This window comes from Excalfactoria chinensis, chromosome 1, assembly GCF_039878825.1.
Source record: "Excalfactoria chinensis isolate bCotChi1 chromosome 1, bCotChi1.hap2, whole genome shotgun sequence".
Lineage (NCBI taxonomy): Eukaryota > Metazoa > Chordata > Aves > Galliformes > Phasianidae > Excalfactoria > Excalfactoria chinensis.
In genome coordinates, this window is record NC_092825.1 from 144,144,200 (window position 1) to 144,216,288 (window position 72,089).

Here is a 72,089-nt window from a genome sequence, read left to right on the forward strand (position 1 = left end):
CATCTGTGAATGCAGTAGATGTCTATATTTTGGACATCTATACTTCAATAGCCTGACTGAGCTGTTCTGCTGACTAAGCTTTTTTTTACTTCACAAACCCAAGTACTTGTTAAGTAAGCTAACACTTAAGGCACTGGAGACTCATTTTAGATTACAGAAAAAGAATTTCCTGATTCCTACTTTTCTGGGGTTATTTAGTGCACGTTACATATCTTCTTACTTTGTTTTTATAGGAAACTGTACTTCTTCCTCTTTCTGTTGCCCTGCTAACTCCTAAGACTGAGGCAAAACTCACTGACATGCTTCCTGGTTAAATAAAGCTATAATGAAATACTTTCCTGGTGACTTAAACAAGTCTCAAAGGAAAATATAGTGAAAGAAATGTCAGGGTTGCATCCTTTAATTTTTTCTCTTGGAATCTTGAGGTAGATCCTGTGTGACCCCACAGCACTGGTTGCAGAATAGGACCCTTAAATAAAACATCAAAAGTGTTTAAAACTGAAAGGTGTGTGCAGGGAGGGGGCAGAACCCATTAAGGACCAACAAAATAAAAGAACCAACAGTCTGATCATTCTTTGGATTTTTAAACTTATTCTGAATGGTCTTTCCAATGTTGTTTTGGAACAGTAGTTTGCATTGTTGTAAAACACACGTGGATGGATGGCTGAAACTGTGGTCTGCATACACTAGGTGAAATGTATCTATTGACTTACAAGCTGGCTGCATGTGTCAAAATGCAATCCAGTATTTTTGTAATAATAGCTAGCAGTCATAGTTGTAAATTATTTATGGAGACTATTCAATGCAAACAGGTTAGTGCACACATCCTCTTCAGCTTGACTGCCCTGGTTTTAGATCACTCAGACATTCAGCTCCTCAGAGATCTGCTCTTATCATTGCAAACCCTAAAAAGGTACCAAAACTGCAGTCATTTCAACAGCTCAAAGCAGCTCAGCCATTTGCTAAAGTTTTACCTCAAGGTTCAGTGAATAAACACAATTTCTCCCCACCTCTTTCACAGCCACCCTGGCCCCAGCAATGTAAGTTAATATCAGACATGAAGAGAGATCGATCTCCAGAGCTAAAATTCCAGTGTGCTTCACTATCTTTGTGTGCAGAAACATGGAAGAATGTACACAGTGAAGGCCACCGATGATCTTAATACAAAGTGACATTTCACTAATGCTGTGTTTCAGGAGAAGGGAAACAGACAACCATCCAATGAGTACGTCTGGTTAAATTCAAATAAGTACAGAACCCTATTATGATCAGTACACTGATTTTCAAGTGCACACAACTATTGACTCTCATTAGCATTTTGTCCTTACCAGTCCATTCCAAGCAGCTGCATTAGCATTTTGTCCTCGCTGGTCCATTCCAAGCAGCTGTGCCCACCTTACAGTCAGAGCAGTGCAGGTTACTGAATCTTATGTTTGAACAGCAAGGAACTGTAGAAAAAGTAATCCATCATGTACAGAAAAATGCCAGGACTTGACTGCTGTGACAGGCTTAGTATGTCGAAACATTTACTGTTTATTAGTTTCTCTCCAGGACAAGGCAAGTCAGCAAGAGCTTTGTGGGGGCTGCTTTTGCCACAAGTTACTCCTGATAGCTCTGCAACCAAGACAGTGGTGAAATCAGTTGTGTTCAGTCACTGGTTTGCAAATGGAATGAAAGTTAAAATGCGTTAATAGCACTGACCTCTACGCAGCCATGAGTGGATTTTCTTTCTGACAATTTAGGCAACCACAAGCCTCTGCCTCAGTCTTAGGCATTTGGACTTCGGCCTTTATCACCCATAACACTGAGCAAAGAGAAAATCCTTACAGAAAAGGCATCAGAATGTGAAATTGGAACAGTGACCACTGACACCATTTCATTCCTTCAACGTCCTTACCTGGCACAGCTTACCCCCACCAATTGCTCTACCATGCTCCCCTGTTAAGCAAAGAAGAAAGTCCTGTCCATGTATAAGCATCTGTTTACATGCTACCCAGAAGTAACTCCAAGGCATAATCTCAATGAGAAACCTGCCTGAGGCTGAGGAGATTAAGCACCTGAAATCAGCTCTTCATACTCACTCATCTCTCAGAGCTCTTCCTGTCACACAGCTAGAGTCTCTGGGGAAGTATATAGCGCTGATTATACTTTATTCTCCCCAGGGAGTATGGCCCCGAATCTGACAAAATTTCCAGTGCAGAGGCAAAAAGGAGAAAATTACTTTGCTAAAGACAAGGTTTGCTCCACTTAAGGGTGGAAGTGTTACTAATTACGTATGCACAATGAAGAGTAATGACAAAGGGTAAAGCAGCAGCAAGTGGTCCTCTTTCCAAGGAGAGGTGAACAGTCACAGCACAGTGTAGCATGTGTGTGACAAAGCAGTGCTGGTAAAAATTTGAGTTATTAACTCAATATAATAGACCCAGGCTTCAGATGGTGCTCAAATCATGAGGCCAGAGCCTATGCACATCAGGTGCTGCCACTTCATTTTTCTATTCTATTTTTGATTCTGAAGCTAAAGTGGATCGCTGAGAACATCAAGCAGAAAGTCAGTGCCCACATCACAGGAGTAGAAACAAAGATCTCTCTAACTTTCCACTGTGACACAACTTTTCATGCAGATGGGATGAGAAAGAAGATCCAAAAAGAGAATCTGAGAAAAACGGTGTAAAAAGAAATGTGAATGTATTTATAGATAACTTAAATATGTAATTACAGAAATAAAATCGTATAATTTTCCAGTTAAAGGCAGATGGAAAACCACAGCAAACCCAACCCCCTTGATACATTTTGCAGGACTCAGGGAAGTACTGTACAAATGATAGGAATTTTCTGAGGCAGGATTCAGGCATAATCGTTATGGTTATTATTTTAAATATGGGACAAGCAACAAACATCAGGAAAACAGCCTTTTTTTTTTTTTTCCTCATTCATATACTGTCATACCAAAGAGAAGAATCTGTATTCCCTCTGAACCACACAATTCACACCTGCTGAATATCTGTTCACTTCTCTGTGTCGGTTCTAAAACACCTCAGCATGAGAGAGAAGTTTGGTGCAAAAGGGTGTGAATGCAGCGTATTCTGTAAAAACCCTTATTGTGAATGCATTCACTTCATTGGTCATATTGCTAAATTATCCGCAGTACTTCTTTTAGAAAACTGAGAAACACTGATATCTTCTGAGGGAGATTTTTTTCCACCTGAGCTGGTTAGCAGAAATTAATTTAATTTCCTTCTGGATGTGTCAGAGGGCAATTCAGCCCACATATCATCTCAGTCTACCATTGGAGCTGTCCAGCTTTCTCCATCTCCTCCAGAAGGAAACTGAGTGGCTAACACATTGCAATCGTTAAAGGTCTTAGTTAGATGAGAGCATCCCATCCTAATTATTCCATGCACATGAATACTTGATTTTAACTGAGGTTAACTATTTTGTTCTTATTTGAGTTTCTCTCACATGTTTCTTCCCAACTGCAAAATTAAGGACAATTACATTGTTCTGAAGAAGGCTAACAAGCCTCCATATGAGCCTTTCAATAATCAAGAGGACAATGTAATTATCAAACATTTTAGTTTCTTTTAACAAAATTTTACAGTTTTTTTGTTTTTTGTTTTTTAATTCTTATTGGGTATATGATAGTGAGACAGGGAAAAATGTTCTCACCAGATTTCAGTAACTATTTTCAATTAATTGATTTCCTGTAAAAATTAACAGCCTGCTCTTGTCTGTATCTAACATTAAGTAGCAGCCACTGTAGACACCCAAATCATTTTATTACTCCAAAATTTTAGGCTGGTTTTATAAACTCTAGAAGGTATTATAACAGGAAATAAGAGTTCTTCATATGAAAAATGGAAAATTAGACAGATGATATTTTTACATAGTGCTGAGAAGGTGAATTAGTTGACTCCTCCTTTAAGAATATGTTATACATACATCTAATTGTAATATTCAAAGAGCAGTTTAATGGGAAAAAAAAAAAAAAAAAAAAAAAGACTCTCAAATACTGACAAAAGAATATAAAATAACAATGGATATCTTATTTCCATAGGCTACAATAAGTCTTTATGTGCAAGCAACTCAGCTGCTTTATAGCATGCCCTGGATTTAGGTATATATGTATGCATGTGTATGTACATATTCATGTGTGTTTAGTTCTAGATATGTATGAAGTAATTAATATTTTTAGTTGCATTCATTTTTAACACAAGGAATGTATGTGAAGCTGAAGGAAAACTGTACAGCAACACTAATGCAGAAAGCTAGAAAGGTTAATATCCTCAGTAGATGGTATCATTTCATCAATAAGAGAACTATTCAATGACCCTATATTGGAGTGAACTCAGCATAATCAATTAACTTTGTCAAGTAAACAGATCTGTCCCTTTGGCTGCTGTGTAACTTGATATTTCTTCCTGTTCTTACTGACTCCGTGAATGGAGAAATAAAATACCCTGAAATTATACCAGCTCTGACTGAGGAAAGAGAGCTATTTAAAAAACTGCTGTGCTGAAATTGTCTGTCACTCTTAATCAGAGGGTTTTGTCTTCCAGCAGAGAAGAGCTCAGTCCAGCATCACAGAATGCTTAAACAAAAGCAGTATTTTACATGTTTTGATGAATTAGATGCAAATCAGCTGGCAAGCAAAATAAAATAACTAATGTGCCTCACACCACTTGACATAGCTGACTTGCATAATTACCCTCACAATGTACCATCCTTCCCTTGCTTTATCATTTGTCTTTCTCTTGTTTTTGTTTTGGCTTTTAGAAAAGTAATAATGTAATTACTATAACAGTAATTTGAAAGTAATGATTTCTATACACATTAGCAGGCTCTGAGACACAATCTATGATAGGTCATGAGACAGTGGTCTTAGACTAGCCTTGTGTAGTTTGCATTATGAAGAAAAAAAAAAACAGCAAGGGAAAGAGAGATCATTACTCTGCATAATTAGCAGGCTTAATTAAAAAATGGCCTGAGATATCAGCTGTAGCAACAGCTCAACAAACCCCCTAGGGCTTGTTCATGGATTCTGCAGCATTCTGATTATACTAGTATGAATCTAGAAATAGCCACCTGGAATTGCTCTGTCAGAAGGGCATTTGCTAAGTGTTGGTACACTGTTATTAAATCATTTTGGCACAATTTTGCACAATGATATAGGCTTCTGGACTGCTAGTAGAGTGAAAAGAAGGTATGGAGGATAAAGTAGAGAAGTGAACCACATGGTATTTCCAGTGTTACTCCCTTCTAGTAAGTGAGAGCATTCAGAGATTTATTTGTCCAAAATTCTCAAGTTCTATAAGCCCTTATCAGTTTGATTTTATAAAATAAAACTCAGCTACGGTAGCTTTAAGACATTAAATGATCTTTACTTTGAACTTCAGAATTTCAAGTGGATTGCCATTTGAGTCCTTTTAAACACCTCAGATTCCCAATATTCATGCAAAGACCATACTTCTAGTTCAACACCTCTCTTCGCAAAATCAAGTCTGTGTTTATTCTACTCCATCCTAGAAGGTACATCAAAACCCATCCTTATCTGCCATATAAATGGACCGTTCATTTACAGCAGGCTATCATGAATACAGCAGTTAGCAACATAACTGAGCAAGTTAAGAACTGAAGATGTTTCTGTGCTATTAAACCAGAGACCGATTTAATCCAGTCAGAGCATCATTACCTGAAGTGTAACCTTGCTAGGACACTGAAGCTCACAATGATGATTAAAAGACAAGTCATCCCTATGTACATCCTTCACAGGCATCAGCAGTTACAAGGCAAACGTGATTATACCAGAAAGGCAGACAACTAATGTACTTTTTCAGAGAGCTTTTGCAGGCTGGTATGGGGGAATTTTTTATTATTATAACAGTCATTTATACCTGTTTAATAACATAATACTATAAGGAAGAAAACGGAGAGACTTTGTTTACTCTGCCAGAAAAGACGTGACTTTCTGTTCTTTCCCCCCACTTTCAGAGGCTGTGAGCAGTCCCTGAGGTCCAGCCTGTGACAGCCTGGTACTTCAACACCCACTGGCAGCACCCTCACACACCTTGGGCACATCACAGCTCTTGGAGGCTGCTCATGAGTGCTGGAAGCAGCGTGTTCTCATCAGCACCACTTGCACACTTCAGGAGCTCACCCTCTCCAGAGACCCCTTTAAATACAAATCCTATTAAGATATTTAGATAATGTGGGAAGATGCTTTCTTTTATGCTGAGCCCTTCTAGCTGACTAGGCAGAGAAATCTGTGCTATCTGTGACTATATAGAAGCTTTCTGGCATGTTTAACATCTTGGGAGCATATTTTTGTGTTTCTTTAGGTTAAAGATATCCTCCTAGGAACTTATCTATCAGAGAAAGGAGCAACTAAGGATTAGATATGGCTGTGGGGAACAGACAGAAGTTTCTGTTTCATGGGAGAATCCTGAGCCAACACAGTCCTGAAAGGGAATGAAATATTGTGCAATGTATTCTCTACAAAGTGTGCTTTTCATTAGGAACGACAGAGTTTCCCTATTCCTAAATAAAAGGCATGAAAGAAAAACAGAAATCATCAAGAAAAATGACTGAAGGATAAATCGATACGAGGTGAAAGGTCAACAAGCAGCCTGCTGTTAGGCTGCCAAAAAAAAAAAAAAAAAAAAGTATTTAATATGTTTATTTGATATTATTCACATTTATTTAAAAAAAATAATAAAAAAAAAAAAAGTAAAAATAATGTGAGAGGAAGATAGACATGTGGCAATGCAGCCTTTTTGTCTTGGGGAGAAAAAGGGCTCTGCTGAGAACCATACTTTAATCTGAAAGTGGTGCTTATCCCCAGAGCTTTGACACCCCTTGAGGGTTATCCATTATTGCAAATGCAATGACAATCTTTCAATACAGACAAATTAGCAATTTTCTACAGAGCTAATTCAGTTCTTCGAGTTACATTAATTTATCAGAGTTTAATTACTGCTACAATTGTACTAATGCAAATTATAGGTGGCAGTCGTGTAACGCATGTTATTTGATACCTGGTTTTAATTCTTGAAAAATAACATTTGTTCTGTTAGGACAGGACCTAGTAATTTCCAGTGATGAGGTTGTACACATCTGACAAAGATTTTTAACATCTCCTTGCTGCGACAGCTTCTGTAGATTTCTGTCATTATCCCACTGTTCAGTCTTTTCCATAAGCTGTGGTTTAGCCAGTTCTCTGAGATGGGGTTTTCTTGGCATTTTCCAGTCTCATGTTTAACTGTGCTAATTACCAGTCAAAGAAATTACAAGAAAAATTAATGAGATTAGGAACCCCATAAAAAAGGGTTCAAGTATATCCATATATTTCAAACAGGGTAACACCAGTATTCCCAAATTAACCACCCCCTTCCACCTCCCCCCCCCCCCCCAAAGAAAAGAAAAGAGAAGGAAAGGGAAAGGAAGGGAAGGGAAGGGAAGGGAAGGGAAGGGAAGGGAAGGGAAGGGAAGGGAAGGGAAGGGAAGGGAAGGGAAGGGAAGGGAAGGGAAGGGAAGGGAAGGGAAGGGAAGGGAAGGGAAGGGAAGGGAAGGGAAGGGAAGGGAAGGGAAGGGAAGGGAAGGGAAGGGAAGGGAAGGGAAGGGAAGGGAAGGGAAGGGAAGGGAAGGGAAGGGAAGGGAAGGGAAGGGAAGGGAAGGGAAGGGAAGGGAAGGGAAGGGAAGGGAAGGGAAGGGAAGGGAAGAAGAAAGAAAAGAAAAGAAAAGAAAAGAAAAGAAAAGAAAAGAAAAGAAAAGAAAAGAAAAGAAAAGAAAAGAAAAGAAAAGAAAAGAAAAGAAAAGAAAAGAAAAGAAAAGAAAAGAAAAGAAAAGAAAAGAAAAGAAAAGAAAAGAAAAGAAAAGAATGGAAACCAACTATAAAATGCCAACAGGGTGAACAGCTGACACACTGATGCTTATATGAGTTCAATGAGAGAGATACAAGAAATAGGAGAGGACGAGACCTCCTGGGTCTGCACAGATACTTGTGGGATACGACACTTCTCATAAATGGATCAGACTGCAATTTTAAAACCAGTGAGACTTTTCCCAGCGGTGTTCATCCTGAAAAGCTGTGCCAGTGTCCTGTTTTTATGTGTAGGACCTTTCTTTTGATTTTTAACCTAAGTTTAGTCTCAGCAACTCTAAATGCAGATGTTCTTTTGCCAACACTTTGTCCGTAATAAATGTCTCCCTTGCCCTGCCTGCCAACCCCCCTGATGCACTGAAAACAATGCTTTCCCTTTTCGTCTTCTGATTCTTAGCTCATATTTCCTTTCTTTATTCTCCTGATTGTGTTAACAGTCTCCTTTGCACCTATATCTGTTTGAATTCTTCTCTCTTAAACTGGGAGGAAGGGAATTGCACTTAATACTTCATTTGTCTTGAGAGTATCAAGTACAAACCCTCCATTAGTTATCTTAGTGGGAAATATCTCCACCACACACTTGCTTGGCTGTGCCCAACTACAGCCAGCTGGTGGCTTGTACCCATTTGGTGATCAGTCACCAGCACATGTGGATCTTCATTCACATGGTGAACTTGCAGTTTGCTTGCATTTTGTAGCTGGAGTTCTTTATATCAGTTCCCCCCTGCACGACTGATTTGCTCTGTTGAACCACTGAACTTGGAAGCTTAATTAAAACATTTTAAATCTGAGTGCTTCAGGATAGGCAGTAAAATCCACATTTAACAAGGAATTAAGTGAAAACTCCTAGGAACTCATCTCATGTAAAACTTATCAATTTCTAGGTACTCATAGAGAAAAAAAGGTGGTTCTCTTTAAACTCTGTGCAAACGTGTAATTCTGTCTACTTAACTCAAGTACAGCCATTTGTACACCATTTGGAACATTTCTTGTCTTATTTCCTCAGACGTCTAATTTTTATAAGTAGAAAAAAAAAAGGCAAAAAAATAAAAGTAAAAAAAAATTTACACATACACAAAAAACCACCCAAACCACTAATTGTCCCCCTGAAAATACCAGATGCATCCTTTTGTTCAGTAAATCTGTTTGAGAAGAACTGACCTGCAGACCATTTCAAAGTGACAGAGCAAGTCCAAGCACTCCTGCAGTTTGCGCAGAGAAATGAATGAAAACAAAGCTGTTCAGGAAAATAATACAGAGTTTTTTATCTTACTGTAGTTCCAAACCAATTACAGTCATTTGTTCTTATGGTTCATCTCACTGAAATTTTGCCATTCAAAATCCAGTCATATTATTCTAACAGATTTCTAGGCTCCCTCTATAACCGACGGAAAGAGACTTCTTAGACTTTCCAGCCTAAAATAGGTGTTCAAGATATATGACATTTAATGATTTATGATTCCTTCTTTTGGACTATCTAAAGATAGTCTAAAGATACCTAAAGATAGTGTAGAAGTTCATAACTTTCTTCACAGACTATAAAGTATATCCAATTAATGTAGAACTTCCCGACTAACTTGGGGACAGGCAAAATAGACAAGATGAACCTCAATCTTTGATCCAATAGGTAATTTGAAATAGGAATGTTAATTAGGATCTCTTCTTTTGCTTTTGAAATATCCAATCTTCCCCTTTAATTAAGTAGAATTGCTTGAAATGGAACAAAAGGAAAATGAACTAAAATACCAGACTTTTGAAATGTACAAGAAAGAGTGACTTAGAAAATGTCAAGTTGTAAAAAATAAGGACAAATCTATAAATTAAGCAAGTGTGAATACACATTCAAAAAGTGTTAACAGCATGAAATTCAGTAGAGTACTTCCCTTAGTGAGAAAAAATCATCGGACCATAAACTGAAAATAAAAGCTCCATGGAATCTGGATGAGCTCAAAGTGAGACTTAGATCTATTATGTATTGAGAAGAAAATCTAGGATGTTTCTCTTAAACAAAGTGTGAGAGGCATTTGGTACATCAAGGCTGCACTTTGTCTTTAGGCAAGTATTAGTAACTCCTGGTGGGTCCATGGGAGCTATGCATGCTGTTTCAGATGTGTTTTAGATGTAGAGACAGATGATTGCAGGGTGATATTCACATGATTTAACCCTCTGGAAGTCATTCGCTTTAAACTAAGCTTTGCCTACTGTCAGTATGCAGACAGAGAAAGACAGAGAGAGTATCATTTTGAGAAAAACTTCACTGTGCATCTTGTCTTCTTGAAGTATAGAGGAGCTGTATCACAGGCAATTACAAATGTGAGACTCAGACACAGGAGGTTTTGTCTCAATCTACAAGATCAACCTTCTGATTCCTATTAAATGTGAGAAGCTTCAGACTCAGAGACCACGGCTCCTCACTCACTGTTCAAGGCAGCATCTAAGATCATAAGCCACTGAGGAACTTCTGAAAAATCATACGATTTTACTTTTAGAAATCCCATTGACATTGATCATAAATTATTTCTAACAGATTCTCTTCATAGTTTATTTTCATCTGGGCCATTTTTTTTTTAATTTTTATTATTTTTTTTTTTTTTCAACTTTTACTAGTGGATAAAATATTTTAAACAGAACAACCTTTCTGTTAATAAATAAATGTGAGGGTTGCTCCAGAAGTAATACCTTTCATTTTATTATGTTGGCCCATGACATCAGAGGTGAATGTTGGTGGCATGGCAGTAGAGTTTGAACCTTCTTGCCACTCTTCCATTACGTGTTGTTGCTGAGTGACAGATGGCAGCAGAGGGGAAGTCTGACAAAATGATGTCTGATATGGAAGTGCATATGGAGCAAAGGACTGTCATTGAATTCTTCCATGCAGAGAAAATGGTGCTCATTGACATTCATTAATGCTTGCTGAACATTTATCGTGACCAGTGGATGTGAGGACAGTGAGGTGATAGATGGTGTGTTTCAGCAGTGATTATGTCAAAGCTGCTGTGAAAGAGTAAGTCACTTCCACTGGTACAGATTTTTACCAGGGTGGCATGTAAGTTCTTCTTCATTGTTGGTGAAAGCGCTAATGGTGTTTACTATGTTGAAAAGCAGTATTTTGTAGCTGTCATTTTGCTGTATCAAATAGAGTTATTGTGCCCTGTTGTATTTTCTGTGGAAATAAATATGTGGCATTACTTTTAGAGTGACCTATGTATGACAGAATCACAGAATCATAGTACATCCTGAGTTGGAAGGGCTCCACAAAAGTCATTGAGTCCAATGCTTGTCTTCACAAAGACCTATCAAATAATCATTCCCTGTGTCTGAGTGTACTGTCCAAATGCTTCTTGAACTCCAACAGCTTTATGTCATGACCACTGCCTTGGGGAGACTGTTCCTGTCCCCAACCACCCCATTATGGAAAAATCTTTTCCCAGTGTCCAGCCTGACCCTCACATGATGTCATAATAGTAATAGTAATAATAATAACAACAACAACATAGTAGTCTTGATCAAAGATGGATATGATAATATAAGTTTCTGGTTTTAGCAGAGAACTAAAGATATTGTGAAATACCGTATTTCAGGAAATGAAAAAAAAAAAAAAAAAAAAAAAAAAAAAGTAAATATCACAAGATTTTACAACCAGACACAGTTGCATTTATTCTCACTATCCAAACATCCACCTCTGTGCACAGCAAAGACACTATTTCTTAGGATGAATGCTCACCTCCACAACCTGCAGCCTGCTTTTTCTTATCTGCCTGATGTTGCTGCAGCTTCAGCATTCTCCAGTGCCTCCACATGGTATCAAGTTACCAGACGATGTGTCAAGGGGCACGCTCTGAAGCTCTATATGCCATAATTAGGAGAATCTATTACATTCTCCAAACTGCAGAGCCACTGCTACACAGGGTCACCAAAGAATAATAACGGCAACTTTGTGCTACTGAGATTTATAGGAAGAATCTTCTTTGGAAATTTACAGATGGAAAACAGTGACTTTTATTCCATTAATATCCATGGATAATGTAATAATACTAAATGAATTATATTCATAAGAGTGGACATTTTGTTACGTATAACATGTTCATACCTGAAAAACATAAGGAAAAAAATAATGCAGATCATATTTTTAGTTCTGCAGTAAAAATACCTAATAACCAAACTCTTAAGGGCTTGTGGAGTGAAATGACAAACTTAATTTCAAGGTCTATTTCTGGCCAGTCTGTTCACGTAAGTGGCATTTTTCCTCTTCAAGAACCCAGAACTTGCTAGACTAAAAGAGTCCACAGGTCTGTGTTATCCTGCACTCTGCCCATGGTGAGGATGTTACAAGTACCAAAAACTTTCATAACGTGTGCTAAGCAATTTTCACAGCAATAGTTAGCTTAAAAAAATATAATAAATAAATCTCTGTATGATTTCCGCACACAAAATCTGTCTTTTAACATGAGTAGGAAACACAACTTAGTTGAAGGATCTTTTGTTTTGTTCCTTTCATCTTATCTGTTTTATAATTATGATTGTCATTTATTACTCTGTCACACAGAACACATGCTGCAGTCCTCTCCGAAGTTTACAAATGCCTTGGCATGTCAGTGATCTACTACACACATCGCAAGTATCTCCTACATGTTTTTATTTGTATCATTTTAGATTCATAGATTTTTAAATGCACAAGAGATTATTATAACCATCAATTGTAACCACCTGTATAACAAATTCTTTCAGTAAAATTCGTGGGCTAAGCCATTGCTTCTTTTTTAGCAAGTTATCTACCCTTATTTTAAAAGTTACAGACAAGGATCCATCGCATTCCTACATAAAAATGATGCACTGTGTGTTTTAAAAAGCAAAATTTTAATATTATTTAAACAAGAAATTGTAAATGTCTTCAATAATTACACGCAAGTTTGTAAGCAGTTCCAGCTCATCACAGACTGGAACAGAAGCTTGTTACTTTTGTATAAAATCTTAGAATCACGAAGAAGAGACCTACAAGATCATATAGTCCAACTATCCAACCATTTAAATGTGCAACCCTTGCAGTCAGACCATTCTAAGCCTTGAACATGTGAAGCTAAAGTTTGATTATAAATGTTATGAGGGCAAGCATAGCACATGGGAAGCAGAATTTACTCTTCACTGTTTTAGTGAAGGCTCTGTATCTCTGACAACACAGATTATTGAGATCAACACCACTGGAAATTTCTTCAAGGCTGAGATTTGTTCTAATAATTCAAACCATTCCACATTTGAGACCAAAAGTAACATTACAAAATATTGTGAAAATCACATCCTCTGCAAAAGATGGAGAGCAACTATGTGGCCAGAACAGAACTTTAGAGTGTGCCTGGACACCGTGAGCATTCCTGAACTTCAAAATGTCTTGTTCTTTTTGTGGGTACAGATATTTCACCAATTAATGTTGTGTCATGGATAACACATTAAAATATGAAAACCATCCATTCTATTCACATGTCACTTTTGTCTACTTTACTTCAAAAGCCAGTTGTGTGGCAGTGGTGTTGCTGAATGTCAAAACAGCAGAGGAGAGGGAAACCTTGTGGGCAGGCCTGACTCTTTCATGAAATCAGCTAACTCGATCCTTGATGTTGCTTTTGTTGGCAGAGCTATGTTTATAGTTTCCATGACAATAGTTCACTTTTCTTCTATACATCAGCTATTAGGTGGTGAAAAACTCTCTGGCAAGTTGTTGTAAGCATTTGGGACCTGTGGGAAAAGAGCCTTCTAAGAACCACTTATGAAGGATGACCTAGCAGGATTTGGATTCCCCAATGGACAACATTTTAGCAAATGATCTAAGCTCATAGAAAGAAGGCAGTACAAAGTGTTAGGAGTTTAGGCAACCAGGAGTTTTAAAAACTATACTAAGAAACCATGCTAAGGGGTGCCACTCTATTTACAACTGAAAGTGATGAATACAGCCACTGAAGTATACACTGATGATTTTGATGCTCTGAAGAAGTTGAAGAAAATAGGCTCTGTTGTGACTGGCAGGGGAGTCAATGTACAAAAGTTATCCTTTGGAAAATAAATGAGATCAGTCTAATTAGCCACAATTTTGTAAATTTCAAAAAATGTTTTGTCAGCACAATAGAAGTGACAACTAAGTGCAATCTCCACCTCCACTGCTCCACAGTGTTTCCAAAAGTGGACTCCACAGTGGTTTCACTTCAAAAACATCACAAAAAAAAAATATCTGCAGAGCATAAGAAAAGCTTATTAGTTTAAAAAGAAATTCCTAGTCTTTCGCATAAAATTGATATCCAAGTTAAAAGATGAAAGGACATATTTTGAGTTTTTAGAGAATAGTTGATAACCTCCAAAACAAAAGATTAAAAACATAGAATATTACATTGAATCCTTTAAATGAATCACTTCCGTGACAATGTAGAAAGTAAATTAAACCAAAATAATGGTGATCCTAGATAAATTTGTTTCTTCTAAAAGTAGAGAGAATTATTTTTATGGCAGCCCAATCTGCACACTTATTTAAACTGAAATCTAGAAGTTAATCTGTGATCCTTGGGATTTTTAATTGCTAGTAGGAAGAGAGGAAAGAAAGATGCTTTAACTATTTAGATGTTTTAACTATTTTATTCAGTTTTTTTTTTTACTCAGTATTTTTTTTATTCAGTTGTTTTTGTTTTTTTTTTTCTTTTTAATTTATTCAGTATTTTTATTCAGTGGATTAGACAAATACTTCTCTGAGCTGCAAGACTCTACCAAGAAAACACAACCTCTATGCAGGCAATTTGAAGATGTGCAACAAATACTGAAAGCTATTAAAATTCTCACCATGCCTAAGAGCTTCAGAATTCCCCTGAGGACATTCTGGGCCTACGTTCCTGTGTCTGCTATAAGATTTGTTAAAATATGTGGGAAATAAATAAATAAATAAATACAAGCGCAAATACGCAACCTGATTTTGAGATCTTCCCTCATAAAATGTGGTCAAAATAAGATTTGTCCAGTACATAAGTTCATGTGCTGCTAACACTTTCCTGCCTATGACTTTTTGAAACAATAATTGGAAATTAACAGAGAAAGCTGCTACACTGCTCCGTTTTCATTTCCAATCCACCAGCATTACAAAAGTTTTATTCAGAAAAGAAATGAATCCTAGTAATAGACAGTTTTAAATTACATTTGTCAAGAAATCATTTTTTTTCAAAAGCACAGATGCATGGATGACAGTAGATTACAGTTAACAAATGGAGAGTTCAGAAATGACACTGATGTTAGTAGAAGACCAAGGTTCACAGCTTCAGAGCTGTCCTGGCCAGAACCTCAGCAACTGATTGTGGGGTACAGTTGGGGTTCAGTTGGTTCCTTCATCCAGGGAACCCTGAGGTAACAGAGCAACCTGGCAGCTCTCCTGAGAGTGGCTGATGTGAAGTGGGTGTTGCCAGGGCAACAGCTCTGCATTCACACCCACTGCCTCAGGGACTGAGTGGAGTAGCCAGGGTGTGTGAATCACATAGGCTGTTCAGACAAGGAGAAATGGTAAACCAACAGACAATCCAGGAGATTCCCTGTGTCTGTCAAGGGCAACTTCCTGGTCCAGGTAATAGACCAACACAAGGTGAAGCCTTACTGGACCTGTTGCTCACTAATGCAGAGGAGAGCATTAGAGAGGTTGAAATTGGAGGCAACCTGGGCTGTAGTGACCATGCCGTGGTGGAGTTTGTGATCTTGAAGAATGCGGTCCTGCCAAAAAGCAAGCTAGGACCTGTGCTTTAGGAGAGCAAAGTTTTGGCTGCTCAAGGAACTGCTGGGTGGGATCCCCTGGCAAACGGTCCTTAAGGGCATGGGTACAGACCAGAGCTGGCAGCTCTTTAAGGACACCCTATTGAGAACACAGCGACTCTTAATGGTCCCCTCTGATGAATGTAATGGGGAGCTGGCTTCCTCAGACATAGAAAAAGCTGGGATACTCAGTGAGTGCTTTGCCTCAGTCTTTACAGGTGGTCAGGCTTCCCATGTCTCCAGGACCCTGAGCCTCTAGTTGAGGGTGTGGGAAGGGGTTTCTGTCCCACTGTAATGGTGGAACAAGTCTGAGTCCTCCTCATGAAATTGAGCGTGTTTAAATCCATGGGGCCAGATGATATCCATCCTAGGGTTCTGAAAGAGATGGCTGATGTGGTTGCCAAGCCACCTTCCATCATATCTGAAAAATCATGGCTGTCCAGTGAAGTCCCCGGAGACTGGAAAAAGGGAAACATTCCTTCCATTTTTAAGAAAGGGAGAAAGGAAGACCCAGGGAACTACAGGCCGGTGAGCCTCACCTGTGTGCCTGGGAAGATCATGGAGCAGATCCTCCTAGAAGCTGTGTTAAGGCACATACGAGACAAAGAGGTGATTCGAGACAGCCAGCATGGATTCATCAAGGGCAGATCTTGCCTGACCAATCTGGTGGCCTTCTGTGACAGAGTGACAGCTTCAGTGGATGGGGGAAGGGTGATGGAAGTCATTTACCTGGCCTTCTGCAAAGCCTTTGACATGGTCCCTCACCACATCCTTCTCTCTAAATTGGAGAAGTGTGGATTTGAAGGATGGACTGTTTGATGGATTAGGAATTGGCTGGCTGGATGCAGTCAAAGGGTTTTAATTAATGGTTCTGTGTCAGAGTGGAGGCCGGTCACAAGTGATGTCCCGCAAGGGTTGGTCTTGGGACCGGTGCTTTTCAGCATCTTCATCAGTGATGCAGACGATGGCATCAAGTGCACCCTCAGCAAGTTTGCAGATGACACCAAGCTGAGCAGTGCAGTCAATACACTGGAAGGAAGCCATCCAAAGGGACCTGGACAGGCTAAAGAAGTGGGTCTGTGAAAACCCAATGAGGTTCACTAAAGCCAAGTGCAGGGTTCTGCGCTTGGGTCAGGGCAATCCCAGGTATTTATACAGACTGGGGGAAGATCTCTTTGAGAGCAGCCCTTTGGAGAAGGACTTGGGGGTCTTGGTGAACAAGAAGCTGGATATGAGCCAGCAGTGTGCACTTGCAGCCCAGAAGGCCAACTGTGTTCTGAGGAGCATTTAAAAAAGGGGTGGCCAGCAGGGAGAGGGAGGTGATTGTCCCCCTCTACTCAGCTCTTGTGAGGCCCCATCTGGAGTACTGTGTCCAGGCTTGTAAAATTCAAGCTTGACATTCTATCCAGTGGAGTGATGCAAGTTCTTCCAGGAAACAATTTGTCTGATGATTGAACAGGCTTGCAAGACAGCTGAAATGAGTGTGCCACTGGCTATAGGAGGAATCAAGGATACTGACTTCAGTGACTGATTTCTGCATTTGTTTACTTAAGGATATGTACAGTTGCTGTTGGAAGACTCAGTCAAAATCATATGATAAGCATACATTTTCCTCAAATGAACCTGATTCCCTTTGTTACAGTGTTTTACTAGCCAAGTTGTGAGTCACTGTGTGGAGGTGGTGCAAGCCTTCTGAATTTGAAGTTGAAGGGTATGGAGGTTCCACACAGACAGCTGCATAGCAGTAAGGCAGGCAGCAAACTTTAGGGAAAAAGCTGATTATTTGTATATGAAAACATAAGGACGGTATCTCTCAGAGTTAATCTTCTATGTTTTTACATGATGACTGTGAAAACCAGAGGGCTGCAAACTGAAGGACCAAATATTGCTGCTAAAAGCTTACTGGTTAGCTAAAAGCTATTAAGAAAATGGAAGCTATTATCATCATATGTCAAATAATGGTTCAATAATAGCAGCCTAATGTGCAACTGAGATATTTTTGTATAAAATGATCACTCTCTTGTCCAAATAATGAACTGCAAACTCTTCAGCATGTTTATGTAGCAGCACATGCAGTTGTTTTACATGCAGATTTTTCATAGTGGCAACTTGAGAGCCGTAAACTTACATTATAGGAGAAAATGTACTACCTTGTATGCCTGATTTGTGAAAAAAAATCCTACAGAGTTTATCAGTAATAGCCAATAATTAGAAAAATTCAAGCCATCAGCTCTCAACAAAAGTCTGCTTCATGCAAAGTTCGGTGACTTTTACTGGCAAGCAAGTAGTGGGCTTTGAAATATCAGAGAAGAGTTTAATTATTTGTTTTTAAAGTATTCTGCATTAATTCATGTTGACCAAAACAAACTGTTTGTAATAGAACATATATTTACTGTATGTATTCTATAATGCAATAAATAACATGATTATATTTTACTATTAACTATATTATCTTATTGATACATATATATATTAAAAAAACTCACAAAACTATAGCAGCAAAGCATTTCAAATTTATTCTGTAAGTAGAACATTTGTTTCAAACCAAAAGGCATTTTGTACATAGGCAGATTTATGTCTAGAAGCAATATTGAGAGATACCATGAGTCAGGTTATTGGAAGACTTCGTATGACATTATCAGTTTAAGCTGTTCTGGTAATTATGCTTGAATGAAAGCAATAAAAGTTTTGTTGATGATCTCCTTTGGCAGGCTCCAGTCTGGGCCCTCTTCCCATTCAGAATAATGAGACAAGAACACATGAAGATACCCAAGGAGAAGAAAGTCATGTGAAGTTATTCCTCTGTGCTCAAAGCTCTTAAATTCTGCCACATTATTCTAATACCTGACACTACAATATTTGTGATCTTTCTGTCTATGACAGAAGACTTGTACAAATGTATTTACCTGAGATGCAACAACTGAGGATATGGAAGCTCTAATTTTGATTTCTCTGTGCTCTTCCTGGCCTAAAACATCTGAACTTTCAATATGAAATAACCCTAACCTCAAAATAGTATATATAATATTAGCTGGCCTATCTTTTGCTAATTGTTCATTTAGTCTCTCAAAGGTAGAAAGGAATTAGAGTGCTTTGATGAGAAATAATGGTCAAATCTATTGATCTGCCCTGCAAGATCTGCAAGTGAGTCCAGAATGAAATTATCACGATTTAAAATCATATAAAGACAGTATTGACTGTCTGCAAACTAATTCAGATGTGTACTAACGCAGAATGATGGCTGCAAGTAGCACTGGAATTGGGCCAATAGTCTGGCAAATGGTTTGGATGCATCCTATTGTTAGACAAGTATCCAACAGAAATCTCCAATAAAGAAAGGTTGGGGAAACTAGGTTTGTTTAGCTTGGAAAAGAGAAGGCACCAGGGAGACTTCATTGTGTCCTTCCAGTACTTGAAGGGAGCATATAAACAGGATGGGAAATGGCTGTTTACAAGGGCAGATAGTGATAGGGCAAGGGGGAATAGTTTTAAACTAAGACAGGGGAGGTTTAGGTTAGATATTAGGAGGAAGTTTTTCACACAGAGGGTGTCGACACACTGGAACAGGCAACCCAGAGAGGTTATGGATGCCCCATCCCTGGAGGCATTCAAGGCCAGGCTGGATGTGGCTCCGGGCAGCCTGGTCTAGAGATTGGTGACCCTGCACACAGCATTGTGGTCCTTTTCAACCCAGGCCATTCTATGATTTTATGATTCTATGATCAGATTAATTATAATGACCAAACAGTGTGGTTTATGACAGTTTTAATGCAAGGACTTGCATACTGTTATTGTATTTGCAATAAGGTGACGCATTCTGAGGTCATACACATACTTTCATCTGCTTCCCACAGCATTAGGGCAAAAAATAATCTTACACATACACTCTACGGATAGACAGATAAATGGATTGGTAACTGTATAATCATAAAGTACACATGCAATGCATTTAATCAGAATGGTGAACAATGTACATTCAGAGAAGATTGATTAAGAGGATTTTTACAGGACCACTGGAAACCCTCAGTAGCACTTGACAATAATCAAAGCTTTAAATACAATAGCAGGAATTGAGAAGGAATTGAGCTGGAATTGAGCTGGCACCAGAGAGGCTACCTCTGCACATCAATACTTAAAAATGAGCACTGTTGTATGAACAGGAGTGCTAAACTGGAGTAGTGCCAGCTGTTGAAAGTGTACATTTGAGGTTGAGCCTGAAGACTGCCTGTGTTACTGAACGAAGAGCAGAAGAGCAGAGGGTGAGTCTGAAAAAGCAACATCCACCCCCAGTGGTTGGGGATTCAGAATGGCAATCGAGCACCCATACTCCATCTCCTACTGGGTGAGCCTGGACTCTCTTTCCATTAGTCCATCACACATTCTTATGAGATGCTGGATATCTGTACATTAAATACAGGAGAGCAGATCAACCCGTTTTCAGAGTTCCGCTAAGAAATTATGACAATTTTTAATACCTGACCTGCCCAGATAATTGCTGAGGCCCTGATCCTGTGAAGAGCTATGCGTGTGCTCAAATTTACATGCTATAATTAAACCCAAGGAGACTAGTTTCAAAGCCTAGAGTTAAACAAGGAAAAGTTTGTAATGAGAAGTCATATCTTTCATTAGATCTGCTGATATAATTGGTAAAAACAGACAGGCTTCTCTGCGTACAAGCACTGCTTCATGTCTTCAGGTCTTGGCAACAAGCCAGGACTTTGCAGGACTGAAGCCTAAACGTTATTAGGAGCATTTCACTAGGTATAAATGTCGTTGTAAAAGGAGCTTATTAAAAACTTGAGTTTCTTTGCTTAGAATCCTCCCCAAAACAACAAAAAATATATGGCTTGCACTCTCCCTGGTTCCATGAATCAGATAGAGGAGCACAAAAAAGCTATTGCAAATATGCAATTTGATTATTTGTTGCAAAACAGTTTGTTTTGTTTTAAAAAATAATAATTAAAAAATAATTGAGCCAAATCATGAGGGAGAGATTGACTCTGTAACCCAGCATTTATAGAACTCATCTGGGATATGGGAGTCCAGCATTGAAGCCTCTGCTTTAACAAACAGTTCATTATTTTTACAAAGTGGAACAAGTTTATCAAAGAAGATTAGGGAGTCCTACTTTAGAACAGCCAAAATTCCATTGATGAGAGTACTCTGAGATAATTTTTTGACACTTGGAATTCATATAATCTTCCCCAAAGTTTCAAGGTAGCTTGTCTACATCTGTACTGCTATGTCACATACACTGTTGTCATTTCTGCCTGCAAAAATAACTAGTTTCAGTTTGAATTCATTAGAAGTTATCTTCTGTTTTCAAAACCTAAGAAAACTTCATTTTTAGAATTAACTCATGGCTTTATATGTTTTCTCTCTAGTTCTTACTAGCAGTTTCCAGCTTGACTAAATTTAAATGTATATAACTGCCTTTGGACACCTGATCACAGCTGTCAATCATCTTGAAAAGGTGTCATGCATATGAACAGATGTCAGCTTCAAAGCTTCCACACAAAGCTGAGTAAAGGTATTAAGCTATTTCTACCAGCTTGTAAATTCGCAGATGACACCAGATTGGCTGGGAGTGTGGATCTGCCTGGAGGTAGTGAGGCCCTACAGAGGGATCTGGACAGGCTGGAGAGCTGGGCTGAAGCCAATGGGATGAGGTTCTGCAAGACCAAATGCTGGGTCCCACACCAGCTACAACAACCCCAGGCGACGCTACAGGCTTGGGGAAGAGTGGCTGGAAGACTGCATAGAGTAAATGGACCTGGGGTATTGATTGATGCTCGGCTGAACGTGAGCCAACAGTGTGCTCAGGTGGCCAAAGGCATCCTGGCTCTCATCAGAAACAGTGTTGCCAGAAGGAGCAGAGAGGTGATTGTCCCTCTGTACTCAGCACTGGTGAGGCCGCACCTTGAGTACTGTGTCCAGTTTTGGGCCCTCACTGCAAGGAAGACATCAAGGCCCTCGAACGTGTTCAGATGAGAGCAACAAAGCTGGTGAGGGGTCTGGAGCACAGGCCATATGAGGAGAGGCTGAAGGAGCTGGGAATGTTCAGTCTGGGGAAGAGGAGGCTCAGGGGAGACCTCATTGCTCTCCATAACTTCCTGAAGGGAGGTTGTAGTGAGCTGGGGGTTGGCCTCTTCTCTTGTGTCATTAGTGATAGGACCAGAGGGAATGGTTTCAAGCTGTGGCAGGGGAGATTCAGGCTGGACATTAGGAAATATTACTTCTCAGAAAGGGTGGTCAGGCACTGGAATGGACTGCCCAGGGAGGTGGTGGAGTCACCAACCCTGGGGGTGTTCAAGGAACAATTGGATGATGTGTTGAGGGACGTGGTTTTGTGGGAGCTATTGGTAACAGGTGAATGGTTGGACTGGATGATCCTTTAGGTCTTTTCCAACCTTGGTGATTCTATGATTCTATGATTCTATGAGTTTTGGATCACCCCCACAGATGCAGACTGAGGAAGGCCCCAAACGAGGTGAGGTGGGGTCTGTTTCTCAAAATGTAAGGATAGTGATAAGAATCTCCGTGATCATGACCAGATCACATGGGAAGAGGCACACGTCCTTCTCTGGAGATATCTGAAACCCACCTGGATGCTTTCCTGTGCAACCTACCATAGGCAACCTCCTATAGCAAGGGAGATGCACTCAATGATTTCCAGAGGACCCCTCAAACCCCTACAGTTCTTTGGTGATTCTGTGAGTCAAGCTGGGTAGAGACAGAGTTAATCACATCAGTAGATTATCTTGCTTTAAATAAATAAATAAATAAAAGGAAAATACTTTTAATACTTTTACGTGTAGCTTTTGTGTTTGCTAAAGTCTGAGGTAGCACTCTGTATAAAGTGTAGATAGACTCACACACTGTTTGCATGCTGTTCTCTAGGCATCGTAATTGGAAACCAGACCATATAGATCTTCCATCTCATCTAGTACTACTAGCATTTTTCTGTTCTTTATATTCATGTCTGAAACCATCTGCTGACTTTTTTAGATCTATGAGCACCATTTTTAGTTTTAGCACTTTTATTTTACAGCTTCAGAGGCATGCAGCACCTGCCCAAACAAGATGGGAAGTGTTATCCAGTGAGTGTGAGACCCATCTGGCATTGCCAGGCCTGGGTCTGGTGGGCTCTTGGCCCCTGGCTGAGAAAGCTCAGTGGAGAAAGGAGCAGTGGGAGGCGTGCTGGGCCAGACAGGGGCTCTCTCTCTCTTTAGGCCAACTTCACGCCATTCTCTGTCAACTAAAATGAAAAATCAGGGGTACTTCAAATGAATAAAATAACACTGGCTACAAAAGGAAAACAAACAAACAAAAACAACAACAAAACAAACAAAAGCTATTTATTCCATGTAAATGTTGCTGTCTTAATAACACAGAGCCAGGAGAATTCATGCCAAAGTTTGTCTCTTGAAAAGTAATATTGGCTCCAGATTTACTGCCTCAGTTCAGTTATGTAAGATTGACATAAAAGTATCCCTGAACAGCAACAGATGTTAGCTAGCTTTTGTAGTACTTTCCAAAGCCTATCAAACTCTAATGCAATTTTCCTGATTTCTTCCTTTAGAAATAAGCTCAAAGCACACTTCCTTATTCTTACTCCTGTTCTGTGTCTTTAGTGCTGAATGGCTGGTTAAAAAGCAAATGCGAAAGGAAAATCAAAACTTCTCTTTTTTCATAATTTTTACCTTAGCCCCTGGCCTTCATGTACATTTTCTATATCTTTTTTCTATATTTTTTGTATGACTTACACAGCATTAGTGTCAATTAATACTTATGACATTCTACTACATTTTGTTGCTGTGGATGGCAGCAGAAGGGCAGGATGACAAGATGGCATCTGACATGGAAGTGTTTATGGAGAAAGGTGTGTCTTTGAATTCCTCCATGCAGAAAAAGTGGCACCCACTGGCATTCATCGATGCTCAGTGGCTGTTTATGGGACCATACAGTGGATGTGAGCATGCTGAGGTGATGAGTGGTGCATTTCAGCAGTGGCAACAGCAACATGAAAGGTAAGCCGCATTCCAGAAGCCCATTCAGATGTTTACAAGAGTGCTATGCATGCTCTTATTCATTGCTGGCAAAAATGCCTAATGGTAGTGACTATTCAGAAAAATAGTGTCATGTAGCTGAGAATTTGGTCTGCCAAATTGTCTTATTGTGCTCTTTGTATCTATTGTAGTTTCATGGAGGCATTACTTTTGGTGTAACCTACTTCAATGATGGCCAATGAAGGCTTTGTCTATGCAATTAAGGGTAAGCTTAATAAGAATATGGAATATAAGTAACTTGCAAAATATGAGAACAGTTAATAAAAAAGCTAAATACTCAAAGTGGTAACACCTGCTAAACAGTCTGCATGATTGAACTACAGTGGACCAATTCAATTTATTTGTCTGTGAGATTGCTTTCTGTTAGCTACCTCTGGCAAATCAATAAAAAAGTCTATATGCAAATAAAAAGTAAAGTATCTACTATTTTTGACCTTGTTCAGTATATGTATATGAACCAAAACTGACTCCAGGAGGGAAGGTTTAGAACTCCCTATGGCAAATACAGCAATCATGTAAATGGTGTCAGTACCTGGTCAAAAGGGCATTTAAACAGTATAACTTTTGTTGATTTTGGCAATAAGTGCAAGATGGAAAAGCAAATTGTTTCCCATTACTTCATATCTTGATGGAGATGAAGTTACAACCCAGGCACAATCTAGAATAATTTCCACCAAAATTAATAATAATTATTCCTGTTTTATTTAATAGTAGGATTGTTCTGTGGGAAAGATTAGAAAACCACACCTTGCAGTGCTTATGCTCACATTTTCTGCTCCCATAACACTTACACAGGTCATACTTTTTGCCATAAAATAACTTGGGTCTCCTTCCAACGTGAAAGAAAATAGGTGGAATCCTAAGCATGGGATTATGGCCCACTGCCTCTCAAATTGTACTTCTCTAAAAAGGAATGATTTCTTGATGTGAGATCTCCACAGGAACTTTTGATGACTGTAATTGGAGCGTTTAGTTAATTCACACTAACATCAGTGGAAATGGTTATTGTAGAGATGAATGTGTGATATTAACAGATTTTTTTCCTCTCCACTTGCATCAAAAATTATATATTTTACTTCTTTGCAATTCTTCAAGCAATGAAACTTATTTACTCAAATTATTAGTCCAAATCTCATATGTAAGAGTTCACTCACAGTGTTCACAGTTAGAGCTGATCAAATAATAGTAAATATATTTGAATAATATATTTGTCAAATAGCAACAGAAATGATTGAGCATAGTTTTTTGGTACTAACAGCATTCAAAAATATATTCACAAATAATCAAGAGATTATCAACAAAAGCAGCTCATCAACTACATTTTTTTACAATAAATATTTGATTTGTGATTTTTTTTCCCCTTCATTTAGAGGTAGACTCCATTGGTTTATTTATATGACTTTAATAATCTTACTGTTTTTATTATAGTTAGGATGAGATTAAATAAGAAGTGGAGGAAATATGAAAGGAATAGAGGTTCCTGATGTTTATCTTTATTTCCAGCAATGATATAATGTAGAATGGAGCAATCTAATAGTACTGCCAAGATGCTGTGATCATCCTTCTCAGAAATTGCACTTCAGAGCAAGACTCTCCTATATCTTCCTGATACCAAAACAGAGTCCACAGGATCCAAGGATTTTAACGAAAATAGGTGTTAATTTTCTTGATAACGGCAGCATCATGGATTTCTAGAAAGGATGTTTTTGCTTCAAGTGGAATTGCATTTCAGCTGAGAATCTGGCAAACCAAAAATATTAATTTCCATCAATTGTTACAAAATTTACGTAACTCAGCCTTCTTCATATCTCTGTAAACTGTGGGACTGCATGTGTTCGGAGTAAATGTTGATTGTAGGTAGTTGTTTTTTTTCCTTGTAGTTGCAAAAAAAATTCTGAAATACATTTGAAGTGTACAGACACTTGAAAAGTTTGAGAATTGAGTGAAAAACATGAAATATAATTGGCTTAGCACTAGCATTTTTGCTGTAATTTTAATTTTTTTATATAAAATCATAGTTTCTGACTGCCTGGAATCAGTCATTGCCTAACCTACTGCAGGAAAACAGAAAACTGAATAGGTTATAATTTAAATTACAGAAGTGAGAGGTACCATCATCTCATAAACTCATTCTTTTCTGAACCATATATTTCTGGTGGCACGGTGCAGAGTGTCCTGCCCAACAACTAAACCAGATGTCATTCCAGAGATCAGATTCTACAGACATCTTTAGGGTTAACATCTTTTATGAATTGGGGTCTGAATATATGCTTTCAAACTCAGGACCTTTTAACTGCAAAAAACAACTCAAAGACCTGAGAACTCATCCTTTTTACGATTACTCAGGTATAGCCAGCACTAACCCAGTTTTTAACAACGTAGATAACTGTTGGCAATGACAGAAACCACATCGGGGAAACTGGCACTTAATTTTAAATCAAAGTTGTACACTTCCCGAAAACAACACCTACTTCTTCAACTGCTTTATCAAAGCAATTAAATCTGAAGGATCTCAGGAGACCTGGTGCTGGAATTTTTGCCTGAGTAGCATCCACTCTTTGAGAAGAAAGCATTCAGTTACCTACCAATGGTAAGTCATATTATATTGTGGGGAAGTTTTTGCTAGTGGTATTTAGAACAAGTAGATCAACACAAGCTCTTGTTATAGCATAACAACCTTAGTTAAAAATGTAAATGGTTATAGTTATATGTTAATGTCATTTGCAATAAGTCTATACTGCATCAGTTCCCCAAGTAAGAGTGTATTATTTAGTTCATAAATTAAAATAAATAAATAAATAAATGAAAAGCCTTTTAAAAATGCTAGCTGTTTGCAAGTAATAGTAAATAAAGTTTCAGAGCAAAGTTATGAGGCAAGTTTCTTTCTTGCTTGGTTAGAGGGGGGAATTTTTGTTCCAGTGACTTCTTCATTATTTTCTTGTGAAGTTTAGTTGTTCTTCTCTTCTAGAGAAATCACAGCAAAAACCTAGGAACAGATGGACATCCCCATATCACAGAATCTTTCCTAATTATACACATTTACAGGCAATGATGTCAGTGTATTCCATAGACGGACAATTTATTATGAAGCAAAACACAGTGCTTCATTACCTAGGTTATGCACCATATTAACCATCTCTTAAGTCACAATCTTTCTAAAATAGAGGTGAGGGAATATTTTAGCTTCTTCGAAACCTTTAGAAAGACAACATCACTGAGGAACAAAACTTATCTTAAGAGAGAATGTACCCAGTTCTCTTGCCTTAGGAGAATAGTTTTCACTTCTTTAAGCTTTTCAGAATTGGCATTTTGCTACAGTGAACTGTGCTTATCATATACCTTGTATAGGAAGGCTTTGCAAATTCTCTCTCAGACTGCAGGTTCCCTTAGGAATCTGACTGCACTTTTTTGAGATCAAATTGTATGCCATCACTGATGAAATCTAGATGAACTCTTGCTTATTACCGATAGAATCCTTTCTGCAGGGATGTAACTGCTGTTATTATACCACCTTTCAATTTATTAAACATGGTCTACCCAGTTTCACAACTCTTCAAGTTTCAAGTGCAGTTCAGGCATTGCTGTGATTTCCTGTGTTTCTCTTTCCCCACCACAAAACAACAAACACATGCCATACTGCATACATAAAAATATGCATATAGGATAAACTGAAATATTAATTCACATTACCCATCACCTTTTTTTTCCTGAAAATGTGAACAAATGTAGAGGGGAGGGAGTTAAGCTCAGAGATGACAAAATCCTGTCACTGACTTCCTACCCTATATGTGACCTTTGTCTCATACAATTAATAAGAAAGCATGATACTTCACAAATAATTACATTGATTTTAAAAAAGGAAAATATATTTTGATTAGGCCAGAATTGTGGTCTTATAAGCTAGACTTTCAAATCCTAAATGTGAAACATTCCCATCCTTTATGAAATAAAAGTCTCCCATCATTTGTTGATACTGCAGAAAGCACAGCTGGCACCTACATACACTTCAAGTTAAGTTGTGAAACATCTTAATAGCAAGCGTAGAATATAAACATAAAAATACGAGAAAAGTCAGATTGTTGCTCTTTTTTTCATTTTTTGTTTTAAGTCTAGGTTTGTAGTACACACATAAGAAATGCACAAACAAACAAACAAAAAAAAAAAAAAAGAGGAAAGAAAAAGGAGAAAAAGAAAAAATAAATAAATCCTTGTAGTTTCTCACACTTGCAGCAATCTACCAAAAGTATGACAGAATCATAGAATCATAGGATGGCCTGGGTTGAAAAGGACCTCAAAGATCATCTGGTTTCAGCCCCCCTGCAGTGTGCGTGGTCACCAGCCACCAGACCAGAGCCACATCCAGCCTGACCTTGAATGCCTCCAGGGATGGGGCATCCACAACCTCTCCAGGCAACCTTTTCCAGTGCATCACCGCCTTCTGAGTGAAAAGTACAAGGAGAATAAACTCTCTTTTCCCATCAGAATGACTGGTGCAAAAAAAAACTGGCACACGTTTACAATCATACCAGCTGCACATCCATTCTACTTCCAAACATCAGTCCTCCATCACTTTGGGGATGCATCTGTCACTGCAGTAGAATCTTTATTTATTATTATATTTGTCTATGTTTTTATATTTAATCTGGTTTGTTTAACACTTCTCCCCTGTTGTTTTCTCATTGGTATGCATATATTCATCTCTACAGTTCAGCAAGTCTGGAAGCAAAAAGCAATGAAAATATCATATTTCACGTTTCACATAATTTTGAACATTTTCAAATTGAGCTGCCACCAGAACACAAGAAATGTCTTTAGACAAAACAAAGCTTGGCAAACGAGACAGACTTACTTCAAAATTTGTTTTTTAGTATCTATTGTGCCCATTTCAGAAATTTTACAGCTCCCTAAAACGAATACTTTTCATCCACTTCTGGGAAGAAAAGTGGAATAGCTCAAGATAAAATTGTGTCATGCATTTTCCAGCCCTGCTTTTCTCTCAAAATAAAATGAAGAGCCTTTCTCGGGCTCAAAGAGATATACATTGCATACATCAATTAATAGAAGCCACTTGTTCTCACATTTTGCACATGCAAAGACAGCTCCTAACATCAACAGTAAGAACGAGCTGGAAGAACTGATATTTCCTTGGGCAAGTCTGTGGCCAGAATGAAATGTTAGAAATATTCTGTAAAAAAAAAATAATAATTTTAAATAAAATAAAAAATAAAAGATGAATAAAAGAAGGACACTCATCTCACTTTAGAATGCATATACCCAATACTATTCTGCTTGAAATACTTGAAGGTCTTTGTGACATTCCCGTAACTGCTGTGAGGTAATTATACGTAGTTACTCAAAGAAGCCTAATGCTAGCCTAGCAAACTGTCTAAAAGAAGAGAATGTTTTCCTTGTTAAGTGTTTTGTCATGATGACCATGCCCTTTATTTATCTCTAACACAACATGCTTATTCTGCCCCATCTACTGTTTTCACCCTGCAAATTTATGAGGCTCTATTAATCTTCTGCCCTGCTGACTCTCTCTGTTGCAAAGTGTCAGCAGACTTTCGTACCTTGCTAATGTACAAAGTGCTTCCTATGAGTAATATCAGCATTTTGCCTTTTAATTGCACATATAATTTTTAGGTCTTACAGCTAATAAGGGAATTGAGACCACAGTTCATCATTGTCTGGAATGGTACTCCAGGGGTGTGGGGACTGTAGAAGCTCAGAGAATATACTTGTCCTCATTCCAAGCAATAGTTTCTCTCATTATAACAGCCCCATTCACACCAGTATAGTTACAGGTCTGCCAGCATTTCCATTATTACACCAGATTTTGGGGTTTCAAAGCTGTTGTTAAAAAAAGAAAAAAAAAAAAGAAAGAAAAAAAAAAAGAAACTTAGCACACATTCTTTCAGCTTAGCTTCTTTTTTTGGATTATTATCATTACGAGCTATTATTACTGCATTAGTATTATTAGTAATTTTTTTTTACAGAAGTTTTTTTTCTTTTTCATTATTTTCAGGGGAGCAAATGTCTTTCAATCCAATTAAAAGCAGCATTCCTCATATTTGAACTAGGTTCTGAGTCTGTTCATTATTTGTTCTGCCCTCCTCAACCGTAACCAACTTAAAAAATGATAGCATGATGCTAACTTGGAATAATGAACAATGATTTGTTACTTATACCTTTCAACAAGAAGTTTTCCTCTCAACCCGTAATGCACAATCTTGAGGATTCTCATTGTCCAAAACAGCTGGAAGGAAAAATATAAAAAGTTTCCCTCCCTTTTTTTCCCATGGCAGTTGATTACAGAGATCTCATCCATCATCTTCTTTAGGGTTTGAAGAACATGTGCCAAACTGTGCAATTAAATGCTTCTCCCCTAAATATGCAAAGCAATAAAATGTAATCAGATTGAATACTGGAATATTATGCAGCAGGAGCTTCCTGTAAACAAATGACAGGCTTTTCTTTACTGTGGAGCATTACTTCATTGTGGAAAAGTCCACAGAAGAATCAGAGGTCTGGTATGCTTTTCAGACCTGGCTAAGAAGGGTGCAAATCAAAGCACCTCTTCCTTCAAGCTTCTAGCTATACTGTAGGGTGTATGGAGGCTAAAAAAAGGTGGTGCCTATAAGCTCTCCAAGGATGATTTTCTATCAGAGGATGGAATGTTTCTGTAAGGCTTCAGAAAGTTCTTGCCATGTAGATCTCAAATGTTCATTTCTCCTGTCCCTGGAAACCTGTGATGCCTGGGTGAAACAATATTTCAAAACATCTCTTGTCTTCCTTCCTGTTTCCTAGCTCTCATCCCACAGCTTGCCAACATCTGTATCATATTGTCTATTCATCTGAAGATCTTTAACATTTGGTTGTTATATCATCTCCAGTTCCAGTACTGATGTTATAAAGTGATGTATTATTAATGCAATCCAGGGCTCAATTTTCAAACTTGTGGACTTCATACTATATTACCATCATAAATATTGATTTCAAGGCACCCACAAGCATTTTTAGTCCTTCCCAGAAAACACAAAAAAGAGACATCTGTACTTTGAGGAGCATAAAATCAAAGGCTGTATATACATGGCTCAATGGGATGCCAAGCTAGAGATCCCAGATGGATGTCCAGGCAGTACATCCATCTACATAGTGGGCACATACAAAAATACATTCCAGGGCCCACAAGCTGTGTAGCTTCATCTCCATGCATCTGGAGGCTTGGAATAAACAGCCGTGACTCTCTTAATGAGTTTGGACCCTTCACAGCACTGGGACCACTACACTGTTTCCTGTTCTAGGGTGAACTCACTGCATGGTTTGACAGTTAAGTCAGTGGCAGTAATAGTGCAAAAGGAGAGAACCGAAGACAAGGGTTTACATAAACCTGACACTAATTTTGACTATTTGCACATTTCTGCTCTCTTCTGAAAGCCCATTCTTTTTTTATATACATGTGATAAATATTGTGAGACAAACAGTAAAGCCTGCATTCATTGGATGCAAGATGTGAAAAGCAAGGAGGTGATGGTGTATGGAGTTCCTTGTGAACTGGGCTCTCATTTCATCTTCCTGGTTCTCTATTTGCTTTGGTGCAAAGTTTACCACAGTTTGAACTTAACGCAGCATTTTGTTAAGCACTGTACCCATATTTCTTGGAAAAGGATTTCTACAATATTTCCAGCCAAATTTCTCATCTAAGGATAAGATGTCAACACTGTTTATAAATGACAACAGTAGTGTCTGGAAGACCACTGCCAAACATTTTGAAGGTGTGTTTATGCATGTTGTACATTTTATGTTTGCATATATATATATGTATAAAAGGACAAAGAATTAAAACCTTTTAGAAAATCCATATGCTGCAGATGAATGAGGCACACTGGGCAGACTATTAGTCCATCCCAACGTTACAGTGAATCCACAAACCATTTCCTTTCTCTGGTCTTTGCAGCATTGCCTGAACTGCATTGAACAATTACAGGCCTTACATTTTCCATTATCCCCTATATTACTTTACACAGTAAAGTACAGTATCAATTCCTACTAACACAGCCACTATTCATAACAGGAATAAACTCAGGAATTTATATTTCATGGTTTGGAAGAAAACTAGAGCACTTTGGGGTGGTCAGAAAAGGTTTGTAGGCAAACAGTAATTGACATAAAGATGAAACTAATAGTACAAAATGCTGGCAAAAGACAGACATTTCCCTCAGCTTTTCTAAAAAGGCTACCCAAATTTTCATCACTATAATTTTCTTCAATTTACAATGCCATTATCCCCTCCTTTTTAATTATTTTATTGCTAATGTTGTTTTGTTGTCAAGCAATTTGAAGTATTCATTCTTACCTGTTACAGAAATGCTCTTCCCACACTTTTGTAGATCTACAATCTTTTGTAGATGCCATCAGTGAAGAGCGCTATTCTGACTGAAAGAAATGTAACATTACATAAACTCTCCAGCCAAAAATAAAATGACTTCTGAACTTCTGATTCTCATCTTGAAGTATTTAGGAAAAAACAATTCTTTCTTTCCTGCACTGACTGTGTGAACTCTGCCTTTTAAAGTTATTTTTTTCTGGCTCCTCTTTTTAAGCTACTAGTACTGCACATACTAGATTATCAAATGCACTTAAAACAAAGCTAGACTACATTAATTAGTGTTGTATGTGAACTTGAAGTGGGTAATATAGTTCATCCTCTGGCACTCAGCTCATTAATTTCAAAATGTATGTTACTAAACCTCTTATCTTGGTTTTATCTAATTAAATTATTAAGATGAAACTTAATAAAATCAGAGGTTTTTAAATGTCATTCAAGGCACAGCTACAATTAAGAGATCAAATATTCATAGTTTTACAAGATTCAACCCCGCAAGACCACTTCTGGTCTGTGACCAATTTTGTACTGATTTTTTTTTTTTCCCAAACTGAACTGTCTTTTTTTCAATAATATTATGATTTTCAAAGATAAACAGGAAATTATTACACACAACTCTGAATAGATAGGATAATTAAGGTTCAATCTGGTATTGATGGGCTCATATTATAAACATTTAAATAGTATAGATTAACAATAGCCTTGGAGCTAAAATGGTGCTGCAGGCTTTTATTGTCCCTTAAATGCAATGGTATCACTGGTCTGGCTGACATTACTGTTGCAGTCATCTGAATGGCTAAAACACAAACATCTGATATATTTTAGATACTCCGCTGTATCTAAGACATTTGGTGGCAGACATGATGCAGGCGCTACCTAGGGTCTAGCAGCTGGAGACGAGGCCTGATACCCAAGAGCGGTTACAAAGGTAATAAACATCTGTTTTGAGGCACCTGAATTATCTCCAGACCATTCATATATTCCACGTGCTGTGCGGGTTTCCATGCTTCTGTCTGAAACATGGTTCTGGCAAGAGATACGTGGCAGCACAAAGTAACCAGAGTCACTGTTGTGCAGATAGTCAAGATCATACATGTCAGTCACAGAATGACAGAACCACCTAGGTTAGAGGGGACCTCAGGAAGTTTTTATTCCAACCCACAGTTCAGAGTAGGAACAGCTCCGATGTCAGATGAGGGTGCTCAAAACTCTGTCCTGTTGTGTCTTGAAAATCTACAAGGATGAAGACGGCACAAGCTGTCTGAAAACCCTTCTCCACTAGTTGTCCTTAGAGGAAATAAGTTTTCCCTTATCAAGTCTGAGCCCCTCATGTTTCAACTTATGCCAGCTGCATTTTGTCCTCTCTCTAAACCCCACCTTGGATCCAACTCCTTGACCTCCTTGGAAGTTTCTTTAAGTCAACACACAACATCATTTGCTGGATCTGTTAGAGTTTTAGCGACCTGGTTCAGTGTGGTCTACACTCATTGTCTATACTTCTGACTGAACATAAAAAAGCTACAAGTGCTCTGAAAGTAGCTGCCATGGATGCACAGTTGAAAGTGGTTGAGATACAGCACCTGGGGTCCTGTGATAGAAGGCAAGTGCACGTCCCTGTGGCATGTACATATATTATTAAGTCAGAAAGTAAGGACGATCCAAATATAACATGATCTAACATAACTGCATATCTGGACACAGAATTCTCTCCATGAGTACTACAAGCTAAGCAGTCTGTGTGAACAACAAAAGCAGACAACTTCACCAAGACACTTTGCTGAGTCAACAAAAGGGGTGTGTTCAGATCACCTACTCCAACTGCCTTGTAAGCTGCTAGCCTGGATCAGTGAATGCAACAGATCCAGTGACTACAATTTGCTGCTGATGTCATCTTCAAGATCTGCTGAGGTGAAATGATTTATACAAAAGAAGCAGCAAAGAGCTTCTGATTTGGAATAGGCAACCAGAAAAACACAGAAGGATTTGAAGACAAGAAGAAAAATGGAAGGACATAATTATTAATAAAGACCTTATTTTAGCAAGATACGTCAGCACATTCCTGATATTGGGCAGGACAGCGCCTCTGGTGAAGTACATAGGATCAGCCACATATCAAAATACCCTGCTAAATTAGGGTTGGAACAGATGTGTTGATTACAATGGAACTGAAAGTGTCTTGTCCTTCTGCCACTCTCACAGGAACTACAGCCATCATTTAACAACAAAACTATTAGAAGTTGTGGTTTGAAATTAAAAATAATTTAAAAACCAATTCTTCAAGGCATCCATTATCTACGACCTGCTATATCTGCCTTCACCTTCCTGGCGTGCTTAGGCAAACACCCATAATCTTCATAAGGACAGACCGGCTCAGTGAGTTGGGCTGGTATGCTATAAAAGACTCATTGTCTATACTCATTTTAGATTGTACCTACAGAGGATTTATAGAAACAATACCTAGGTGGCACTGAGGAGACTATCAGTGCTATTTACAGACAATTTAAAGGAATAAACCTGCAGTTATGCCTGTGTTTGCTTTCCCTTGTGGTCTCCCTGCAACGCTTTCTAATCCTATTGTGACTTGATTGTTTCACAGTAAAGTGCTCCACTGAGGCCAGTAATTGGCACACAGGTTCAAATTAGATTGCTGTGTGTTTAGGAAAGCAGGGGTCATTTCCCATCAGCACCACTCATTAAGAAGCAGAGTGCTAAGTTTTCTATTACAGAAAATACTTGTATATGTGCAAGTGCATGTGTGCCTGGGAGAGGGATCTTGTGCATAACCTAGAGCAGAATGATTCTGTAATCAACAATATGCAAAACAATTTTGGTAAAGGAATATATTAAATAGATGTTCAGTGACAGCGTTCTTAATTCTGCATCCATCTGACTGTTGTGCACAAATTCCTTCTCACCATGCAAACGTGAAGTCAAAAGGGAACGAATTGAGAGTCTCACTTGGAGGCAGTGGAGAAGCTGGCCTTGTGTGCCCCTGGCTCCTTTGAATTTTAATCAGGCTCTCGGTATTAATTGCACATTAGCAAAGTATCAGTTCTGGCATACTCTATGCCCCAGTCAGTGCATTATCTAGGGAAAACATAGCTGTACATTTGCTGTGGGGAGGAAAGAGAAGCCAGGGTTCAGAAATGAGGCTATTGGGTATCAAGTTAACTTTAGGAACAAAGATAACATCGGTATTCACCAGAAAGGACCATGATGGGAAGAGAGAATCAAGGAGAAAAATAAATAGAAGAAAGCATCTGTCAATGGGAGTCAGCTAATAAAAAGCTGGTGCCACAGTCTGAATCACACCCAGCAAAAAGCAACTGCTTATTTAATAAAAATAGGAGAGGTATTTTGCCTCACCTGAGGTACCCTAGGAACCTGATTTTTCTTGAATGCTAAGCAGAATACTCTCAGAGATGACTGAGAGGGGTGTCTGAGCCCTACCTATGGCTTCTTCAGGGCCAGAGGACAGGTGCTGCAGCACTTGCATCTCCAGGGAAATCTCGCTTTCTAGGCTTGCATCAACCCTTTTTAACTCACACATTATAATTACAGTGGTGTAGCCCACATTTTGCCTGGTAGTTTGAGGTCTCCTCCCAGCAAGAGGACACCCAGTGTTTAGCTCAATGAAGCTGGGATCTTGCGTTGCGCTGCTGCCCAGGAGTTCTTTCTGTGGGCAGGGAGAGACAGTGTATTTCTAGCCAGTGTTTTCTGCTCCTTAATGATCTGTGGAGAGGATGTAGGGAAGGTTGCTGTGTGGAGAGGCACAAGGTCAGAAGGTAAGCAAGCAGATGAATACAGTGTGCTCTGTCTTGGCGGCAGCACTCAGCTGAGAGTAAGTAGGCCTGAAATTCTAGTCCATGTCCTGAGAAGTGGGTAAATATTTCCAATGAAGACTAAAAAATGCCTTGAAATTAACTCTTGAAGGACCCTCCATCTCATCTGGTCACATAATTTCACAAACCTGTTTCAAGTTTCAAATCCCAGTTTCACTGAATTGCCACACAAGGCAGATAGTACCTGACATACATGCCTCTCACTATTGCCTGCTCCAGTGCACCAGCTCATGTCTCCAGTGGATTCTTATCTGTGGGATCCATATCAGCGTCCTGCTGAACCCTGATGTACTGGGTGCAGAACTGATACACAAAGGTCAGACTTCCAAACTCTGCTCCTGGGACACAGCTCAGAAGGTGCCCTGGTCCTTACAGTGACTTTATCAAGCAATCTCAAGTGGCTACTAATTTAAACGATCCTTGCTCTCTTACCCACATCCTGTAGTCTCCCAGAGTAGGGGGTGGAAGCTCACAAGAGAGGTCTGACTGGGCCATCCCAGGACCACATTCTGTGGTTTCTCTCTATTAAAGTGAAAAAATGCAGCAAAGTGTAAGAACATATAGGTTTCTTTTCCAGTACTGCCCTGGACATCAACCGTATTCAGTTATGGACTTCTTGAAACTGAAACTGTTGTCCCTAACAGTCCCTACTAAATATCAGTTTCTTTCCTTTTGTTGGTACTTGTCTGAAAGCCTTAGAACTTTTCCATTTTCAGGAGAAATTCTTATTCAGATCTTCAAATAAACTAATTTATGCTTCCTTTTCCCTCTCATCTCATTGGAGAGATTTATTTTTCACACAGAAGAAATAAAGAAAATTCTGCCCATATGTTGAACACAAAAAGCAAACTTCCTTTTTTACTTGCTCCTTCTGATGTGATCCGTAAAGTTGCACTGTAATGATGTAACCTGTTGCAAATTGCAATATCAAATTTAGGATGATGATATAAAACAAGCAAAAAATTAGAGCAATCTATGGACTTTAGCTCTGTACATTGAGAGAATTTTCAGAGTCTGCTGGCTTTTCTCCTTCTTCTCTCCCTAGTCATCATCAGCCAGTGTTGTACATTATATTATTATTTTTATCTGCATTATGTTTTATAACCAGCGTAGCAAGTCCCAGATTTGCAGATCCCTTATTTTTAGGCTGAGCCAGCATTCCTCCATCACATATCTGTTAAAATGTTGTAAAATCCACAGTCATCTCTGGATTGAAAATTTGTTAGTGTGTACTAGACAGAAATACTGTTGTTACTTCAATTCTGCTGAGACTTGCCTTTGTCTCCCTAGGATTTTACCACATATTCACTTACATGCTGAGAATACATCTTTTTTTCCTGGTATGGCAATAGAAACACCTGCTGCTGTTTGAAATCTTATTCACTGTAGTCAGACTCTCACAACTATAAACATGTGGGAAGAAAACCTGCTTGTTTGCCTTTTTTTTTCTATAGAAGATAAGAGGAAAAACCAGCATGATATACTCAAAAAGATGCACTTCCAGGTAGCATTGCACCAGAATGAAAGGCACAGAGGAACTATAAAGAAATCAAAACGAGAGAGAGAAAGAGAGAGAAGGAATAAGTGAGCAACATTTTGGAAGGTATATAGGGGGAAAATAAATAAATAAATAAATAAATAGATAAATAAATAAAATAAATAAAGAAAAAATCTTTTTAAGGTTTTATTTTATGACTCAGATCATTATAAGAACATGAGAACTTCTGCATCACCTGGATCAAAGTCCCATTTAGCCCAGTCTTATCTGCAAAAATACCCAACAGTCACAAAGAGTATAACTCTAATACAACTGGACCCAGCTGATAAAACTTCCCCAGAACACTTTCAGATACCAGTATCTCCCACCCCCCAAAAATTCACTTTCTTTAAAGTTTGATAGGAATTATTAATAAAGGATTTTTTAAATTATTTTTATTTTTGACTACAGATGACAGTGGCTTCAGAAGAATGATTTTCTGACTTGTCCAACTACATCCTATCCCTTGGCTTTCTAATCAGTCAAGCACTCTCTTTTCAGTAGTATTGGAGATGGCTGGTTATGCCAAGAACAGGCCCAAAACAGCAAAGGGCATGTGAAGCCCTGACCACCATCAACACAGAACACCTAACACCACCTCCATGGTTGTCCTAGCAGTTGGGTCTGGATTCAGATCTGAAGACTGTAGGATGGGATGTTTGGGATAAATATGTAACTGTGCTTCACTTGCTAAGAAACAGAAAAGGGTAATTTCTTCCACATACTCAGGTTCACAGACCACATGTCCCTGTTGTCAAGGGGTCCCAGCAGCCATGTCCTCATTTATGGACTGTCAAAATCATTCATTTGCTTTGGAAAGATTGCCTTGATCTGGTGATATTTCACCACATGCTGGAGGCAAATGATATGATGTTTTTCCCAGTAAGTTTCTTCATTCTAAGCTGTGGTGGCACATTGTTGGATCTGGAAAATAGAAGCCTTCTAATTCATTTATGCCCCGTATCACAAACCTGATGGGTTGTCCCCTGACTCAGACATTAGATCTTTCCATGTGGAGCAAAATTAGCAACAAAGTGCATATTGCAAAGATTTTTTAAGAAAGATGTGCACTTATTGACTGAATAGTACCACAAAGTTCAAAGGAACAAATATGTAAGTACAAACGTAGCCAATCTATTTCTTTCCACACTCTTTTGGCTATGCAGCATTATTGCGACTATTGCAACCAGTAAAGGAGCCACTAGTTGCATAGTTCAGCACTGACAGAGAAGAAAAATTAACTAAAAGTACAAACCCTGCTGAACTCACAGCATTTCCTTCTACACTTACACAGGCGTTATGTTCAGAGTGATAGAGGGACTGTAACAAATCTCCTGTGACATGTATTGCTCATACATAATATACCTTTTCAATGCTCTAAAATATAGCTTAAATTCTGTTTGCCCCCACCACTACCTATTAAGAATTTTTTCTCATGTGCACTATTTCTAATTTATATCCTCTCTTTTTAATTTATTGTAGAACTCCAGTGAAATCAAAATAATTCAAAAGTCAATTTGAAGAGTTAAATACAATTATTTCATTATTAGAAAGGGCGGTATGTAACTATCAGGCCAAGCAGTCTAACTTATGTTAAATGACAGGTCAAAGAAAGTTCACTCCTAATAATGCAAATCACAAATCAGTGTCTCAGGAACACCATATATGAAATGATGTCTGAAACATCAATAACAGGGTTTTTTTTTTCTTCCTTTATAATTATTATTAGCTTGGTAATAGTCGTTAGTGACCTATCTCTTTCTGCTGATTTAGTAAAGTGCACCTAATAACAAGCAGGGGTCAAACGTACAAACCAAATGACACTGCATTCCCTAGATACATGCTGCAGTTTCTAATGATGTAATAAATGCCTTGCAGTGTTTTTGTCTCACCCACTAAAATTAAGCCTATTAGAGTAAAATATGCCAATTGAAAACGTTATAAATCTTGCCTAGAATGTAGAACAAATCTCTATAAATGAGAACGTCAACCTATGTCTTCTACTAGAGAGTCTTAATGTTTAAAGTAGATTTATTTCTGTTCTTGGTAAAAATCAAGCCTTCAAAAATGGTGTACATATATTTGCATAAACAGTGAGATGAAGATACAGAGATACTGTAGTAGTCCTCCTTTTTTTGCAAAGAATTAACTGTGACTTCAACAAGAACACCCTTTAAAAGAATCATAGTTTTTCATAAGGAGAAAGTATTATCCTATCATTTTAGACATCTTACAGATATTTTATCATAGAAAAAGTGATCCCATCTTAGACAATGAGAGATGGTTCATAGTCCAGTGAGGAAAAATTATAATGTTTATATCCATCTCTGTATTAATGGTATCGATAAAATCATCTAGTCCCTTACTGCACTATGCTGGAGCCCACTCAAGCCACTGAGTTTAAAACAGCAGCATTATTATTCTTTGATGTCTACAGCTTAGCAGCACAAAGCTGGTCTCCAAGCACTTACTCTCTATAAAGAAACACAAATGTTTGGCCTTTGGGCTGTAAATATTGTGTCACCATTGATTTTTAACATACAAAGTGTATTTTCTTGAATGTCAAGTATTCTCAAAGTGCAGGGACTCCCATGAGCATGGAGTGTCAGGAATTAAAGACAGTTTAAAAACCGGAGCTACGAGCAAAGAAAGAAGAAAGTAATAGCAAAAAGCAAGAGAAAAAAAAAAAAATTAAAAAATAACTAACATGAAATTAGTTAAATATTATATTAACATTTATCTCCTAGATGAAAATGTCACCTGGGGAGGGTAGTACCTTATTATCAATAAAGAAAAGGCTGTTATCAATAAGCCTTTTCTTATGACATAAGACAGTTTTCTTTAAGGATTTATGTATCCCATGCACTAGAGGAGTTTTTTTCCTAGCTTAACAGTAAGATTGATTTGGGGATCAGACTGTCTGGTGGTTCACAACAGAGAAAATGTCAATATCTGAATGGAAATGTGGCTGACAATTTGCTCTTACTGCCTTATAGCACTTTAGTATTTGTTTTTCTGCATTCTATCAGATTCTATCAGATGCTTTGATGCTACTGCACCAAGCTGATATCCTGTAGAAAGTGGTTCAGAGCAGGACCCCAACTTAGCCAAGGTACATAGACAAGAAACAAGTCATCCTATTCTTCTGACCTACTTGAAAGACAGAAAGAAGTTCTGCATCACCTCCAGTGACATCTGCCTCTCACCACAGACTACAGAGGGATGACCAGAGGTGAGCGTAGCTGCATCTCTCTCAATTATTTGGGATCAGTCTCAGCTGGGGAGAACCTTACTCACATAGATAGGAAAGCTGAGAGGGATTCAGCCTACTGCATGCAATGCCTTTTACAACATAGCCTCAGGCAGTGCAACTCTGCAATGTCCTTTACATAGGCTGGTGGTAAATCACCAGCCTATCCAATAATGGATAAGAGAAATACTCCTTCTAGCTGATTATTCAGAGCAGTCCCATCTCCATATCTTATTTCTATAGCCAATGCAGACAGTTAAGGTTCCTGGGAGTGCAGTGCAGAAGTATCATAGGTCAGCCTCCTTCACCGACTCTTATCACACCTCCCATGCACTCATGTTAAGTTGGAACATCAGATAGGAAATTCACTCCAGACAGGAGCAGAGAGACTGCCTCTCCTCACCAGAAAATATCTTCAAGCAGTTGTGCTGTAACATTTGTGGTGGCTAAAACTCTGTTAGCTTTTATCCTCCCTGATCCCATTTGCCATGACCTGTAATCATTTGCAAGATGTTACACCTTTGAACTATTTTCCCATTTATTGTAGTCACTAGATGTTTCTTTACAACTTAAATAAATAAATAAATAAATAAAGTCTGGTATCTACCTCCATTTTATCTGTGTGAGAATTATAAGATTGCAGACATTTACATGAATATTGACTGTTTAATGCAAGACATTCTTTAAATATACAGATACATTTGCCAGCACCTCTTACACAGACTGAAGAACTCTGAGTTCTGAAACATTCAGGCAACATTAAAGGCATCTTTTTGATAAAGGCTGCCCCTGGAGAGATGGTGAGACTATCCAACTCCTGCTTGTTAAAGCACTCCTCTCAGACACAGGCAGTGAGGGTCTGGAAAACCTGCCCGGGAGGCTGAAAATACTACAATATTTTGTTTTTCAAGGCAAAGCTTAAGAAGTTATTTAACATGTAAAAACATGAACATGGGTAGATTTCCAAAATCAGGTTCTTCATTTGAATACAAAAGAGTAACGGTTAGTTCCCATAGCTTGAATTAGGTATGTTCAGGAATAAAAGAAGGATCTGATCTACATAACTAAAGCACAGGGACTACATTCCAGTGACCACATTTGAGGTCTCTAGTAAACTGATCATCCTAAAGGAACAGATTCCACCTGAACTATAGATTCTGCTCCAAAAAAAGAATCCTTTCTGCATAAATTATCTGTCTAAATGAGGTGTTTTCATATCTAAATAAATTAATCACTGTTTAAGAACACTTTGTAAAGCCCTTCAGATTTTCTCAGTAATATCACTCTTTTTAACTTCATGTCTATGTAAGAATTTAAGAAAGGTGCTTTATTAAAACACTGAAATGCAGAGGGAAATCTAGGTAGACTAGATATATTCTGGTGTGTGTTTTATTAATCAGTTGGATTAACTTCTTAATAACATCTATAGACAACAGTTTCGTTACTTCAGAGAATGAATTCAGGACTACATTCTTCAGCTGGAAATGACTCTAAGAGACAAAATCTCAGCTTTAATGTGTGGTGGGAGGATCCCAAAATGAAATGCCACATCCTGAGATTAGTATGAGGTGAAGCAAGATGCTTCATCTTCTGGACGTAAAACATTCTTCAAGAAACTTGAAGAAAGTGGTAGTTTTCATTGAGTCACACAGTATCAGCCCTTGTGTCCTACTACTTGATTTAAATTGAAAGGACATTTACAGCACTATATAGGACCCATTTACTTCTGAGACCCTCTTCCTCCATTGTTGCCTCCAAAGCCATTATAAACTAAATCCACACTGCTTTAAAAACCACTACCCTACAGAGATCATGATTCTGCAGTGGAACCTGCTTCTTTTAAGACTGGGGCCGGATAAGACCTAAAAGGTGAGACTGGATAAGACCTGGATTAACCTGACCTAGCTAAGGTGTCCCTCTTCTTTGCAGGGGAGTTGCACTAGATGGCCTTCAGAGGTCTCTTCCAAGGTGCTGCACTTGGGCAGGAGCAATCCCAGGTGTTTACACAAACTAGGAGAAAAACCCTTTAAGAGGAGCCCTGTGGAGAAGGACCTTTGGGTCCAGCAGTGTGCGCTTGCAGTCTGGAAGTCCAACTGTGTTCTGGGGTGCTTTAAAAAAGGGGTGGCCATCAGAGAAAGGGAGGTGATTGTCCCCCTCTACTCAGCTCTTGTGAGGCCCCATCTGGAGTACTGAATCCAGGCCTGGGTCCCCCAGTACAAGAAAGACACAGAGCTCTTGGAACGAGGCCAGAGGAGGGCCACTAAGATGGTCAGAGTGCTGGAGCACCTCTCCTATGAGGAAATATTGAGGGAACTGGGCTTGTTTAGCTTCGAGAAGTGAAGGCTCCAGGGAGACCTCATTGTGAACTTCCAGTATTTGAAGGGAGTATATAAACAGGAGAGGGAAAGTCTGTTTATGAGGGTGGATAGTGATAGGGAAAGGGGGAATGATTTTAAACTAAGGGGTGGTTTAGATTAGATAATAGCAGGAAGTTTTTCACAAAGAAGGTGGTGATGCACTGAAACCGGTTGCCCAGGGAGGTTGTGGGTGCCCCATCCCTGGAGGCATTCAAGGCCAGGCTGGATGTGGCTCTGGGCAGCCTGGTCTGGTGGTTGGCAACGCTGCCCATAGCAGGGGTGTTGGAACTTGATGATCACTGTGGTCCCTTTCAACCCAGGCCATTCTAGGATTCTATGATTCTGTGATTCTCCCTTGATTCTCTCTTCATTACCTAAAGCTGTGTGTGAGGAGTCTTCCTCTGCATGAGGTCTGTCTACTGTCTAAATGCTCATCTCTACTTGTAGTGCATGGCTTCTTATTAGTACAGATGGTTTGATTAAAGCAAGTATACTGTGGTTTAAACCAATAGAAAATAAAGCCAACCAGTTTGTAGAAAAGGAATTACTGTGCCTTTCAATCACACACCACCACCACTACCAAAGAAGAATTACACTTCTTAAACAATATGAGCAATATGAGCAGCACCCACAGACTGCTCAAAAAAAAAAAAAAAAAAGAGAGAGAGAAATCAAAAACATGGAATTGTGTACAGAAAACAAAGGTTAAATATATGAATACTTATTTCCAGAAAATTGTTTAACCCTATTTCTTCAAACTAAATTTACACTTATTTTCCCCTCTTCATCTATATCTTATTGTACACAGGGAAATAAATGATAGTTCGCATAGTGTAGGGATAGTTTTGCAAATCTAAAACACAACTATCGATCATCTCAAGTTATTTAATCTTCAATTAGACATTGAACTTTAGAGCTGGCAGAATATATAAGATTTTTCTATCCTTGAATAGCGGTTCATTTCTGTCTATGAATAATACATCTTGCTACAATAGCGCAGTCAGATACTGGTATAATTAGATACATTTCTGAGGTCTGCCTATGGTTCATGCATCAAACACTGCTCCTTCAGGCTGCCTTGTATAGGTCTATAGGCTTGGGACACTAAAGAAATGAACACAGTCATGCTAACAGTGCCCTCACTCCAGTTACAGATGTAAGATGACAGTGACTGCTCCAAGGCATACTAATTACAAAGTATTTAGCAGTCAGTGTCTAGCACACACCTGCCAGAAGCAGAAATGAGGGAAATGTGATATCCCTGTTTCTTATATTACACAGAGCCCAGCTGGAAGTTAAGTTCTTAAGAGGCCAATGACTGTACAAACCATATGTTATCATGGTTTGTAGCTTTTCCCATTCTAATGTATATTTGGCATTACTAGATAATGTGACATCTTCAGACTAATCAGATGGATATCTTAACCGTTGGGAATATTAAGGTAATACAGTGCCACAGATAACATCCATTCCATTATGTTGGCTTCACACTTGTATTTCTGCATAATGGCTCCTAACCTGCTCTGACTACAGATTTCGCCAGGAGGCAGGCCATTGAATCTAGACACAGATTTTGTTATTTCAACTTATGCCTACTGTGGATCTTAACATTTTGGGTCCAAAATAGCTCCTAGGGAAAGAAAAAAAAAAAAAAGCCAAACAGCTCTGTCTGACTGCAAACTCTGCTGTGTAGATTTACTTCTAGCTAAAAGAAAGCATATAAAAGTTGATTACAAAAGTCCAAAAAGAGCTCAATTATACCTGCCCAATTTCATGTTACTTTCAGTATCTAAAGGCAGAATAATATAATCTTTAAAAATTATACAGGTTCTAAGTCCTTATAATGAAAATGGGGGAAAGGACCAGAAAGGAATAAAGGATGAGCACATTCATTTATAGATGCTCTGCAATATAATCAGGGAAAAAGAGAAATTAGGAATTTGTATGCTACAGCATTTCAATAAATTCCCTGTCCAAAATTTGTTTCAAGAGAAGCTCAACACTCTCAAGCTGGAGTTAAAATCTATGAAATTTTCACTTTGATACTAGTGAGGAAGTCAGCTTTATAACAAACAAGGAAGTACTTCGACTTTTTGCATCAAATCATTCCCATTTGTCAAAATCAGTGTTTTCTAGGATGTCTTTCTTAACCTGGCTGCTCAGACTCCACAGACACAAAGCTAACTGACCTACCCAATATCACTCACTCAGGATTTGAACCCTGAGTACTGATAAATGCATTGATACAACGATATGATTGCAGAGCTGAAGGCAAAAACTCCTTCAGAGTAACTGGACAAAAGGGTTCAGAACCAGAGAAGCAGCAACCCACATCAGTATGCTTTTGTGGTCTCAGGAAACCCTTTATTTATAAGCACCAGTGGTATCATTAGCATTGTGGACAAAGAAAATTCACCAGAGGAGAAAAAGTTAGTTCCCGAGTTCCGACTACACATCTTCTACTTCAGACATAAGATTTGGGGAAGAGGCTTTACCTTGTGCATACAAAACTTTCTGCTAGGAAATAAAAGATGCAATCAATTAAATTGCTTTCAGCTGAAAACTTGGAGACATTTTTGCTGAACAAAGAAACTGGAAGATGTTATGATTTTGCTCTCTCTTTATCCTCACAGTCTCATTGCTCTTTCTGGTTTTGATTTTGCCAATGAATGGGGAATAAGAGAAAATAAAAAATACAAAATCTATTTTATGACGAAATACCTGAAGTTGTAGTACTTGTGATGTTATCATTTTGGCTAGAAGTCTATTTTTAATAATTTAGATTATGTGTATCCTCCTGTAGCAAATTCAGGTCTGTGCTGAGTGCCTCCCTAACCTTCTGTCCTGCAGGTGAAGATAACAATGGTAAAAGAAGGGGTAAATCAGACAGGAGGAAAATAGAGAAACGGCTCTCCTCTTGCTCTTGCATGATCCCATGGGCTTTACTTGCTAGTGATGGAAGGGGTTGACATCTTGCATTAAACTGTGCCTGCTTGAGAACTTGCTCAACCACTTATGTGCTGGAATACAGCATCACAGCATAGTTCCAACGTAGGGCCATTGGCAGAATGAAGTTCAGCATGTGTTCCTAAAAGCAGGACTTGGGCTGCTTAGAGAGAGAAAGATGTTTCTCAACCAAACAGCTTGTTGAAGATCTGGACTTCTTAAATTACTTACTCCCTTTCCAAGTGATGACATGGCTTTGAAATACAATATAAATGAGCAGCAAGATGTTTTATTAGCTTACCACTGGATATTCTCTCTTCTTGTATAGTTATAAGTCTGTTTTTCACTGCATAGTTAACTTAGGCTAAATTTGAATTAAAACTCAGATTGTGCATTGCATTTCAATGCTTTGCTTGAAGAATTCCCTGTGCCTACACATTGTAGACTATGTATACAAATGGGTAATACTCACTGATTATGCTTTATATAAATCTGTTATAATGAAGAAAAACCCCACACAATTAGTGAAGTTTTGTGATTCTGTTAAACACAAAGCTCTGTAGAACAAAGCAATATCGGGAATGTCAATGGGTCTTTTCACTGCCTAAGGATCAGGGTGGGTGAGAACTGCATGAATAAAAATCACTTGCTTATGTAGTTGCTGAAATGACTGCCCACACAAAGTAATGACTTCTGCATCCAAGCTCTTCTTGTGACAAGAAAAAGGCACCCAAATTGCCTGAGGTAGCTGAGCCACTCAGATCTACTCCACCAGCTTTCTCCTCAGCCAGTTATTTGGATGGCTTCAGTCAAGACAGTTATTCAGACCTCAAAAGCCATCTGAGTTAACAGTAGAGCACTGAGTAAATTCTGTAAAATTTAAGCCAGAGCTTAAGTTAGAATTAGAATTATTAAGTTAAGAATGTTTGTAAAGAGGAGACATGGATTCAGAGGGGTTCAAATTTTTATTGCATTTATTAATGCAAAACAATCCTTCAGTGTTAAAAAAAAATACTAGACATTTCCTAAAACTGACATTTATTACAAGTGTTTATTGACTATGCACTGGTATGTTTTATTTTTATGGAATAAAATATCAGGCTTTGCTCCACATTTATTATTAATGCAAGATACACTAATCTCTCCTAAAATTGTTGTATCAGGTGATATTTGTTGTAGGTGCAATTGTTTTGTTTAGCAGATGTTATTTCAGGAGAGAAAGAGAGAATGCCTCCCTCCCAGCCCACAGGATATCTCCCCAGGGAGCTGGGCGCATACCTATGTTTCAGAATACTTGCTCATCCATGTGATCCATTCCATGAGGCCTTGCATCCAGTGCCACGGAGTCACATTCGCTTACAAACTCTCGTCTCTGGCCTCATGCTTTTCTATGGGAGTGTCTGAGGGGAATAATCTTTACTCGCAGACAGTGGTCAGGAAACACACTGGAGTGTGCTTTTGGAGACTGTATGTATGCACTGCTGGTGCGGGTGTAGCATATCTGAAAAGAAAGGCAGCCTGGTGGAGTGGAGCTGAGATGTCATGCTGCCTGAGGGGCTGCACTTGCAGTGCTGGCAATAGAAGTGTGAAATGCTGAGCGTGTTAGAAAATATGTCTAGAGAAATGTAAGCCCTAAAACAAGGGCCAACCTCCACTGAAAAAAGACCCTCAAAAGGATAAGTGCTCAGAAATGTGGCCCATAGCTATGGTGATACTTGGGAGACAAGGCCAATGAATCTGAATTGTCACTGTCCTATTGGATGCATTATGAAATAGGCTTGATTATTATTTTTCTTTTTAAGTAACTACATTTATATTGGGAGTTTGTAATACAGAGCCACAGTTACTCTTGGCACAGTCATTTGAGCTTATACTTCTGGAAGTACATCATGTGCAGGTTTGGAGGAAGATCATGAGGGCTCCTCCAGTCCTCCCTGTCCCTCATTTGAAATGCCTAGAACCATCACACTTACTATGCAGGATCTCAGGAAAGTGGCAATGGCATCAAGCCTGCCAGAGTGCAGGAAATTTTTGGACAGTGCTCTCGGACACAAGGTTTGAATTTTGGGTGATCCAGTGTGGAGCCAGAAGTTGGACTCAATGATCCTTGCAAGTCTCTTCTGTCTTAGGGATTCTGAGACTCTGTGGCTCTATTAGGATCTACAGACATCTTAGTTGATTGTTCTTACCCCTCTTCTGTATGAATGGAGAAAAATAGGCACTTCTAAGGGGATCTTTCTCATCTTAAGCTGCATGTCTCTGCACTTTCTGTACAGTGGATTACTCCTAACTCATATGCTCTTCTAAAATAACATCAGTAGTGAGGTGGTTGTGCTGAATCTGAATTAAACAATAACTTTGATTGTGTTCAGAAGACATACTGGAAGAGCACTGTGTGAGTTATAGCACCTAAAGAAATCAATAGTTACTGGTTGATGCTTAAAGAAAATGGAATTTGCTTTCTATTTACTGCCTGTTTATTCATGGAAGTTATAGATGTAATATGAGCTGTAATATGATGATTCTTTTAGTTCAGCATATATTGACACCATTGTATGCGCCCTATGCTTCAAAATACTAACAATGGAAGCTAAAATTTAACCCTTACACTTAGAAAAGATAACAAATATTCCAGGAGTTACTGCTTATCTCCTGCTAGACAATCCAGCAAACAAACACCCACGCAAAACCAATCAAAATGACATTACACATTTAATGGATGTAGAGGCTGTTGTGAAAGTGGCTGTAAATACACTCATTCATGGAATCCTCCTCTAAGGTCAGAGGCAACACAATCTGTCATGTCTTGAAAGAGAAGTTAAGTATCCCTCCTGATGATGCAGACACTGAACAGGGATTCATAAGAAGATATAAAATGCATTTAAGTCTGTGAGTACTTTGTCTGCATCTGAAAGGCAAGACTGAGATAGTAGAAGAAAAATGTATCTGATAAGACAGTTATTCAAGGAAAGGTAATGGTAGAAAACCCAAATGCACTGCTCTTAGCTGCTTATTTTAAAGGAGACTTTTAAACTGAAAATACATCTGTGTGAAGAGCGTCTTGAAAGCCATATTTAAACTGCCGTGAACAGGCAGATAATTTTCCATGTAATATTATCTGAACTGTGGAAAATACTGACATAAGAACACAAAAGACAGCACGTGACCGAAGTATTAGTTTCAGCGAGTTCAGTACCACTGACAGACAACTCATTAACTAATAAGTTGCAGCAGAAAAATCCAATCAAAATGCTGGCTTTCCTTCCCTAAGTATTTATTATTGGGGCCCAAACAGTGGAATTACAACTAGAAAGCATGCTTACTAGAAGGCAGGACCTTGTAAGAAAGAAAGAGAAAAAGCATAGACTGAGTTAGTTACAAAATACATCCGTATAGTGTCTTTTCTGTTTTCTGCCAAATCAAGTACTAAGCAGAGACAAGTGATCTTTGGGGTATGTATAATGCCTCTAAAAATTTCTCAGCAGCATTCCACATGAAAAATGTAATAAATACATCTTCCACTTAAAATATCTAGGGATAAATTAACATATTCTCTGACATAGGTCAGATAGGGAACGTATTTTGTTCTTATTTGTGCTGCCAGTGACATTAAGAGATGTCTATAAGAAGCAACAAGAGTCTGAGAAGACTGCCTCCTATCTCTGGGCATTTTTAACTCATTCAAGTTGAAGTACCAAGTTAAAAAGATGAACTCAGTTTACCTTTGAACTTGAAATCATCTTAGTTCATCTATGAACTTGGTGATAGTAAAGATGAACTCTGTAAAGAACAAATTATGTTAATCTAATGACAGAAGTTCCAAGAACTGCAAGAAAGAAACAAGATGAGGATTTCACTTTTTTAAGTACTCTGAATTTTACTCTAATATTAAATAAACTGTGGGGTAAATATAAGAGGAAAAACAACTTTTAAAACAGATATGATAAAGAATGCATCAATATTTGTTTACCATTGTTTTATCTTTTCAAAACATCTTTAAGATTTCTCAGAAATCAATTCTGCTGCTTGGGTCAGTTTGAGCAGGAAGAAAAAAGTTAAGACTTCTGAAAATGTTGGCATAGGTGCTAAATTTTATTTTGTTAATTGCTGGAATAATCAATAACTAATTTTCATTCCAAATTAGGTCCTTCACGTGTCTTAAATAACCCAAGAAAAGACAATTTACATCTCAATAACAATCCCTAACAATGTCATGTCATTAAAATCCATACTAAATCTCAATAATGTAGGTTAGTGACCAGTAAAGGACTTATTACCTGGGTCAAGTCCTTTGGGACTGTGATTGGCCAACTGGTGAAAGCCTTGCTTGTGTGTGGCTTTTCCTCCAAAATATGAACATGGCATCCCATAGGAATGATCCCATTATTCGATGCTATATCATTTTCTAAATGGTTCTACCTAACACCTACTTCAGGATCTTGAAGCAGATTCATACCGTGAAAGTCAGCCAAGCATAACGAACCCAAGCAAAACAAGAAACAAAGCAAAACAAAACAAACATCAGAATAATATGCAGTAGAGAGCTTTAAAAATAAACAAATAAATATGGCCTTGAAAGCTTACTTGGAGCATCACCTTGCTTTCATTAAAATGTTTCTGTGTAAGGTGGTAATTAGCAGAAATGGGAAGCAAAGTTATATTAGCCTTATGTACTAGCTAGGAACTGAGAAAGGCATAACTATTTTAAGATGCATTTTTAACAATGCTTTTGTGATACCAACACACTTGCTGATGATATTGAAATTTTTATGTTAATTAAACAACCCCTAACCACTCAGTACATCTCAGATATATACACTTTGTAATTACCTCCATTATTGAAATAGCTAGTTTGATTTATCCTTGCCACAGTAACATTGTAGCTTCTGTTATTTTTGTCTTTAGAAAAACATAGGTCCCAGTGAGGGAATATAAAACTATTACTGTAAATTAAATATTAAAGCTAACTTATTTTTGCATAAGAACACTGTCAAATAATGGTGATAACTGTTCCTAAGAAATGAACTTTTTTTGCCTTTTTTGGAACACAAATTAAAATCTAATTTTCACTTCTTTTGTAAATTTCCTATAGTTAGAGTTCATACTTTTACTGATGGCAGTAACTTAACAGGGAGCTATTATAGTCTTAGCTTAGCGATTAAGAAATACAACATTTGTTGAAGAGCTAGGCCTTTTAGTCTAGAATGGATTATCACTTGATCCTTCCTTAAGCATTTTTATACAGGAGTGCATTATCCTTGGAGCCACCCTGGGCTCCATGCCTCATTAACCTGGGTGTTAGATAAATCAAAGGCAGCCTCAGAGACAAAGATAAGCAAACTGCAGGCCAGCAAGACGATGATGTATGGATCCAGGAGGCTAATAGGAAAGTATTGACAGGAAAATGGTGTGCTTATCCTGCAATCACTGCATATTGCAATGAGAGCTCCCAAAAGCAGATGGGATACACTTCAGGGAATGCAGCAAGTAGGAGATTGTTAGGCAGAAATGGATCTTTGCCTCTTAAATTCAAACAAGAACTTTGTTTCTGAGCGGCGGCACTTCAAGAACAGCTGAGAGAGGTTAATAGTACCCAGGCAATGGCAGACTCTAGATGGTGAACTCATTGCAGGGATAAACATTATTATTATTTTAAGACTGTAACATAACCAGTGAAGCTGAATTTCACATACGTCAAACATTAAAACAAGCGGATTTTGCAGAGACAATACACAGAACAATAATTTGATATGCTCACAAAAAGCATTTCATATTAAGAAAGCCTTTCACAGCCTTTGCAGAAAGCACTGTTTCAGATATTGATACCTTTCCAATGAGAGAGGCAGTAAAACCAAGAATCCTTGGCAAAAAGGGCCCATTCTGTGATTAACCCTTGCATTTGTTTTTCCTTCTGTTCCCAGGTCAATATTTTACAGAACACACAAGTCACTTGTGAGTCTTAACAACAGATCCTCACTTAGACACTGTGAGTGGCCAGTGGTCCACTTTCACTGTTTGGAATGGATGAAAAGTTTCATGAGACCTGAAGCTATTTTGCCTGGGGTTTCTGTTCCAAGGCTTGGTTCAGTAGATTAATTTTAGAGAACCCTCTGTGCTGTGGGTATTTTTTGTCTTTGTTTTTAGCACAGATCTGATTACAAAACGACTGAATTAAGGTAGAGACCCTCATATAGTTTTGCATTAATACCCATACGATTATACAACACCTGCAAAACAAATCTGGGTTTGATGTGATACATTCTTCACTTGCTTCTGTTGTTTCTGGTGCTTGCAAGATATTTTCCCTTAAATCATAGAATCACAGAGTCTTTTGATTTGGAAAGGACTCTTAAAGGTCATCTAGTCCAATTCCTCTGCCATGAGCAAGGAAAATGTACATACTAGGTCTGATTTTTCCCATTAATGTACTTGCCAGGGACAAGGACCAGGGTAAAGAGCACCCAGCAGCACTCTGGTAATAGTAAAAGGGCTAAAATTTGAGTTAAACTAAATTTTGTGCATAAATTCTGAGGCTATTTTAGGTGGCTAAGTCCAATTAGCCAGACTCTATAATGCTGAAAGGTAGCCAGTGCTCAAAACTGAATGTGTTATTAAGGAAAAGCTTGTAGTGTTTGCAGATCTTCCTTCTATGCTTCTTTCTGCAGAACAGAGAAGGGACATATGTAGAAAGTGGATAAATTGACTGTAGGAGGGAATTCATGATCTTGTGTTTCATGCAGAGGATCAGCACTCCAGAAAGTTGTGTTCTCTCTCTGCTTCTGTGATAGAGATCCAAGTGTGTCTTAGAACAGTTTTTCTCCAGTTCTTAACTTTTCAGGTGGTACCTACCAAAGCCACCTTGAGAAGCAATATGATCCACCTCAGTGAATTGATGGAGAGATCATATCAGAGAATCATAGAATGGCTTGGGTTGGAAGGGACCTCAAGGATCATCAATCTCTAACCCCTCCCTCCCCCCACCCCACCAGTGGTAAGATCACCAACCTCCATATTTAATACTAGATCACGCTGCCCACTGCCCAATCCAACCTGGCCTTGAACACCTCCAGGGATGGGGCATCCAAAACCTTGCTGGGCAGTCTGTTCCACCCCCTCACCACTCTCATAGTAAAGAACTTCCCCGATATCCAACCTAAATCTTCCTCCCTTCAACTTCAACCATTATCTACCCTTGTAAAGAGTTGACTGCCCTCCTGTTTGTAGGCTCCCTTTACTTACTGGAAGGCTGCACTGAGATCACCCTGTAGCCTTCTCTTCACTAGGCTGAACAAGCCCAGCTCCCTCAGCCTGCATGGGCAGCTCTGAGGTTAACCATCAACTCATAACATGTGTGAAAATTGTTGCATTTCAATGCTTAACAAGGGGAAAATGAGATGGTGTAAAGTTTTTCACCTTGCTATTCTGAATCAGTGTTTAAAGGAAAGATCCAACTGCAAAATAGCTGGGACACATTAGGAAAAAAAAAAAAAAAAAAAAAAAAAAAAAAAAAAGGAATACATACAATGCTTTGTAATTTTGAAGCTTTAAGTAGCAAAATTCTTAGCACTAACAAATTCTTTTGTTTTTCTTCCACATTTTTCTTCCATCTTCTTTCTTATTCCCTCTTCCCTCCCACAGAATACATGGTTTCCAGATGAAACATAGCAGAATTGACAGTTTGGAAGTTTCTTTCTTCTATTTCCATAATCCCTTTGCAGTTTTCATCCGAAGGAATACTAGTTTTGTTTTCTGGTCTGTAGTGCATCTGCCTTCTTCTACGTTACAAAGCACTGTGTAACGCCCTCTGTGAGGTTTAGTTCGCATTGTCAAATGGGACAAATCAAATCCTTCAGAAATGCAACATTGCAGATACAGCTATGACTAATGACAAAGTTATACTTAGGATCAAATATTAAAGTACTAGATACTAAAGGAGGACAACATCTCCTACTGTTTTTCTTTGAGATGCTGGCTCCGGATAACTGATGGACATCCTCAAGTTTATAAAGGAGAAGTTAGGTTCTTCAGAAAATCTGGCCTCAATGCAAATTCTACTTACACATTCCAGGAAGATTTTTCTTGAACTTTTTGCGTCAGAAGTTCTCCATGAGTTAAAATGATAAGACATAATAATAGAACAATTTCCTAAAGTACAGTTAATTATACTAGTAACATTAAGGTAATACTACAAACGTCCACTTTAAGTGAGACATGTGAACCATTTGTCTAAGTTAGATACATTTTGGAAACTTCAAATTTCATAGAGATATTAATAGAAACTCACTTAATCACATAGTCTTTAGGAAATCTCCAGTCAAAACTTTACATGGGCTACAGCGATGTAACTCACACCATTTTCAGAACACAATAAATTAAAACATGATCTTATTTGCCAATTTATTCCCTTCTCAGTCATCAGGAGCTGACTGGGTTTTCTAAAACACCACTTTTTTGTCATCAGCATGGAGAGAAAAGAAAAAAGCAGCCAGTACATTCTTCTGCTCAGCCAGTAACTGGACAATATTATAAGGCTTAATTATATATTATATACATAGATAGGTATGCATCTCTGTATATATATACTTCTATCAGCAGTTCTCCAGTATGAATGCAGCATTTTGAATATTTTACCTCTGAATAGATAATGTTAATATATATTATATATATAATATACATATATATACAAAATAATCCAACCCAGCCAGACCACTGCATTTCCCAGCTGCCTCCCCAGATTTGATTTGTTTGCACGGCTTTATCTGGTCTCAGACGTTAGCCCAGGGAGCAGCTTGATTAATGCCCACTCAGGGCAGCACTAGGAGCCATGGTGGGCAGGTAGTTATTCAGAGGAGCTGCAGGTGCTCGGCCGCTGGCCGGTGGTGCCGGTGCCTTTAACAGCTCTCTGGGGCTCTGCCTGTTATCTGCCTGCCCCCGCGGCCGGCAGCTGTGCTCCTGATGGCCTGATGGACTGGCTGGGGTACCTGGGGATGCAGGCAGGGTGCATCCATTACTCATTTGTGACAATAACCAATCGAGGAAGATGTAGAACTCAATTCTGGCAGAAAGACCTATAATGTCGGAGTCAGGAGGTTATCGCTGTGGGACTTGCACCTTGCTCCCTGCCCCTCTTATCGAGGGCTTTACAGCCTCTGCTAGAGCAGCATCTTGTAAAGCTGAGGGCTGCAGATCTGGGGCGCAGATTAGCATACATCTTCCTAAATGCTACAGCAGTTAATTAAAAAGTATATGTTACTCAAATTGTTACTGGCTTAGAAGATGGTTTTGGTAAATAGGGGGCAAAAGCTAAAGGTTCTTGCCACAGGAGGTGATGATTAATTTCCTTAAATCTAGTCTATGTAGAAAATGAGGTGTGATAATGTTTCTCTCTGTTCTCATTTTACAGGCTACCAAGATTTTGTACCAGGGACCAGCACATTCCTAAAGTCAGTTCATAAAGTCTGTTAATATACAGGCAAGAATCTGTCACTCAGTGCACGATAAAGACCCCAAAACTTGAAAATTAATGTACTCTTGATAAAGCACAGATGCTGTTTGATGGCTGCCTATCCATATTTAAATGTTCTAAAACAGATTCCCTTTTAGAGAGAAATTAGTAGGATGAGCTCAAGAAAGACCATATGTGCTATGTAAGAACTACGTGAAAACTTACTTGAAGATTTAGAGACTCTTCTCTAAGTATTGTGATCCTGGGAGGAGCCAGGTAGACTTTTTAGGTAATTGTTTGAAACTTGTAAAAGAACAGATAGAAATAGTACTCATTTATCATTAATGCCTTAAATTATATTTAGGATGGTCCCTTAATCAATCATACAGGCCACAGAAACTGACAGTATTCCAGCACAACAGAGCCTGAACTGAAAATGGAAAGAAATAGATTTTGAAATGATTTCATCAAAGATAGAAACTGCTGGTTTAAATGTGTAAAACTATTAATTAAATTCTGCTAGATGAAGTCACTGTCTGCAACACCAGAATACAGAATATTATATTATTCACTTAGGGATAAATCACTTAATTTAATAAACCAGCAATTTGCAATCCTTGTTACACTTTGTTATAAAACCTATAGCATATTATCAAACTGGGATAAATCAGAAGGTTTAATCATATAACCTTTAGGCATAAAACTGACAACCAACTTCATGCCTTTACTTTCATTTATACATACGTTCTTTTGAAGAATGTTTTATGATATACGAATAGCATTTTAGTATATTTTTATCCATATTTTTCCAGTTTTATTAACACCTTTTAACCTTTTTTCAACGTAGCAAATATTACATATGCAATAACATGAAAAGCCCTGAAAATATTTTATGAGAATAGAGACAGCTATAAAGAACCTTCTTCTATTCTGCAACCTATTCTATTCTATTCTATTCTGCAAGTAATATCATTAGCCAAAGCAAAATCTTGACACATCAGAAGGATAAAACCAGGAGAAGCAAGGCTGTATGGTGTTAGATAGAGAATTAGTAAAGAAATATTCAGTGCAGGGGCCAAAATAGAATTCAGGAGATGCTGAATGGTAAAGAGAAGAAATTAGAAACTGGAAATGAACAGAGCCAAATAAGAGTTCTGTTTATTGAAAAATCCATATTTGCATGAACAGAGGAAGAATGCAAAAGGAAAGATGAGCGAGGGGCATGAGTGCACAGTTATTCATGAGCAGTGCTACAGCTGGGCTATGTCACACAAGCAGCCTTGGAGCCAAGGATCCATGACACTCAAAAGGAGGCAGTGAGAAAAGACCTGTCAGGGGACAGACAACCAGAGTATTTTCTTCCTTTCAGAATGAGCAATGCCAAGTACCCTAAGCCACTGAGGGGCTGAAGAACTAGAAGGGAACAGCAGCAGCTTGTAATTAACTTAATGAAAGGCAGTCATTCCTGTTCTCAGCTGAGTAACTTCATTAGAGCATCAGGAAAGACCATAGCTAAAGCAGCTAGAGCTTGGCTGAGAATCTCAGAACTTAACCTTTCCTATCTGCAGCTGGAGAATAGGAAAGAAGTGACCCACCTCAACCTTGTTTAATCTCTCTGGTGAAATGTTGATCTTCAAAATCTCAGGAAATTGCAAATTACTGGAAAAACAGCAGCATATATACAACAGAGTCAATCTAGGAAGCAACAGAGCTTATATACTGTACAATTGTAAGTGTCTGGGCTATGGTCTCAAGTATTGGTCCTTGATTCTCTAAAGCATACAAATGTGGCACCTTGTGGCACAGCCTTGGCCTGTGCCCAGCAGTGCATTGTCTAGTCACAACTGGTGGAATAGCAACAAGGAAAGATTACATTCTTTACCTGCTGAGGATTAGGCCACTATGTTTGTGATGAGTAACACTGCTGCTGATAAACCTTTCAGATGTGTTTAGATGCCTACAAATAAAACATTTCAGTATGAACTGTTTGTATGCTGTGCTTTATACTCATAAGGGAAAATGCATCCACTTCCAAACACACCTCCAGACAGCTCAAGGTTGTAATTTAACATGAGGTTAATTTTTCCCTGAAAATGTTGTTTCTCCTCATTGTCAACCCCGTCTCCTTACTCCACTTTGACTGCAGCAAATCCAAGAAGTGTGAACAGTGTCTGAAGCAACACTGAAAGGAAAGGCAGTGGAATGGATGAAAAAACATGGCTCCTTGATGAGAACTGCTGGCTGATGTATTCCTGGGGTATCTGAGAACAACCTGCACAATGCAGTTAGAGTGGTTTGTTTTAAAGAACTTCATTCATACATTCAGTGTTGTCTAGATGGGAATATCTCAAACTATGGTGTAGTTTAATTTACTTGGAGTAGGATAGCAGAATGCTTTTCTAAATTAGGCTTCAACCCTCTGTGCAAAGGTTGAATGTACAATAATATCTTTAAAGTTGTTTTTAGATCAGCTGTAGATTTCATTGGGTAAGCATATAAAGCTCAATTTGGAGATGAGGAAAATGAGTTCAGACCTCATGGTTAGATCCAGTGAGCTCACCTTGTTTTTAATTCAGTGCTTCATAATATTCAATATACAATAATTTCATATTGCTTTGCTTTCCCCTCTGTATGATTTGCTGTTCACAGTCAGTCACTACCTATGACCAGAGTACTTGTGATTGCAAAAATATCCACCCGATTCATCAGCAGCTACAATGAGCAATATTACAGCAGTGAAAAGGAAAATATCTGCACTGAGACTGCTTACTGGATGTTCTAAAATTAGTCTTGTGACTCTCTCTTCATCAACTATAAATGAAATCATGATCAGAAATGCTCTTTGTAACTCTGCAGTCAAATGGCTCACTAGTCCTAACTAATAACTTACAAAACTTGATCTGGATAGTGCTTGGCATCACAATCAGACTGTTTTGAATGTACTGATCTGCAATGCCAGCTTATTTAACTACAGACCAATGGCACCATATCAGTTGAAATGATACCTGGCCTTTCTATGATGTTGTGGGGTTTGAGGTTTTTAATTTTATTTTCACAAGTTTGTAGAGATTTGTGTTTTCTGATGTTATTCCCTTCATTCTGAATTGAAGAGAACTGAACAGCATCACAGCTGAATAACTTCTTCAAATCTTCACAGTGAAAAAGTAAGGTGCCCTTAACTCTACTCTTGTAAGGAAGTCACTAGAAAACAAAATGCAAGCTTAATTATTTTATGAAAACATATTTCCATTTATATATATATATATATATATTTAAAATTACCAATCTATGCATACTATATAGATTTATTTTTTTTTTGCTAAGAAGTTATCACACTTCCATGTATATCAAACACACATTTCTCCCAGAAGTACTTGCACAGCGCACACTGCACACCTTGTATACAATCTTAGTTTCCATGACAACAGGAAGCACCTAAACTAAGACCGCATACAAGCTTTGACCACATTCCACTGCCTTACATAAAATCAGAGTTTGACAAATTTTAGAGACACTAAAATTTGAACTTTAAAAAACATAATACGTATACTGGTATTCAAGGGAACACACAAGCTCCATTAGAGCCTCACTTAAGGTACATCTCTAACCTGTCTGAATCCAAACATCCCCATGGTCACTGTCTTCTTGGAAACAGAATAAAAAGTAGAACTGAATTTTAGTACCACAGTATTTTATACAACATAGAACTTCAAGTCTGCATGAAATACAAAAAGCAACTCCCAGTACATATTTGCAATCCAAGGGTATATTCTGCTTGTTAATTCAATACAAACTGGTAAAAATCTTGAAACAGGGTGATAGCAAGAAACTTTTCAGCAGTACTGAAAACAAAAATAACCTTAACTTCCACTGTATAATGGATTCCACATAGAGAAGCCATAGTTTGGAATTTTGCTTGGAATTAGACTTGTCTTGACCAAATGACATGCGAAGGAAAAGTCAGAAGATTCAAGACAAGAAGAGCTATTTATTATGTCCCAGCCAACTATGCACTCAAGAGGAAAGTCTTCACCTTTTTGTATCTCTTTCTCTTCCATGATGAATTATGTTATGTAGATGTACTGCATCACATCTCAGATAAAAATACACCTGTTGATTTTAAAGTTTAGACTTTAAAACATTGTAAACTTACTATGAACTAAAATACACTTCTAGTTTCAGGCTAGAAGGGAAGGTTGAGCTTTGATTTTCCTAGGAAATTCTGCTGTGAGAGAGGTGAGAAATTGTATCATCTTTTGAAAACCATTTTTTATATTGTTCATATTAATTAAGAATATTTTGAATAGGAAAATTAAATAGCAGAAAGTTAAGAAAATAAAAGTAAACTAAAATACAGTATCATTTGAAACAAACATTACACTAGAAAACAAATTAAAATATTAAGACTATCTTTCAGATGAAATCTAAATGGACTTTGCTGTTTTGTTTTTGTTTTTTGTGTGTGTGTTTGTTTGTTTTTTAATAAATAGTCTTATCAATAGTTTATCAACACCAGATATGAATGCAACCAGTGCACTTCTGTGGAGCAGTTTGATGAATCCAGCATTTATTCAGCAACTTATTCTCTCCTGTAGCTCTTTCAGTCAAGTCATACTATTTATGCTTTGGTATCATGAAAATTTACAAAGTATTGACAGTATTTTGGTAATTAATTATCCCAAGTCCTTTCTCAGGAATAATTCCCACCAAAACTAGCAGGATCTCTGTTTGAATTTACACCACAAATCTGATCCGACATTCTTATGTCTCACAGAGACAATGAACCTTATTGTGGTCCCAATAAAACCAAACTTAAAAAAAAAAACAAACAAAACTGTTATTTGATCTGTTGCTGTCTTCATAATGCTTAAGATGCAGAGAAGCTGCTCAGCTGGAAAGGAAGAACTTCTTGTAAAGAATAAGAGGAAGGGAACATGGCAAAATGCCAGTAAGCTACATGACTACTATGTTTTTGTAAAATAAATTTCTGTCATGCAAAGCTCCCGTCCTCCCTTTGAGGATCAGTAACCAGCGTGCACTTTAACTGCATTAAAGCTTGCTCATATGGAAGTTCAGAGAGACCTGCTCTAGCACAGCACAGTTCTATACAGAGAAATAACTATATAATTCTTTATGTTTTTCCGGTATTTTTTTTCTTTCAGTGTGTTAGCATGACAGTGTTTCACTCTCACATTCTTTCCATCATATCATAGTAACAGGAATGAAGCAGCCTTGGTTTCCAGTGAAAGGGAGGGTTAGCAGCAGGTCCACAGGAAGAATTCAGGATTCCTGACATAAACCACAAACAGCAAACCAGGACTTCTTCCAGAATTTTTTGGTGCCAGTGCAAGCCAGCAACATTCAGTGAAACATTTGTCTTGAACATCCTATGGTGATTTTAATGGAAGAAGTTGTTCACAAATGCATGGAACTCCCTTATCCTGTTAATTTTCCTCCTTTTCTGAGTTTTTTTCACAGGATCTTACCTTTCTTCTGCATTTTTTCCTGAAAAATCCACTTTAAAAGTATCCCCATGGTCAGCACCACGGAAAAGCATAGTCCATTTTATGTATCTTTTAGACACTATTTAAGTGATGGCACATTTCCAGTGAAGCCATACTCTGCTTATTGTGCTTGATTTCATTGTCATTCATTGACTATAGCACAGAAAGGAAAGTTCTGGGTTTGGGAGTTTTTCTTCCAAAAGCATGCATCCCTTGTGGTTTTTATCTGAGACAGTGCATGTGCCTGAATCCGCAGGCTGCCTCTAAAAACACTAACGAGCAATATGCACCAGCCACTTTGATGGGCTACCTATATCTACATGAATGTTCTTTTCCCCTTATTGAACTGTGTGTGAAGAAAAAGACAAGAAGAAGCTGGGGAAGTGAAACCACCGTCATCTTCCCATGGCTTTACTTAGCTGCTCAAAAATTTTCAGCAAATTTCCTGTCCTACCAGTTTTTAGTTTAGGGTTTTTTGGTTGGTTGGTTGGTTGTTTTTTTAGCACCTTGAGATGTGTATAATTGCATCCCTGAACTGTTTTGGAGCTGGGGATCTGAAGCCACACATAAAACCTCCCATCATGCTGTATCTGGAGTCCCAGAGTTCCTTCCTTGAGGCTGGAGCACTGCAAACATATACAAATACAGTTAAACAAATGTTTGCCCAAACACAGGAATGGGATTTTAGGCAGAAAAGAGAAATATAGATGCACACCCTGTGCCAGCAGCCTCTGCAGAGAGCTGCTGTGGTGCAGGACTTAAAATTCTCTGCAAAATTCTCAGTTAATCACCACAAGCATTTAAAATGTCAATGGAAAAAGAAATGGTTTCCAAGAGCATATAACTGCCCAGATAGCTTTCATCAGCCCAGCCACATGAAAGACCCAGAGGCAACTGCAAAGCCACCATCAACACAAGCGCCTGTGGAGTCCTCTCTGGTGCCAGATCCTGCTGCTTTGGCTATAAACAATATCTCCTATAGCGTTACATCTAGGATCACTGGCTGCCAATCAAACAGGAAGAGAAGGAGAAGGAAGAGCTGTCTAATGCACTTCGATAAATGTACTATCTCCATTAAGAGCTATATTTTATACCTTTGTGGACTAAGTGGTTTTGCAAAAGGACAAACCTCCAAAATGTTAAAAACTTGTTGCAGGGAAAATGTAGTGGAGGCTTGGATGCTTATTTTTTATGAATATAAATATTTTTATAGACTTCAGTCTCCTCACAAGCCATTAGGCTAATGGACATAAAGCAATTGTTCTTAAGTAGCATAATGGTCAGGCATTCTTGCATGTTTGTGTTAGTTTGGACAATGCTCCAAGTGAGCAGTAAACATTAGTAGGTGTTTGCAACATGCATCCATTTTCCTCACCAGTCCTGACAGAGGTGTTCCTGTGGAGAGTAGAGTCTATGTTGAAAACGGTCAGGGGAAGCCATGGCTTCAGGCTGCATACACTGCTCTTGTCCGTAGCAATGCTGCAATTGTGCACCTGGGGCTGATGTAGTTCATTTTGTTTCCTTGTGAGAAAGGCTAATCATGATACTCAAACTGGGGACATCCACTTTTGGGCCCAATTCTGACTGGTTTCTGGTCTGTGTGTGTGTTAGCTGAGACACAGAATGGCTCAGATTTTCGCAAGACTCAGTCCATTCATTCTATGAGTGTTTGTTATAAACTCAGGACAAAACCAATGGTGGCAGTGATGCCATTTCTTCAATCAAATTGAATAGGAATGGTGTGACAGACTGCAGCCCTGGAAAGCTTGTCTGTAATTACTCTATTTATTTAGACACGTCAGCAATAACATTTGCATCAGGAGCTAATTGCCCCACCACTGTCATGCTAATAACTGACCATAAGCCCAGAAGCACACACAAAAGGAAAATAAATAAATAAATAAATAATAAAAACTAATAAAAAATAAAAATGGAACAGGAAAATAAATACTGAAAACTAAATAAAAAACTTTCTGGTAGATTTGGAATTACTCAGGTGAAAGGAAAGTCATGGCTGATTACTGCTCTGAAACTTCTACTAATGAAAATGAGGTCTTCTGTAAATATAGTTGGCAATTGCAGACTGTGGTTGAAATGGTCTTTTACCTGTGTTGTGGTTGGTCTTCTCACCTGTAAGCTTTTCTTGCAAATTAAACTAACTTCTCATTTATTGTTTGTTTATATTTTAGGCATATTTTAGGACAACAGTCCTAAACTGGCAATGCTGAATTTAACACATCGTGCACACAGAAGATCCCAGCATCATGTGGTTAAAAAGCATGTTGGTGTCTTTTTCGCTTCCCTTTTCTTAAGAGACTACCTAATCAAACCAGACCTTTTGTGCAAATTGTTCAATAGACAGCTGAATATAGAGATGAATGGCACAGTTAGAATATATAAGGATTTTTCCAAAATATCATTGAAAGTTATAAACAAGTATTTCTCAGTTGTGATATAAAAGACAGGTAATTTATGTATGTAAACTGTATTAGCAATGAGTTGATCTTCGTCTCTGAACTCAGAGGACCCACTAATTCTGTGCTGAGGTGACATTACTGAAATAAAGAAATTTACTTTCGAGTTTTCAGACAGAATTCATATTCAGCATATCCCATGTTCTTTGTGTATCAAATAGATATTTGATCACTCAAAACTAAATGCAATCAAATACTAAAACAGCATATGTGATTAATACCAGGGACTCGATAATACAAAGAGGACCATACTGTGAGACATTTGTTTTATTTTTATCAATTAGCTTAATCTTTGATTTGAATTCTATACCCTCTGGCATCAAGAAGATGCATGCTCTTGGGGTGTTTTTTTTTTTTCCTTTAAACAAAGGATTTTTCTTCCTCAAAGGGGGATTGTCTAGTTCTTTTATTGTTTTATGTCACACAAGGGAAAAATGCTTTTGAGGCATTACCTCTGAATTTAGCAGGGACGAGAGTTTACTGCTATATAATCATTAGTCAATGCAGTAGCTGAAACCTTAAACAAAAGAAAACAAACTACAAACAGGCAAGCATCCCCTAAAGGCACATCAAAACACCAGAGAGAGGAAGCATGGATTTCAAACACGGTTGCCCAAGCATGTGCTAAATATTGCCACTCTTGACTTTTGAAAGCACACCAAGGAATACCACATCACCTTCCAGTCTTTGAAATGATGCTGGGAAAAGAAGAGGAAAAGAATCGAAGGGTTTCAGCAAATGCACTTTACTTCTACCCCTTTTTTATTGTGAGACTTCATGATAATTATATTTCCAAACTAACAAAATCTTTCAGTATTGAGGAACTCTATCATAAGACTCTTAGAAAGATATCATTAAACCTCAAATGTTTTCTTTCATGATGCATGCTTAACCATAACAAGCAAACTGGCTGATCCCTATGAACTGTCTCAGACAATTACTGCTTATACTGTGGCTGCAAGCCACAGGAAAGCTTTAGAAAAGATTTTCACGATATCTGTCCAACTGCATGTGCAAACAATTGCCAGGGCCACATTTGCTTTCATATGGGTGATCACCAGCCTGGGGTAACTGTAAGTACTTGGAAGAAGCTAATTAGAGAACTAGATTGCACCCTGATATATGGCCAAGTGCTATACAAATAATACATACAGTGAAGTGTCTCTAATTTATGCTGCATGTGAAAAAGGAAGGTGATGTATCTAGCACAAATGAGAACCATTAAATATACTCTATTTTCTTAATTTCTTTTCCACTGGCACATTAACTATGAATGCAGAATATACTGTTGGTGTTATTCAGGACAGTGATGGCTTCATTAATTTAAGTATTTGTCAACTCGGAATAAATTGCACATCAGTGATTTGATTACAGTCTACACCAGTAACAATCTAAGGTTGGATCCAGCCCCTGCTGCAGCACCACTTTGGCATCTGTTGGGTTTCAAGCACGAGTCCAAAATACACCATCTGATGATTGTTCAGTGATCTATATGATATGAGCTCCTCTATAAAGATTGGTGCCCAGAATTCAAAAGCTTTAATCTGTAAGTAATTGACTGGAAAAAAAAAAGACTCTGTCATGTTCCATCTAGCCGAGAGAGCTGCCCATCCATTGAAGGATGCGGGTGCAGGGAGGTGCTCTCTGATTTCAGTATTTCATATGCTTTTTGAACACGAGACTACAGAAGTGCTGCTGTATTTGCAAGAATGAAATCCAACACCTGTCAATTACTAATGACAAGTCAATTTGCTGGGGTCACTAGGAAAACAGAAAAGACAGGCAGCACTCACTGAAGTCTCTGGGAGTTAGATACAGAACTAAAAATTAACTCTAGGAAAAATGATGGATATGACGTGTTGAGAAAGAAAATGTCCCAGAAAAGGATGAAAGATATCAAAAGAATAGATAGCGGTATATTGGTATTGTCTTTAGCCTGAATTTTCCTGTGTTGGGACTTGAGCTGTTTTTGTAAGACACAAAACAGTAAATTTGGAAGGGCAGATAGAAGCTGGATAAGTAATTTTACAGGGCCAGCTCCATAAGGCAAGGTAAAGCTATGGGAGAAAAATTAATGGGATTTTTATCATATTTTTATCCCCCAGATAGGTTCTTCCTGAAGACAGTGCGGTCTCAGAATGCTATCTAGACTTACCTCCAAAACCCACAGCCACAAGAAATCAACAGAAAGCAAAGGAGGTTCCTTCAGAAGCAGAAGTTTTGACCTGTGTCACAGCATCATGACCGCAGGTGAACAGCTGTGCCAGAGCTTCTTATTCCATAGCTGGCCCTGCAGTCCCTCCCTCTCAAGTGACACAGATTCTGAGCTTGCAACGGCTTCATCATTTTTGTACCAGGTCATGGTTTCAGTGGGGTGGCACAGCAAAAGGTAAATGGCTGCCTGTCTCTTATACATAAAAGGCACTAAACTATCAAAGGCTTCTTAATTAGATAATGACAGAAAAATTATAACGAACCGGGAAGCTGGCTAAAACTCCCCCCCTAGTACAAATGAAAAGAATGTACATATCTGTGTACCGATTTCAATATAGTGCTTAGATCTAAGCTAGCTCCTGTTGTATATGCTGTCCTTGGGAAAAATAAAAAGTACTTTTTAGAAGTATTTTGAAAGACTTTCATTTATGTCCTGAGGATGATGCAAGCCACATGCCATGCTAAAGCACTCAGAAAACAGACATTTTATTGGCTAATGATGTGGGATGAGACATATTTCATCTTTCATACATTTATTTGACAATGATGAATTTAATTCATTCTATCACGTTGAATGATACATTTATATTCAGTATGTAGTTTAAAATTTCATAAATGATTAAAGTCCTTGCTGTTTTAATTATAACATGAGGAGAGCAGCTAGAACTTATTTGCAAAGAATAATGTGCAAGTCAATAAATTTGGTGACTACTCCTGACAAGATATAAATGATGACAATAGTTGTATGACTACCTGTGGAAGAAAGCTCCATAACAGAACTTGTGTTTCCAGCACAGTGAAGGTGGAGTTAAATTTATTTCCAAACTGCAAGATAGTCTTCTCCCTGTAGGCCAAAAGGGCTGGGGTTGAAAAGAGAAGTTGCAAGGGAGGGCACCTATGGCAATAGCAACCCCAGGCATCTCCTTTCAGCAACTGGCAGCAAACAATCTGCAGATCTTTAGGAACTGTCCTGTACACCCTGTGCTAATGGAAAAGGTCAGCTTGCCAAGCAGAGGTCTGCAGACAGCTATCATCCACCAAGTGGCAAGCTGAAATTTACTCTATCCATGTAAAGACTTCAAGAAGAATCAATAAGGGCTCTGAACAGACAAGATAGGCAGCTTTTGGCCTAGTCTTGTGCTACACAGACATTAGTTTAGCTTTCTTCATCTCACTTGCTGTCACAATGAGCCACAAAAACCATCTCTAGTTTATCCAAGTACACTAAGTGCTATTTTCATTGACTCCTTTTGGCATTCAATGAGGCCTATTGCGTCAGACCCAACAAGGGACCCATCCAAGCACTCAGGAGTGGTGTTGTATACTTCCACAGGGAGCTGAACTGCAACTAGTAGCACATTAGTCAATAATAAAGAACAGGTCCCCTTTCACTCTTTGTTGTACTTGAGCCAAGGCACCAAAAAGGTATCAAAAGAGTGTTTGGATAAACTTACGCAACTGAACATACATTCTCCTGGCCCATTCAGACTCACTGAAAAAAACACTGTTATGGACCCTCACTCAATTTTTGTAATGCTACACACCATATGGAATACTGGGGATTCCAGCTTACATTATTCAGGCTCATTTTTACCTAAAAATCTTATAAGGCTTATACAAAATATAAACTCTCTGAGTTTTTATTTTAGAAAGAGAAATATTCATAACTTTTTCAAGCTGAAACTGGTGTAAAAACTATATAAAGTGTTATTTTCCTCTAAGCATAATTTAAAATAATAATAATGATTAAAAAATAAAAATTATATATATATATATATATATATATATATATACACACATATAAGGCAATTTAGGTCAAATTTTGTTGAAAGAGAATTAAAATGCCTCCAGGCTGACAAGTCATATGCCAAAGTGCAGCCCAAAGCAGGCTAAACCAAAAGAATAAGAAAGTCTTCTGGAAAAGGAGGGCGTATAATGGAAACAATGACAGACCTTTAACTATAGTAGTGCTGCTGGGTGCCACTATAATGAACTGAAACCCACAGTCTCCTAGGGTTAATAAGACACCTGTCTTGAAACTAGCAGTCATATTGGTTTTCCAAGCCTGCCACAATACTTTAAGTCTTGATGAAGTTCTTACTGTGCCAAAGGAACTTACTAACAAAGCCACTGAGTCAATTTAACCTAGTGAAACTGGACCCTGTAGACTGGGTTATCAGAGTTTTGTGTTGAAATAATTACAGCACTAAAGAGAGCATATGGGCTGTCAAGGCTGGCACATGGCCTGCGCCAGCTGTTATCTGGGTGCTTTGGAAAATCTACTGAACAGCATTTTGGACACAGAACAGCCACATGTAAGTTTTCCAGCGTATCTGGTGGGAGTTCCTCATAATAATTTCAGATTTTTTGTTTATTTGTTTGTTTTTTATCAGAGGGGATTATATCCAGCAACATAACCACAAGAAGTATGCCTTAAACTTTAAAAAGAAAATGCCAGAGAAAGCAATATAACTTTAAAGTGAATTGTACCAATAGCAAGCCCAGCCTCTTAAAAAGAGTTAACTATACAAGCAACAAGATTTTGTATATCTCAACTTTAAAAACAATACTCAGATAGGACTATTTAAAAGCTTTTCCAGAAACAATTGCTCTCTCAAGAATAATTGGTGTGTCTTTTACATCTGCAGGTCAATGGGACTTCTCCTCTTATTCCTGGTATTGCTTCCCCATAAAAAATGTCTTCCAAATGCAATGTCATAGCTAATCAATAATCATTACTAACAACAGTTACTATTGATTATCTGTGAGGGTCTTACAGGATCTGCCTTTATGAGATAATATTACTAAAGAATCTATTTCAAATAGGATATATCCAATGAGTTAGAGAAAAAATATAGAGGTATCCAACAAAAAATGTGCCCATACACACACCAAAATTTAAGATTTTATTTATCACTTAGAAAAATAGACTTCATTACCCCAACTGAAGTTTCTGAGATTCAAGGTCATTCTTAATAGTATGACCTGATAGTATGACACTGATATATCTACAGTGTCTGAAAGAACAACTTGGAAACATGAAGACCAACAAGTTATGGGGCAGTCAATACTCAATTTCCAAAAGACAACCAGATGCACCTGAGTTTCGAGAGCAAATGTGTTTGCAATAACTACGTCTGGGATAAGTGGCACTGCAGCAGCTCTGAAACCCACCTGCAGGATCCTAGTTTCTCAAATCAAGTTCTACTTATAAAGCCAAGGTAATTAAGGCCCAGCTTCATTTTCAAGTCACTTTTTCATGCAGAAACACGAATGCATTTCTCTGACATCACAAGTCTAATGCAAATATCTTATTATTTGTTTCACATCTTTCAATTCCATGCCTTTATGAATCTGTTGAGAAATTAACGGATGGAAAGTTCAAGATTTCCTCTAAATATGTCATTTCTGTAAGGACATAATTAGCTTATATTCTCTTTTTCTGACTCAAAAATATATCAACATTACTGTTTGTAAAGTTGGACTTTGTAATGTTTGTTCAATTAATAATTTTCTACACACAGAAATTCTTAACTTACTTTTGTTGATCTGCATCTATTTGGAATTATTACTAATGCATAGGAAAGCTCAAGTACTAACAATATTGGTATCATTTTTATTTTTTTCCCAAGGCAAAATCTGCCTTTTTTAGCTCTTAAAGCCCTATCTGATTGAAAATGACTATTTTAGAGTTGAGAAATTCAGTTATTAGATTTAAATTTTTAAAACCCTATCCCTTCAAAGCATTTAGGAAATCCAGTTGTATTACATCAAAGCAAGTACATTACCACATTATATTTTGCAAGCTTTAGCAAATAAAAAAATTCCCCAGAAGAATCTTAATTCTTATCTATGGAAAACATTAAACTGCTAAGCGCTAACAACTGGAATTAGTCCTTAAATCTCTAATGAGAATAATAAAACATGAGTGCAGTTTGTGCTGTAACTTGATAAGGCCTGAATTTACTTGCTGTTAGTAAAAGTTCCTGATCCAGCAGTATGGCATTTTACTCCCTAAGGTACAGGAAACAATATCTGTCCTTTAGGAGCATCCTCTGTGGTAAGCACTTCTTATCAGAGCTATCAAAGGACTAAGATAGCAGTGTAATATCTAGTAACAGCAGCTTTATGAGCAGATCCATTACTGATTTAAATCAATCTAAAGCAGGTAGCGCTGTTTAACCCATGCAGAACAAAGCTGACCTCCTAGCAAAATAATTTTCCTGAAAGCAGTGCAAACTCCTTCTGTGCTACTAGATGCAATGCACGTTGCATCAGGGTGGCAGCAGCAGCAGCAGCAGCAGGGAGGTAACACTACAGTGCTGTAAGCCAAATAGCCGTTCCTTATCTGAGAAGCTTGTTATCCTTCAAAGATACAACACTTTGCAATAATAAAATCTAATATACTTGAAAATACTGATTTGATCTACTCTAGGACTCTGTCTGCTGAAGATACTTAGGATTTTTAGCTGAGCCTGTTTAAAATCAACTCAATGTATACAAAAAATCTTTTTTTCTTTTTTTTTTTTTTTAGTCAACATCTAAATGCAAATCACTGACATTTTCTGGTAAAGCACAACAATAATAAAAGTGCTGGAAGACAATCTTCAGATTTGATGTGTTGAAGATTGTTTTATTCTTTGCAAAGGAAAATGAAATTGTAACTTTTCTTGAACTGCCAAAAAATGAAATACTGAATGAAAATATTAACTTATCTGTCACAGAACTAGCAAACCACAGCTATCTAAATTCTTAGTCTTTTGACTTGCTTTATATGAATGAAGAGTCCCTCAAAATAAAAATAAAGATCATTGAAAAGTGTAATTTATATTTTTTCACATTGAGTGGGCAATAAAGGATTTTAATATTGTTTTAAATATATTGCAAATGTAATTTATTTCAATGATTGTTTGTTAATTTTGTTGGTAATTAGATAACAGAGATCTGCAAGTGTTACTTTTAGAGTAGCATTTAGAAAGACACAAAGCACTCTCCTGCACTCAGGTTAACACAGCTGCTAAATGTCAGTCGGCTCCCAGCCAGACAAAAAAAAACACTGTGATGTATTAGTGCATAAACAATATACATTGACAACTTACCTCTTAATATTAACTTCAGCTCGAGCATTTGTATGAAATGGTCACCTTCGCAACAACTTTGGGCCAGATCCTGCTCTTTCCAAAGTCAGTAGGAGTTAAATTATTGATTGCTACAATCCATCCCTTGTGTCTCAGAAGTTAATGGGATCGAAGTGACATATAATCAGCATACGTAATTTGAGGCTCTCTAACTTCTTGGATTCCCTTGTGACTTATTTTGGAGAGATTTCCTTTATTCCTGGACCGTCCCTCAGAGTAGTAATAAAAAAATAAATTCAGATTCTACCAAACTGCAAGCCTGCCTCTCCTTCTAAAGAGCAGTTTTCTCTAAGCTCTTATAGAGCCTGACTTTGTAATCCTTCCACAACTCTTCCCCAGCGACCCAAACTATGCACGTACTTTTCTCCCATTAGTCTAAATCCATTCCCCTGCCAGAAATCAAGATAAATCTAGGAAATGGTAAACACATGCAAAGTAAGTCAGCATTTCTGACCGCGTCTTTGTTAAAGAGGTTCACAGACTAAATGAAAACTCTCACGCGTTTGAACTAGTTTAATTACTGCAATTTAGTATTCTCCACGAATGCAGAAGTTACACTCTTACTAATACTTTGCTTTAAACGTTTCCTATCAAACTGCAATTTTAGTTCAGTAAGTGCTTTCACACTACCTTATGTAAGCATGAACTCTTTGAGATAAGCAAATAAGCATGAATTTTGTGTTAGAAAATAGAAAAACACTAACAAAAAAAAAAAAACAGTGTATTTTCCTGTGATAATATTGTTTAAATCAATAGGTTCATGTCCCAGTTTCATATCACACAGGTAACAATCTATTTATTTACTTCTGCCTTTACTGGTAGCTATATATTTCTAACTATATAATAAATTTGATCCTCCAAACTGTATTTTATGACATGGAAAGCTGCAGAAAATAACTGAGTGCTAAAGGGGAGGAAGGCACTTTAAAATATGCTACTGAACTTCTCTCTTCTGAGAAAAAGGATCAATTCCTTGCACCTACAGAATGTAATATTGCTTTTTAATGGGAGAAAAATATCAAAACAGGCAGAGCTATTTCCAGTTCTTAAGAAAGAGAGGAACTTAAAAAGCTTTACTTCCAGTACCTTTTCAAAAAATCTCAGGGAAAAAAAAAAAAAAAAAAAAAAAAAAAGAGAGAGAGAGAGAGAGAGAATTATTTTTTTTTCTTCTATCTGATACAGGAAAAGAATTTATGCTTTTTATATCACAAATGGTTTTAACACTTGCAAAACTGCCATCAAAATGAAAGCTGAAACCAGGCCCAGAGCAATGTAGTGTAG